The sequence below is a fragment of the Rana temporaria genome, chromosome 8, assembly GCF_905171775.1.
Source record: "Rana temporaria chromosome 8, aRanTem1.1, whole genome shotgun sequence".
Lineage (NCBI taxonomy): Eukaryota > Metazoa > Chordata > Amphibia > Anura > Ranidae > Rana > Rana temporaria.
Genome location: NC_053496.1, coordinates 94283859 through 94355947, shown reverse-complemented (window position 1 = coordinate 94355947; position 72089 = coordinate 94283859). Strand labels below are relative to the sequence as shown.

The following is a 72089-nucleotide window of genomic DNA, read 5'->3' as shown; positions in this document are numbered from 1 at the left end:
CAAATGACCCTGATCAAAAGTTTGCATACCATAGTGATTTTGGCCTGATAAAATGCACACAAGTTGACACAAAAGGGTTTGAATGGCTATTAAAGGTAGCTATCCTCACCTGTGATCTGTTTGCTTGTAATTAGTGTGTGTGTGTGTGTGTGTGTGTGTGTGTGTGTGTGTGTGTGTATAAAAGGTCAATACGTTTCTGGACTCCTGACAGACCCTTGCATCTTTCATCCTGTGCTGCACTGACGTTTCTGGATTCTGAGTCATGGGGAAAGCAAAATAATTGTCAAAGGATCCGCGGGAAAAGGCAGTTGAACTGTATAAAACAGGAAAGGGATATAAAAAGATATCCAAGGAATTGAGAATGCCAACCAGCAGTGTTTAAACTCTAATCAAGAAGTGGAAAATGAGGGGTTCTGTTGAAACCAAACCACGGTCAGGTAGACCAACTAATATTTCAGCCACAACTGCCAGGAAAATTGTTCAAAGAAAATTCAAAGAAAAACCCACAAATAACTTCAGGTGTAATGCAGGACTCAATGAAAACATGTGGTGTAGTTTCAAGATGCACAATAAGGAGGCACTTGAAGAAAGATGTGCTTCATAGTCGAGTCGCCAGAAGAAAGCCATTATATTTATACGCAAATGCCACAAAGTATCCCGCTTACAATACGCCAAACGGCACAGAGACAAGCCTCAAACCTCTTGGCAGAAAGTCATTTGGAGTGATGAGACCAAAATTTAGCTTTTTGGCCAGAGCCATAAACACTACATTTGGAGAGGCGTCAACAAGGTCTATGATGAAAGGTACACCATTCCTACTGTGAAACACGGAGGTGGATCGCTGATGTTTTGGGGATGTGTGAGCTACAAAGGCACGGGAAATTTGGTCAAAATTGATGGCAAGATGAATGCAGTATGTTATCAAAAAATACTGGAGGAACATTTGCATTCATCAGCCAGGAAGCTGCACATGGGACGTACTTGGACATTCCAACATGACAATAAACCAAAACATAAGGCCCTGTCATTGGCTACAGCAGAATAAAGCGAAGGTTCTGGAGTGGCCATCACAGTCTCCTGATCTCAAGCGTGCAGTTCATGCAAGACAGCCTAAGAATTTACAGGAACTGGAAGCTTTTTGCCAACAGGAATGGGCAGCTATACCATCTGAGAAGATAAAGAGCCTCACCCACAAATACCACAAAAGACTTCAAGCTGTCATTGATGTTAAAGAGGGCAATTCTTAATAAGAACTGTGGTATATAAATGTTTGGGGTCATTTGGGTAGTTTCTGTTGTGATTATGATTTAACCACTTCCATACCGGGCACATATACCCCCCTCCTGACCAGGTGAAATTTCAGCTTCCGGCACTGCGTCGCTTTAACTGACAATTGCGCGGTCGTGCGACGTGGCTCCCAAACAAAATTGGCGTCCTTTTTTCCCCACAAATAGAGCTTTCTTTTGGTGGTATTTGATCACCTCTGCGGTTTTTATTTTTTGCGCTATGAAACAAAAAAAGCAACAGTTTTGAAAAAAAAATTAATATTTTTTACTTGTTGCTATAATAAATAGCCAAAATTTTTTTTTCCAAATTTTTTTTTCTCAGTTTAGGTCGATACGTATTCTTCTACATATTTTTGGTAAAAAAAAATAATAAAAAAAAAATAAATCGCAATAAGCGCTTACAAAATATGGGACAGAATTATTATTATTATTATTATTATTTATTATTATTATTTTTTTTTTTTATTTTTTTTTACTAGTAATGGCGGCGATCTGCGTTGTTTTTTTTTTTATTGGGACTGCGACATTATGGCGGACACATCGGACACTTTTGACACATTTTTGGCGCCATTCACATTTATACTGCGATCAGTGCTATAAATATGCACTAATTACTGTATAAATGTGACTGGCAGTGAAGGGGTTAACACTAGGGTGTGAGGAAGGGGTTAAATGTGTAGCCTGGGTGTGTTCTAACTGTGGGGGGAGGGGGGTGACTGGGGGAGGTAACCGATCTGTGTCCCTATGTACAAGAGACACAGATCGGTCTCCTCTGTCCCCTGACAGGACGTGGAGCTCTGTGTTTACACACAGAGCTCCACGTCCCTGCTCTGTCACTGCTGATCGTGGGTGCCTGGCGGACATCGCGACCGCCAGGCACGTGCATCGGCATCTCGGGGACGCGCCGGGCGCGCGCGCCCCCCAGTGGCCGGAGGAATCCAGGACGTCAATTGACGTCCTGTTGAGTTTCCAGAGCCACTGTGAGGCCGTCATTTTACATGCGGCCGGTATTCTAGTGGTTAAAAAGAGTAAACACAGTTGATTGATAATAAATGGCTTCAGCCAAACACTAACTCTGAGTGAAAGAAAAGTTTTTGTGTTATCATTCATATTCTCTGAAAAATGGCCAAGAAATCATAAATTCTGCCAGGATATGTAAACTTATGAGCACAACTGTGTATTAAGCAGTGGCAAACACATTTTTTAAGAGACCAGAAGTATCTTATTGGTTCCGCAAGTGATAACAGGAAAAACAAGATGGAGTTTTGGGGGCCAAACAGTCCTCTTTCATTAGGGCTTTAACAGTTTTAAAGTGTTCACTGAACTCAAAGCAAAGCTGGCGGGTATATCAATCAGAGCCAAGAGAGTAGACAGTGATTAAATGCCTGTGTCGGCGACAGAGCAGCACGCACACACAGACGCAGTGCAGAAGTCATAGTATGTCAGTAATGGGGAAAAGATTAGCTGCAGGGAGGCCGCAGGCAATACTGGTCACTAGTTCTTTGCCTTTTTGATTTCCTTTTTTGGAAAGGACTTTCAGATGTTTCACATTTGCAAAATATGTTAGGCAAGCACATATGGGTAAGAGATGATGCAAAGAACTTTCTGCGTTTACAAGGGCATGGCCACGTACAGCCATTCACTTTCATGGCAGGCTGTACGTTGGCACCCCGGGCGCAGAGAAGCGCTGGAATATCATGACTGCCATCTAAAATGCAATGTGTGCATGAACCCTTAAGTGATTGTAAAGGTTTTTTTTTTTTTTTAAATAACAAACATGTTATACTTACCTACTCTGTGCGAGGGTTTTGCACAGGGCGGCCCCAATCCCCCTTTTCTGTGGGTCCCCGGTGGCACTCCTGGCTCCTTCTCTTCATCAAGTGCCCCCACGGAGACCTGCTTTTCATAATGGGCACTCGTGCGGGAGCGCTCCAGAGTCCTTCTGCTGCATCCATTGACACAGACAGCAGGGCACGGCCCCACCCCCAGCTCCCGTGTCACTGGATTTGATTGACAGCAGCGGAAGTCAATGGCTCACGCTGCTATCAATCTATCCAATGAGAACCCGAGACAGAGGCTGGAGCTGCTATGCTTGTACCAGTCGCTGGAACGATCAGGCTTGGGTAAGAAAAGGGGGGCCCTGGGGGTCAGCTGCAGCGCATAAGGGTTTTCACCTTAATGCATAGAATGCATTAAAGTGATTGTAAGGCTTTTGTTTTTTATTTTTTTTGGAATGACAAATATGCCATAAGTACCGCCACTGTGCAGTTCGTTTTGCACAGAGTGACCCCGATTCTCGACTTCTGAGGTCCCGCTGCATTTTTTGTGGCTCCTCCCCGCATCGTGTAACCCCCTAGGAGTAGCGCTCTCCCAGGGCGTGCACGCTCCCGAGTCAAGCATTCAGTGTCCATAGACGCCAAATGTAGGACTCAGCCCTTCCCCTCCGGCACACGTGTCATTGGATTTGATTGACCGCAGCGGGAGCCAATGGCTGCGGTGCTATTAATCAAGAGCCGAGAACCCCGGGCAGAGGAAGAGTGTGTCTCCCTCATGAAAAATTCCAGGGCTCAGGTAAGTAAAACCGGAAAAGGTTTTTTACCTTAAGGCATAGGATACATTAACCACTTGACCACTGGGCACTTAAACCCCCTTAAAACCTCCTTCTTTTTTTTTTTTTTTTTTTTTACACAAATAGAGCTTTCTTTTGGTGGTATTTGATCACCTCTGGGTCTTATATTTTTTGTGCTATAAATGAAAAAAGATCGAAATTTTTGTAAAAAAAAATGCATTTTTCTTCGTTTTTGTTATAAAATTTAACAAATTAGTAATTTTTCTTCATAAATTTTGGCCAGAATTTTATACTGCTACATATCTTTGGTAAAAATAAGTACAAATTGGTGTATATTATTTGGTCTTTGTGAAAGTTATAGAGTCCACAAGCTATGGTGCCAATATCTGAAAATTGATCACACCTGAAGTACTGACGGCCCATCTAATTTCTTGAGACTGCAAAAATACAAAGTGAACTTGGACAGCCGCACTCCAAAAACATTGCTTTTATTAAAATAGATCACAAAATAAACATGCCACAGAAAAAATTTGAACAAAATCTAACGCGTTTTGCACTGTAGCTTCAGTGCTTAGTCATAGCTAGTACTAGCTATGACCAAGCAGTGAAGCTACAGTGCGAAACGCGTTAGTATTTGTTCCAATTTTTGCTGTGGCATGTTTATTTTGTGATCTATTTTAATAAAAGGAACGTTTTTGGAGTGCGGCTGTCCAAGTTCACTTTGTATTTTTGCATTACCATTGCATTGCCGACACCCATGGTTTGGATCCAGTGAGGAGGCTCTTTGAAAACTACTGAGCGGCTATCTTTCCTTTCATTTCTTGAGACCCTAACATGCCAGAAAAGTGCAAATACCCCCCAAATGACCCCTTTTTGGAAAGAAGACATTCCAAGCTATTTAGAAAGATGCATGGTGTTTTTTGAAGTTGTAATTTTTTCCCACAATTCTTTGCAAAAATTAAGATTTTTTTTTCTTTTTTTTTTCCTCTTACAAAATTGTAAAATTAGTACGTTATTTCTCTCACACAGCATATGCATACCACAAATTACACCCGAAAACACATTCTGCTATTACTCCTGAGTATGGCGATACCACATGTGTGAGACTTTTACATATTGTGGCCACATACAGAGGCCCAACATGCAGGGAGCACCTTCAGGCGTTTTGGAGCACCCAGGCCAATTCTGACATTTCTCTCCTACATGTAAAAATCATAATTTCTTTGCTAGAAAATGACATAGAACCCCAAAACATTATATATATATATATATATATATATATATATATATATATATATATATATATATATATATATAAAATGTGTTGTTTTTTTTTTAGCAGAGACCCTAGAGAATACAATGTCGGTCATTGCAACTTTTATTGCACGGTATTTGCGCAGCAATGTTTCCAACATGTTTTTTGTTTGTCCAAAATTGTTTTGTGCTTAAAAAAAAAAACAGTAAAGTTAGCCCTATGTTGTTCCATAATGTGAAAGATGAAGTTACACGACGGGTAAATAAATACCTGACATGTCACCCTTCAAAATTGCATACGCTCGTGGAATGGCACAAAACGTTGCTACTTAAAGATCCCTATAGGCAACGCTTTATTTTTTTTACTGGTTACATGTTTTTAGTTACAGAGGAGTTCTAGGGCCAAAATTAGTGCTCTCGCTCTAACGTTCGCAGTGACACCTCACATGTGTGGTTTGAACACCGTTTTCATATGTGGACGGGACTTGCGTATGCGTTCGCTTCTGCATGCGAGCTACCAGGGACTGGGGCGCTTTAAAAAATAAAAATAAAAAATGTTATTGTCCATTTTACTTTATTTATTTTAGTTTGACACTTTTTTTTCCCCCAAAAATATATTTTTTGATCGTAAACATCCCTTGTAATAGGAATATGGCATGACGGGTCCTCTTTACAGTGAGATAGGCTGGGAAGCCTAAAATAAAAAAATAAACGATCCTAGCTTCGATCGTAGCAGTGAGTCGGTAGAAGCACCAAGGGGCGACGGGGGTAGGGCACGTCCCCTCTCGCCTCCCATAAGAACAATCAAACGGCGGAACAGCTGCTATGTTTTTATGGTGTAGGGAATCGCTGGCTGAAAAAGCTGATATCTGAATGATGCCTGTAGCTGTACCCATCATTCAGATATCCCCGCACAAAGTCAAGGAAGTCATATGATGGCGAGAAGTGGTTAAAACAATTTATTTATTTTTTAACACAAAGGGTATGGCAGAGTATTGCAGGGATGGCAGAGTATTGCAGGGATGGCAGAGCATAGATGGATCTGTGACTCCAGTTGTCACAGATCCAGACCACAGTGCTGCTGCTGCCCGCTCTCTCCCCTCTCACACTGTACCGATTGGTACAGAGAGGGGAGGGAGGAACCGGCATCATCGCATGACGCCGGTTTGTTTACAAGTGATCGCTCCGTCATTTACCGAGACCATTCTGTGCGCGCACCCAGGGGGTGCGTGGGAGCGCGATTCTGGGAGGACGTTGTATAACGTCCTCCCAGAGTTAAGTAACCACCCTGCCGCCGTTATTTTACGGCTTCCGGTGTTTGAGTGGTTAAGGTGAAAAAAACACTAGTGTTTACAACCCTTTTTAAAGTGAAAAACCTTGAGGGATTTTCACCTTAAAGGTTACTAAATGCACACTGTTTAATTTACATTGTCCCTTCTATTTCTGTATGTGAATGATGGCACTGTAATTATTTTACCGTATTTATCGGCGTATACCGCGCACTTTTTTCCCCTTAAAATCACGGGAAAATCGTGGGTGCGCGATATATGCCGATACTGCTGTTCCCGGGCACTGCCGAAATAGACCGAGCCAAGTGTACTCTGCACTCGGCTAGGCCCGCAGCCACGCGAGAGGAACCGAGACAAGCTGAGAGCCGCAGCCGACATGAGTGTACTGCGCACTCGGCTAGGCTCGGCCCTGCCTGCAGCCACGCTGAAAACACAGGAAATCCGGCTCCTCTCGGCGCCAAATCCCCCCAAAAAAACACCGCTGCAACCCCAGGCAAGGTGCGGATGGACTGGACGGACCCCGCGAGGTAGCCGCAGACGGACACCTCCAAAGCCACAGACGGACACCCACAAGGCTCGACGGACCCCGCGCAAGGAAGCCGCAGACGGATGCCCACAAGGCTGGACGGACCCCGCGCAAGGCCGCAGACGGACGCCGGACAAGGCCGCCGATGGACGCAGGGCAAAAATTTAATTTTTTTTTCTAAAAATACCTTCCTAAGTTTGGGGTGCGCGTTATACACCGGCGCGCGGTATACCCCGATAAATACGGTAATTAAAAAAAAAAAGTGTCTAAGTCCCTTTTTCCTAATCGATATACAGCTGTCGCATGACCCAGCTCCTTCCCAGCCTGTCTGCAGGGAAACATGCAAGAAGAGCTTCTAGTCCTCTGCTACTGGTCACATGTTCAACATTAAAAAAAAAAAAAACAACCTTTGGAATACAGAGTAAAAATAAATAAAGAATATCAATTAAGTGATTTAAATTGGCATACAAATATATATTTGGAATAAAATCTTTATTTTGTGGTAATAACAATGTGTGGGTGGATTTCTGCCAGTCACAGGCTGTGTCACACCCCTCCAGCCTTGTGTCTCAGAATAAGAGGGAGGTGAAGCCTCTATCAATCTGTAATATCCCACCCCTATTGTCTTTAGCTGGCTAGTGGGCATGGAGGAAGAGGGAGGAAGTGGGCTGTCATTTACCACTGTGTATATGCCCACATGTGTGACTCTGTAATCACATGGGCTGCTCAGATTTGATAGGGAGGAAATGCTCAGCATAGAAGCTCACTGAAAACTGAACATGTGCAGAGTTGCCACCACAGCTGCAAAATCCATAGCTGAATTGAGGACATGAACAGAAGGTGGTGATAGAGAGCAGCAGGATCAACCCGATTTTTTTGCAAAATACAGAAAACTAATCTCATAGTGACTGAGTATGAACAGCATGTAATGTTCCGTTTATTAATTGTTTTTTATGATGTGGGTTTAGTGACAATTTAAAGTTATAATTGAGTACAAGAATACATTATTTGATAAATATTTTGCGTACAGGGTCTACTAAAATCATTGACAACCTTAATGTTGGCAAAAGTAAATTCCAGAGAAAACCATTAAAATGAAAAGTTGTAAATAAATGTCCGTGACCGACTATTTTTTTAATTGGTTTAAAATAGTAGTTTAAATTCTGATTAAGCTGTTGAAGTATAAAACACAAACGGAAAGGTTCCACGTTTAATCATGGGGGGAAAAATGATTCAATTACGAGGCAATCTCCCATCCAGTATTTTTAATGAATTCATTGGGTTCTTTTGTTCCAGCATTTGCTGTGCAGTAAAAGGCAACACACCAGAGAAAATATTTTCCACTGGTTTTTTTTTTTTTTTTTATTTCTGTAAAGCAGCATTGGCTGGTCAAAGCATAATCACAATTTTCTTTATATTTTGAAGAAACGATTTTTCTGCAGTCAGCACTAAAAGTATAATTATCTTCTCTCTCCCACTGTCATAACTTTACTGCCTAATTAGACATTAATTACATTTCATTGTGCAGTTTGCATACCTATTTGAATGAGCACAGCAAGAAGAACCATTTGGGAAGCCTTTTTGCTTTTTTAACTCCTTTTGGTTACCAATTAGTACAGTTGCTAAAAATGGCCATAAATCGATGTCTGATAGAGCTATGCATTGTGAATTCAGTTTATGTCTTTGACAGCTGGTCTGAATGGAATATCCCGACTAAATAGTAGATGTGCTTATTGAATGAGTGCTGGCTGGTCACATTTTATTCAAATCATGTCAGAGTGTGGTCCTGGATGGGACTAATGTACTTTTATAGCTTGCCCACTGTCACAATGATAATGCTGAATGGAAACAGTTGGCCACTCCTAAGACCAAATTGTATTTGCTGTCATGGTAACTAAGAAATAATATGGCAAAGTGCATATAATAACTGAAACGTGGTACTTCCAAGACTAAAACCATGGTCTCTGTAGAAACTAAAACAGAGCTTACCCTCCCATATCTTACTGATTTACAGATTTATGTTTTCTTAAATTGGCTCAATAAAAAAACTAGAAATTGGGTCCGAAGAGCTTTGAACCATAATGTACTAGTATGCACTGCATATCATGGCAGACTTGCCTGCTCAGTGATCCCTTCCAGCACTATGGTGTCAGTTCTATTGGCTGTCAGGAATAACAAGGATGTATTTCTGGACAGCTGCACTCTTGAACAATAGTTGCCTTTATTTAAAATGGGAACAGCACTACAAGCCACAGCAACCAAAATTCAGACAGCTGACACGTTTCACACTATATCTAGTGTTTAATCATCTAAACACTAGATATAGTGTGAAACGCGTCGGCTGTCCGAATTTTTGCTGTGGCTTGTAGTGATGTTCCTATTTTAAATAAAGACAACTATTGTTCAAGAGTGCAGCTGTCCAGAAATACATCCTTGTTATTCCTGCCCTGCTGATTGCATTGTCTGCACTTGAGATCTCTGTGGGGTGGATCACCACCAAGGTTTCCACCTGGAGCGGCTATCACTCCTTTCTATTGGCTGTTAGTCTTCCTTCCGGTTGATGATCACGATCATGTGCACGGGAGTCATATCATCATGCAAGAGAAGTGCTGTAAATTTACTGTGAGCTGCTTATGCGTGGGATGAAGCAGTTATGACAAAAGAGACTATTTGGCTCTCTCTCTCATAAAAATCCAACCTGTCAGCATTTTTAGCTTAATTCCACTTTAGGAGCTCTTTCACACTATCTGTGATGACCTGCATTTTTCTGCCCTGGATAAATGCAGGTCACCGCTAGGGCACATAGAATGCAATTGTTTTCTATGTGTCCCGCTCAAACCACAATTATGTTGTGTTGTGATGTGTGGTATAGTTCCAAAAAATGCAGTATGTGTACATTTTTAGGCAGGTATTGGATGGCATTGCATGTCATCGCACTGCTGTCCATAGTGACATGAATGAAGTGTCGCTATGGACACTTCAAATGACGTTAAAGAGTAACTCCACTTTTGTTGATAAAAAACATTCCCCTTTTGGGTGATCTTTGTACATTACAAGGATTTTAACAAACTTTGTTGCAGATTCCTACCTTTTTGTTATTCTGAAGAAATCGCTGTGTCCATGTGTGTCTGTATTGGTTTCATAATTATCAATCGGCTACTGCACCAGCAGGACTCTGAGGAAAATAGCGGGGTCTGCATCCCTTTAGACGTTATTCCCTATTGGGAGTATCTCACCAAAAATGACATTTTTGTTGCAGGGGATGCCTGAAATTTATCTTAGTGGATACTAAAATACACATGCTGCACATGCTTGTTCTCTAACAGTAAATCACTGATTAGTAAAGGATAGATAAATTCCAGTTGAAACCTAATACCTTTTGCGCCTGTGCCTCCTGCCTTTTAAGACGTTTCAGATACCCGGAGGCGGGGCGGGATTTATGTCACGTGACATCCATGATTGTCACGGCGATCACATGATCAGAAAGCAAGAAGCGACCGGGAGCTTTCCGTTACCCAGGAGCGTGCAGGGCGTGCTCTCTCTGAATTCAGAAAAATTCATGTGTCTTACCGATTTGGAGAGCTCTGGCTTTGATTTAGCAGGGGGAGAGTTAGACATAAGCAAAGTGAATATCACTTCCCAACAGAGAGCAAGGGTCTCGCTCTACAGTATGTTGGCAGGGGATAGGCTTTTCTTCTCAGACTTTGGCTGATTTTTACAGACAACAATCTGTAGGACTTTGCACACTTTTAGTTTAGATTCACCTGGACCGTAGCTTATTAACCACTAGCTGCCTGCCTACAGTACATTTACTGCGGAGGCACGGGTAGGCTGGATAATGCACAATGTCAATAAAGGTGTTATGAATGACTTTCAGTCATAACAGACATGTTTCCTATAGAGTGATGCTGTGATTGGCCCACAGCTATCACATTATACCTGAGCCAATCACAGCACCCTGTACCATGGCAGTAGCTAAGGCCAGTCACAGATCACTAGTAATCACAGCTGTTATGAAGGTAACCCATTCATGGTCATGGTCTGAATTCCACTCTCTGCTGTTGTCTCACAGATCAGTCCAGGCACCGCGTCATCCTGAATCTGGAAGCCTGGACTGATAGATGAAACGTACGTCGAGGCGTTCCTGGTCACGTTCAGCCACTTCCAGATTTGGCACAGAGGGGCGGTGTAACGCACACTACACCTACCCACGAGAGTGAGACACAGTGCAGCTGGTGCTCCACATCACATCTAGCTGTAACACGCTTGATTCCTTAGTGCCAAGGTCTCGGCACTTGCACAAGTAAGCGGCCATTTGGCTTTTGTTTTTAATCTGTTTTACAATAAATCGCAGAACTTCACTATGGCCCTTTTTTTCTTCATTTCATTCATGGTAATTTCTTCTGTTGGAGTCCATTCCTGGCCAGTCCCATCCAGGTACCAGTACAGACCTTAGGCCACCAACTGTACTAAAGCTCCACCTGATCCTTTTTTCATATGAAGGGTCATGGTGGTCTGGTAAGTAGGCACTTACCTCTGCCTTTCACTGGGTGTCGCCAGTTTGATATCTGTTCCGTGGTGATGGTGTCTACTCTCAAGCCAACCATTTGATGCATGGACTTACCAATGCTTATCATTTAGTGACCATTGCTGCATTTTTTGGACCTGTTTGCACCTTTTTTTTTTATGCTGTCATTATATAAGCACTTGCACTTTAAATCACTATTATAATGTTGACCTTATAGTTAATATATTGTTTCAAGCTAGAATTTGGAATTTATTTATCACCTACTATTAGCGCCGCCTTATTATTATACACCCCCCACATGGTTAGAGGTAGGTGTTAAAGTGATGCCACAAATGAACATATGAATTAAAATATACAAAGAAGCTGCAAACGTATGTAAATCTTTATGAAGTTAAATTAGAATTCTCTGCCTTGCTTATTTAAATTTTGCTTGAGAGGCCGTAGCAGAAAATTGTATGTAAACGATTAAAAGGATGGAAATTAGTTCAGAAATCATTTTCTGTGTACTGTTGAAAACTAATTTACATTTCATCTGTCTGTTGCCGTTTTTACCTTTGCTCTAAAATGCTTCAATATTAGTTCATTAACCTGTGTAGCTACCATGCTAAGACTAGGAGCATGTGACAAATGTATTCTCTCTTGCTGCTGGGAGATTTAACCATCTGCTGGCAGTCACTTTGCTTCTGAAATGTATGTGCTGCTGATTAAACAGTTGTTAGCAACTGGTTAAATCCCTCATTAGATTTAAAACATCCTGTGTAGCCCTAGCTTTAGAACACAGGTGTCAAACGCAAGGCCCGCGGGCCGAATCTGGCCCTCCAGGCCATTTCATGTGGCCCTCACATCTCTCCAGCTGCAAGAGAGCTCCAGCCCTCCTCTGGTCCTTCTCCAGACCCTTACTTTTTGCTTTCAAGCAATGCATCCAGTTTCTTCCCAGCAGAAGCATAAGGAAAGGGGGGTGCACTGTGATGTAAGGGAGAGTGGGGGACTCAACTTCTGTTGGTGGGGTGGCTCTTGACATCTAATATATGGGAAGGGGATGCTCTGGACATCTAATCTTACAGATACAACTGGCCCTTTTGAGGGCAATCATAATGCTGATGGGGCCCACGATTAAATTAAGTTTGACACCCCTGCTTTAGAGCAACCTGGTTTTGTATACGTAAAGTAGTATTAAACCCAAATGCAAAATGTATTAAATATTATATTGCAGCTTATAAATGCTTTGATGTGATGGTTGCATTCCTTTTCTTTTTTACACTTTGTTACTTATATTTTCACCTGGCGATCCAGCCACTAGTTATGTTGTTTTTCAAAAGAACAAGATTTTTTAGACAAACCATTTAACACTAGCAGAGGTGATTACAATGATCAACTATATCATTTACTATTATTTAAAACCTTTATCCCAAAAAACAAACTGTTACTGGAACTGCTTATAAAGTATTAGCTGAAGTTTGGATTTCATTTCAGTGTGTATTTAAATCTGCTAGTATAGCTAATACTTCCCTCTCCCCAGAATGTCAATGCTGCTGCCTCCTGTGCTCATTCATCCAGAGTGGGGGTACTTTAATAGAGGATGTGTGTTACTAGCCAGATCACCAGGTGAAAACGTAGGGAAAGAAGAAATGCAGCCTCCTCATCTAATCGGCTGCAATATATTAATTTTGGGGTTTTAGGTTTAATACCACTTTAAAGTGAACTAAAGGCTAAATATAAAAAAATGTAAACAGGCGGGTTTTATATTGCAGAAGTCACATGCAGTAGGTCTTCTGCAATAAAATGCACTTGCCTACCTGTTTTCAGTCCTCTACAGAATGTACACTGAGCTGCAAATGTGTGGGGAATCCCACTTTTGGCCATTAGATGGAGCCAAGTATCATATGAATTTTTTATAATGCTTACCTCCATCTAGTGGACACCTGCAATATTTTCTGTTTTAACCACTTCCCTCCGGGAGGGCGTATATGTACGTTCTCTCATTTCAGTGGTTATACCGGGACGATGCCTGCACCTACAGCAGTGGTTTTCAACCTGGGGGTTGAATGACGATTTGCCAGGGGTCACCGAATCCTGGGCTGTTCCTGAAGCCCGTGCTGCTCTCCCAGCCTTTTCGCAGCCGCCCAACAGGGCTTTCCTTGGACCCCGCAGCCACCCACTCGGCCTCTTCGCAGCCTCCCATTCAGTTCACGGCATGGCTGGGGGACAGAGGCTAGAGGTTAGCTGACTATTGGGGAATGTAAAGTGGGGGGGGGGCTGGAGGAGACCCTATTCCCTGATTTCGGCATAGGTGTCACTGCTACGAGACACCACAAAGTCGGAGACACAGTGAAGCTGGAGACACAGTGAGTAACACTACCTGTGATTATAGTTGCCATTAAAAATCTCCACTACAATGCTCACATCAGAAGATCACTTTGATCAAGAGCACCTAAGTTGGCCAATCAGAACACCCCCCAGCAGTGCCACTGATCCCCACCCCTCACCAAGGAGTAATAGAAGGAAGAAAAATAGAGAATACATGGAAGGGAGAGGATAAGAGGGGGAGAAACAAAGAAAGGGAGAGAAAGAATAAGAGAAATAACAAGAAAGATGGCTGGAGGGAGAGATGGGGGGGGGGGGGGGGGGGGACAAGATATTGGCATAGAGAGATAAAAGGGAAAGAAAGGAGAACAAAGAAAAAGAGTGGTACATCCTAAAATGTACCATAAGGGGTTTTAATGCTGTATGAGTGGAGGGAACTCAGGGAGAACTAAATGTCTGTGGGTAAGGGGCGCAAATTAGTGCTAACAACCCACGCTACTAAAATAATTTTACTTTTATGCCCTGTACACATGATCGGAATTTCCGATGGGATAAAATCTGATGGAATTTTCCGTCGGAATTCCGTTAAAGCTGTCTTGCATACACACTGTCAGACTAAATTGCGACCGTTCAAAACGCGTTGACGTAAAACACTATGACGAGTGGAGAAAAAATAAAGTTCAATGCTTCAGACTTGATTCTGAGCATGCATGTTTTTTTCTCCGTCAGAGTTCCACACAGACGATCGAAATTTCCATTGGAAAAGAATAAAACATGTTCTATTTCTAAATTCCGACGGAAAAAAGTGAGATGGGGCCCACACACATTTGGAATATCGGATAAAAAAATTTGGTCTGACTTTTTTTATCGGAAATTCCGACCGTGTGTGTAAGGCATTAGGGGTCCCCACAACTTGGGAAATTTTATCAAGGGGTCATGGCACTAGAAAGTTTGAGAACCACTGACCTACAGGCATCATGCCAGTACCATTCTTTTCAGCCTGCGATTCCCTGCACCATAACAATCATAGCGGCCTTCCCCAAGAAAACACAATTGAAAAATTGCTGCACAAATACCGCGCAACCTAAAAAGTTGCAACAACCACCAGTTTATTCCCGAAGGTATGTTTGAGGGCTCTGAGCATCTTTCTAGTAAAAAGAAAAGTATAATTTTTACATGTAGGCGCAAAGTGGCAAGTGGTTAAAATCAAAGATTTACATTTGAGCCACATATGATATAGCTTAGCCTTTTTCAACCAGGGTGCCTTTAGGTTTCTATAGGGGTGCCTTGGCAAAATGCCTAAATATAGTCCAAAATGTGTATACAAGCCAGTAGTTGGATCAAGTCTGCTTTTTAGTTACACTATTATAACCTTTCAGAAACGACCAATTATGTAATCGATTGATAAGGAGGACGTCGGGTGCCTGCACAGCATCCTTGTTTGCGCCCTCTACTTCCTCTCTCTGTTAGTACTCGGGTCACATTAGCTGAGTAAGGGCGGGTATCTGAGGGAGAAGAGAAACATTGGAATACTAGTCAGTACCAGTGTGCAAAGGGGTATTTGCTTTGGAAGAAAAATCAACTGTAATGTTGGGTGTCCTACCTGTGTGGATGTTGCTGCATTATGTAAAATTATTCGTTTCGTTTTTTAAATTTTAGAATGGGATGCCATAAAAATGTCCATAATTTTAAAGGGTGCCTTGACTAAAATAAGGTTGAAAGACACTGATAAAGCCTATTTACAGTAGTTTTTTAACCTAGTCACGGATTAATCCTACCTGCACTTTCACTGGGTGAATGGCTATGCAAATTCTTTATAATTCACTTTGTCTGCACTCACCTCTCCATGGTACCTGTAGAAGGAACTTTAGTTGTCATACAAACTGGACATCAAACATGTCTTTTGTTCACATGCATACATAGTGGATTGGTAGAACTAGTAGTTTTCCTAAATAAGATAACATTGTTTAATGCTGTCTTTTTAGCTAACATGGATTGACAAGGACAATGCATTTATGACTAGGTCAGCAAGTATTTTCTGCATTTGCTAAAAATGTTATTGGCCTGAAAAAAGAAAATTTAATACAGTGACCAAATCTAAGGACCGGTAGGGTGCAATACATTTTTGTTTTTGGGTTTAGACGCACACAAAGTATTACAATTTTCAAATAGTTATATTTGCTCTCTTTTTAAACTTACTTTGTGTGACTATGACATTACATAGTTGGTAAAGTTTAAAAAAAAACACAATTCCACCCAGTCCAGCTTGTGTATGTGCGTTTAATAGTACATTGTATACCCATGTAGTTGTGGTCGTTAAAGTACCCATCGAATAGCTTTTTGAAATTATCGATGCTCCCTGATAATACCACTGCTTGTGGAAGAGAATTCCACATCCTTACCGCTCTGACAGTAAAGAACCCTCTACGCAGTTTAAGGTTAAACCGCTTCTCTTCTAATTTTAGTGAATGGCCGCGTGTCTTTTTAAATTCCCTTTCACTGAAAAGTTTTTTCCCTATGCTAGGGTCACCAGTACGGTATTTGTACATTGATATCCTACCCCCTCTCAAGCGTCTCCTCTCCAGAAAGAATAAGTTCAATGTTTGTAGTCTATCTACATAGCTAAGATCCTCCAGTCCCTTAATTGGCTTTGTTGCCCTTCTCTGGACTTTCTCCAGTTCCAGCACATCCCTTCTGAGGACTGGTGCCCAGAACACACTCCAGGTGAGGCCGGACCAGAGTCTTATAGTGGGAGAATTATCGTTTTATCGTTTTTTCTCTGGAGTGAATCCTCTTTTTAATGCATGCCAATATTCTGTTGTCTTTGTTTGCAGCAGCTTGGCATTGCATGCCATTGCTGAGCCTATCGTCTACTAAGACCCCCAGGTTCTTTTCCATCCTAGATTCCCCCAGACGTTCTCCCCCTAGTGACTAAATTGCATTCATATTTTTAGCACCCAAATGTATTACTTTACATTTTTCAACATTTTAAACATCATTTACCTTGTAGTTGCCCACCCCATTAATTTGTTTAAGTCTTCTTGCAAGGTTTCCACATCCTGCGTAGAAGTTATTGCCCTGCTTAGCTTTGTATCGTCTGAAAATACTGAGATTGAGCTGTTTATCCCATCCTCCAAATCGTTTATGAATAAATTAAATAGGATTGGTCCCAGGACAGAAACCTGGGGAGCCCCACTTTCCACCCCAGACCATTCCGAGTACTCCCCATTTATCATCACCCTTTGGACTCGCCCTTGTAGCCGGTTTTTAATCCATGTACTCACCCTATGGTCCATGCTGACAGACCTTGTACTGTTTGTACGGTAAACGCTTGTGGGGAACTGTATCGAATGCCTTTGCAAAATCCAGATACACCACATCTATAGGCCTTCTTTATCTAGATAGCAGTTCACTTCTTCATAGAAGGTTAATAGATTTGTCTGGCAAGAACGATTCTTCATGAATCCATGCTTATTACTGCTAATGATACCATTTACTGAAATGTTGTATATAGTCCCTTTTATCATCCCCTCTAAGAGCTTGCAGACTATTGATGTTAGGCTAACTGGCCTGTAGTTTCCAGGGATATACATTGCAGCTTGAGTGTTAGGGTTCCGAGTTCACCCTGAAATATGAGTTGCCTGGACTTACATACTGTCTTCTAACTCCCGAGTGTACAACTATATTAAATAACAGTGCCTTGTAGCAGTTTTCCTTTGTTACAACTGCGGTGTCCATCATTTCACACTGCTGTGCAAGCTTAATATTGATAAGAGGGGGACAGTGTCTGAGACCTGGCAGTTGATGTACAATAGCTGTAAGACTTCAGATGCTCTCAAATTCCTGGAGCTTAAAGCTGAATTAAACTCCCCTATTCTTTACAGCCAACCAGGCTGCCATCTTGGCCTATGTTTGATCTGCAGGTGTCGTGGTGCTGTACATGTGATCAGTTATGACACCAGCCAGTGTTTGACAAATTTGCTTGGAATCTAGGAGCCAGCTAAAAAAGTTAGGAGCCAGAAAACGTTTCCTGTCCCGCCGAGTTCGCGCGCAGAAGCGAGCGCATTTGGGTAGCGCCTGCATATGTAAACTGTATTCAAACCACACATGTGAGGTATGGCCGCAATCGATAGAGCGAGAGCAATAATTCTAGCTCTAGACCTCTTCTGTAACACATAACATGCAACCTGTAGAATTTTTTAAACGTTGCCTATGAAGATTTTAAAGGGTAAAAGTTTGTCGCCATTCCACGAGCGGACGCAATTTTGAAGCGTGACATGTTGGGTATCAATTTACTCGGCGTAACATTATCTTTCACAATATAATTTTTTTTTATATTTTTTCCCAAAAAAGTGCGCTTGTAAGGCTGCTGCGCAAATACGGTGTGATAAAAAGTATTGAAACAAAGCCATTTTATTCTCTAGGGTGTTAGAATAAAAAATATATATAATGTTTGGGGGTTCTAATTAGAGGGAAGGAGATGGCAGTGAAAAACACATTAGAATTGCTGTTTTACTTGTAATGCCAATGGCCACCACAAGATGGCGCACCACAAGATCACAGATGGAAGCTTAGGCCTGCAGAAGGCCGCAAAGCCGCGGCCTCAATTACCGGCCGGCGCGGGCCTGCCACGATCGCGCGGCGGGGGAAGTGGGGGGCACGGAGACACAGGATCCTGTAATTGAGGCCGCGGCTTTGTGGCCTTCTACAGGCCTAAGCTTCCCCGGGCGCCAGGTCACTATTTCTTGTCACAATTGCGACCGGGCGCCCAGATTTTGTCGAGCCCTGACACCAGCCATTTGGTGGCTTCAAAGTTCGCTTGAGAGTATAAGCAACTGTGACGGTTCTCATTCCTGCCATGCTTCGGATGTAATTGTATTTAGGAATGGTTAAATCAGTGGGTTTAGTTCTACTTTAAGATGTATTGGAGTTGGTTTGGAAGTATTGGAAGTTAGTGCAGCTAATAAGAGACAAGTTTACATTTTTTATAAGTAAGATGTTTCTGATTTGTGGCCAATAGAGTAGTAAGCATAAGTAAGATGTATCTGGCTGTGGCCAATTGGGTAAAAGGCATATCGGATGAAGGTAGATGAACAAAGATGATACAGCATCAATTGCATTGCATAAATAATTTTTTGTGATCTTACAATTTCTAATCCTTTTTTTATTTCAGTAATTACTGGGCAACATCGAAATGGCGTAATTTCTGCACGGACGCGCATTGAATTGTTAGCGGAGACATTCCGGAAGAAGCAGCCTTTCACCCACTTTCTGTCATTTGCACTAAATCAGCCAGAGATTCAGGAGAGGTTCCTTCAGTTCAAAGAAGAGGTCCTGACTAAGTGCTCAAAGGTAAAACATTAATGTGTAAGTTCTAATACTTCTAAATACTAGTATCACTGGTATAAAACCTAATGCATAGCACCTGATACATCTACCTGTCATGTGTTGTGTCATCTGCTAAATGACCCTTTCCCCCATATTTGGGAATAAAAAGCCATTGCTATTTTGTAAGACACCTTGCTGTATGGAACAAAAAACCCAACATACTGTACTGTATGTAATCCATATGCATAGATCTATAGGCTGCAGTGTTTGCTGCTATTTATAATGACTCTATGGGGTAGATTTACTAAAACTGGAGCACTCAGAATCTGGTGCAGCTGTGCATGGTAGCCAATCAGCTTCTAACTTTAGCTTGTTCAATTAGGCTTTGACAATAAAACTTGGAAGCCGATTGGTTTCTGTGCAGAGCTGCACCAGATTTTGCACTCTCCAGTTTTAGTAATTTACTCCCTTTATCTTATTTTATTTTTATATTGTACGATGACTAAATATTATAGTTTGCATGCTAATATATTTGTATTTGTTTTTTTTATCTTCCTAATTGTTTCTTATAGTGAAATGATATAGGTAGGTGATTGATTGGCATTGAATTCTTCCAGGAGTCAGACACATTGACATGTTCTCTTTGTTTCACTAATCTCCAGTAAAGTAACCATGGTGTCGGACCTTGTCTACTAACCAAATCTTTTAAAAACGCACACTGCCCAGACCTCAGACCACACTCAATCTGAGCTGCTTTAAAAATCAAGAGGTTTGGGAGCTACAGTGTCTATAAAGAGTTTTCACTCCCTTGTATGTTTTTTTTTTATTTTGTTTAAGCAAAATAAAAAATCTCTCTAGCTATAAGCACCAAACTGAGCATGTGCAGAGTGACTCCAAAGGGTCTGTCTTATCAGGAGATAGATTGGGGACAGTGGAAGAAGGACAGGATCAAATAGCCTTTTACACAATGCAGAGAATTAAACCCTTAGGTTTCACAGTGAGTATAACAAGCATGTTTTACTGCATATACAGACTGGTTTTACTGTTGTGGGCTTAGTAACACTTAGAAATCCCCAAATTTTGGGTTGTCACCAGAACAGGGGAAATCTTCCAATGGGGACACTTGTTTTGGGGACCCTGGTGACAACCGGGGATTCCCTCATATTGGCGGAAGTTTCCTCTCACTTCCTGTTTTGGCTATGGGACAGGAACGGAAGGTAAAGTTCGTCAATGGGACAATCGTGACCCAATCAATGGGACAATCTTGACCCAATCAATGGGACAATCTTGACCCAATCAATGGGACAATCTTGACCCAATCAATGGCACAATCTTGACCCAATCAATGGCACAATCTTGACCCAATCAATGGCACAATCTTGACCCAATCAATGGGACAATCTTGACCCAATCAATGGGACAATCTTGACCCAATCAATGGGACAATCTTGACCCAATCAATGGGACAATCTTGACCCAATCAATGGGACAATCTTGACCGATTGAGCTCTGTAAACATGAGGCTTTTGGCTGCAGGTGGTAAGGAGACATAGGAAAACATAAAAATGGATCATAGAGCTCCACCTGTTGGCTGGCAAGAAAACATAGTTTTTCAATTATATATTTTATATTTATTTGACTAAAAAACATGTTTGGAATGTTTTCTTTAGTCCTGGCCATAATAAAGAAAATAAGAAAGTACAAACAAAACCACTATACATTCCTTTTTTTTACAGAGTTGGTCATCATTGAACTTGGGTGCTGTCACTATTATGGAGTAAAACAACGATTGCATTTTCTGTTCTCAGGGCTGCAATGTAATGTGTTGTACTTGATAGGCAAAATAATGTAATGAGTACAAACAGATTCAAATGATATTTAAGGAATAATATTGCAGGAAGGCATATGTCTCATATCCTGTTTTGTGAGGGGAAATGGCAGATGGATACATGGCAGAGAGCAAGAAAGAGTCATTTTGTCTAAAGCTTGCTGCAAAACAGTTCAGGCACATCAATTTACATCAACAGCATATGTCCTTTGCTTGTTTATCTTCTAGAAATGGCAAAACATCAGGATTATCTTTCCTCGGATTTAGTATATTTTTGGGATTTCAGGAAAAAGCTAGCTGCAAAATGTGTTCTTAAATACTTCTTAGTAAAGGATAGAGATTTTTTTAAGTTTTTTTTGTTCCCAATGACTTTATTTGAGATGCGGGCAAATTTCTAGTTTTGTAATTATTTTTATGTAAATTTACTAAGACCGTCATTCAATATCTACACCAAACAATGCTAATTTAGCCACTTTCACGTGTGAGTAGAAAAAAAAAATCAAATTTGAATGAGGAATTCTGCCCAACACCCAGAACAGGCAGAACATGTAACAGGTGGACTGGAGGTGGATCGTGCTTGTTGTTGTGGTATTTTCTGCTATTAAAGAAAGATTTTATGGTACATCGGAAGCTTTCTCTTGACTTAACCCCTTTGTGCCTGCAAACTGTAGATTAATGTTCCCTTGCTTGATGCTCCGTGCAGATGAAACCCCCAGTCTGTGTTCCAATTTTGTTTCCATTCTGTGCTTGCACTGTTACTGACATCAACACAGGAAGACTAGCGATCAAGAATCAATTGGCTCCATTACTAGTCATGTGATCACCACATCAGCTTTGACATAGTGATCTCATGGCTTTGTTTGTAAACAGCTGACTGTGAAAGCTGCCAGCCTATTTCTCTCTGTATGCACTCACTGTGCACTTAGAAACACTTTTCTTAAGCGTTTGCCTGCTGTACCATGTACTTGTATGAGAAAGTATCCTGTTCTCCTTGTATTGCGTCCTCTGTGTGAAATCTTGGTGTTCCTGCTAGTCCCTCTGCTTTCCTATAAAAAACTGACCACACTAAGCAGGAGAGCACACTGTGGTGCGTTCTCTAGCTATGCTGGGAACGTAGCCTGCTCTTCAATGATTAGACTTGTCCTGACACACCCCTTCTGCACAGCTATTCACTAGGAAGCTCGGTGTCCTGCTGCTTCTCCTCCCCCAGCTCTTATGCAGCTGAGAACAGAGGAAATGTGTTCACTTTAAAAAAAAAAAGGGAAAACATTTATTTATTATTATTTTTCTAATATATACACAAATGTTTTGCCTCATTTCTATTTTGAACGGAGTGGGTTGTTTTACAAGGTGCTTATATACAACCACTTTAACCACTTCAATACCAGTCTAATTGGAACATTTCTCACATACATGTAAAAATAAAAATGCTAGAAAATTACTTAGAACCCCCAAACCCCCACACGAGGAATGGCACCAAACTACAGTACTTAGAATTCTCCATAGGCGATGCTTTAAACAGGTTACCAGTTTAGAGATGCACAGGAAGTCTGGTGCTAGTATTATTACTCTCGCTCACATTTGTGACAATACCTCACAAGTGGTATTTTTTTGCTCTGGTATCTCACACATTTTGTATTAGAAGGTGCATTCAGCTACACCTGCTATTGATGACTGTACCTTCACATCATTATTGAACACTTGAACACTTGCTGTTCAACTGATCACACAGGTAGGGACACAAGCTCCTAGCATTTGTCCCCATATTGTTGGAATTTATTTTATTTTATTATTGGTACAATAATTTACCTAGCCACAGGGGGGCACTATTATATACATTTACACTCTGGGATTTGTATGTGACCCTGTCTTGCTAGCAGCCACATATAGTCATACAAGTGTAGACCTGTTAGATCACTCTTCAGGCTAAAGGTAGCACCACCACCCCCATCTCGGGCACTTCTTGATTGAACACCAGCAATTCCCAGTTGTCAAAAACTGTAATGGCTGCTTTTGCATTTACTCTGTGTCATTCATCTGAAGATCAAAGGGATAAGCTTTGATCTATTTATGATGTCCATTAACCTCTTGACCTCCAGAAGGTGTTACCTCCTTCATGACAAGGCCATTTGTTGCTGTTTATCACTGTGCTACTTTAACTAGCAATTGCTTGGACATGCGCAAATTAAATATATATCATTTATTTTTCACGCAAATAGAGTATCCTTTGGCTGGTATTTGGTCACCACTGGGATTTTTATTTTTTTTCTATATACCGGTAAATAAAAATAAAAAAAAGTATGTATGTATGTATGTATGTATGTATGTATGTATATATATATATCTATATATCTCCAGATACGCCGTCGTAAGTCTGAATGTGAGGCGTCGTATCTCGGCGCCTGATTCAAAGAATCAGATACGCCAGAATTTCTCTAAGATACGACTGACGTAAGTCTCTTACGCTGTCGTATCTTAGGTGCATATTTTTGCTGGCCGCTAGGTGGCGCTTCCGTTGATTTCTGCGTTGAATATGCAAATGAGCTAGATACGCAGATTCACGAACGTACTTGCGCCCGGCGTATTAAAATACGTTGTTTACGTAAGGCGTCCGACCGGCGTAACTTTACCCCTCATAAAGCAGGGGTAAGTCATGTTGGGTATGAACGTCGGAACAGCGTCGTATTTTACGTCATTTGCGTAAGTCGTCCGTGAATGGGGATGGGCGTAGGTTACGTTCATGTCGACTAAACATTGAGCCGACGTAAGTTAGAGAAAATTCGATGTGATACTAAGCATGCGCCATTCGTTAGGTGCGTCATTTACGTGGGGTCACGATTCATTACCATACAACACGCCCCCTATCAGCCTAGTTTGAATTAGGCAGGCTTACGCTGGCCCATTTACGCTATGCCGCCGTAACTTAGGGCACAAGTTCTTTCTGAATACGGTACTCGCCTCTCTAAGTTACGGCGGCGTAGCGTATCTAGGATACGCTACGCCCGCACAAATATACGCCCTCCTACGTGAATCCGGGCCCTAGTTTACAAATGATTGGAGCAGTTGCAATTTTTTTTCCCTTTTTTTGCCTTTTTGCATAAAAAAATTAATTAAATTTGCTAGACAATACCACCCAAAAGCATTATTTGTCCTGAAAAAAATGCTATTTATGTCCCTGTTGAGAAGATTTACCCTCACTTCCCGTTGTATGTACATATATGTTGTATGACAAGAAAAATCTGATCTCCTCTAGGTGACAGCAATTAAAATACTTTTTGTAGTACAGAGGGCAAGAGTTAGGACATCTATCAGATTTTTCTTTATCTATGTTTCCTTTGACAATGACAAAAAAAAAAATGGCAGAGGTGCTAATCTTTCCCTCGCTCAACCCCTAAATATTTTAACTGGAGTTTCACTTTAAGGCAGGGGTGTCAAACTGGTGGCCCTCCAGCTGTTATCATGCCTCTAGCTATGGGAGTCATGCTTGTAACAGTCAGCCCTTGCAATGCCTTGTGGGACTTGTAGTTCCACAACAGCTTTGACACCTGTTCTTTAAGGGTTAAGTGGAAGTGAACCTAGTTCACAAATACTCACCTTCGCGCAAGCTCTTTGATGTCCACAATCTCCCTTGCCGGCACCAACCTCTTTGTCCAGTATTCTTCTGGGTTCAGGATCTTCAGCTGTCTTGATTGGCTGAGCCAGGATAATGTAACTCCCATGCATGTGCACAAAATTTAGTTCTTCTTGTCATCCGGTAGATGCTAGAATGGTATACTAAGCTAAACATGTGCACCTTAACCGCTTCAGCCCCGGACCATTTGGCTGGCCAAAGACCAGACCACTTTTTGCGATTCGGCACTGCATCGATTTAACTGACAATTGCGCAGTTGTGCGACATGGCTTCCTAACAAAATTTACATTCATTTTTTTTTTCTCCACAAAATAGAGATTTTTTTTGGTGGTATTTGATCACTTCTGTGGTTTTTATTTTTTGCGCTATAGACCAAAATATATGCTATAATAAATATCCCCCAAAAATATATATAAAAACACTTTTTTTTCCCCCCTCAGTTTAGGACGATACGTATTCTTCTACATATTTTTGGTAAAAAATATCACAATAAGTGTTTATTGGTTGGTTTGCGCAAAAGTTATAGCGCCTACAAAATAGGGGATAGTTTTATGGCATTTTTATTAATAATTAGTTTTTTACTAGTAATAAGTAATTTTTTATTGTGACTGCGACTTTATGGCGGACACATCGGACACTTTTGACACATTTTTGGGACCATTGTAATTTTTACATCGATCAGTGCTATAAAAATGCACTGATTAGTGTAAAAATGACACAGTAAAGGGGTTAACCACTAGGTGGCGCTGAAGGGGTTAAGTCAGTACTAGGGAGTGATTCTTACTGTTAGGAGCGTGGCTACGAGGGGCACGTCACTGATGACCGTTCTCAATCACGGGGGAACAGCCATCAGTGACATGTCACTAGGCAGAATAGGGGAATGCCTTGTTTACAAAGGGATCCCCCTGTTCTGCCTTTGCCGACCGCAATAACGGGTCGCCCAGGAATATCGCGAGGCACGCGGCGTGTGAGCAAGTGGTTAATGTACACTGTAAAGAGTCTTGAAAACAGGAAGGTAAGAATCCTTTGCTGCAGAAGAGATAATATTCTCTTCTGCAGTAAAAAAACAAACAAAAAAAACCCTCCTCGAACTGCTCACACTCTAACCATTTCATTGCATAGTGAAAATGTTTAAAGGGTTTGTAAAGGAATTTTTTTTTTAATCTTAATAGCTTCCTTTACCTTAATGCAGTGCTGTTTTCATGTCCTCATTGTTCGTTTTTGCTCTCAAGTTGCTGTAATTCTTCTCTGATCTCCACACTTCCTGGTTGTCTGTTTCCTGATAACCACAGTACTGGGAGCTTTCTCTCTGTGGTCACTAATCAAGGAGGTGTGATTACTGTGTGTCTAAAAAAGGAAGCTAGAAACTACAGGTACATTATATGATTGATTTTTATCTATTTTTAATCGTTTTTAAAAGGAATCAGGTAACTATTATGTCTCTATACCCTGTAAACAGTCATTTCAGCAAAAAGATTTTTTTAATTTACAACTCCTTTAAATGTGGAGAATGACGCTGGTCACATAACTGCTTTTGATTGCAAAGTGCAGGTATCATTTTAAGAATTTCAGTTTATATGATTTCTGTTTTAACCACTTAAGGACCGCCTAACGACGATATACGTCGGCAGAATGGCACCGCTGGGCACAATCACGTACCTATATGTGATTGTATAAAGCCCAGCGGTGGGTCGCGCGCCCACGACCCGGTTCGAAGCTCCGTGACCTCGGCCGCGGGACTTGCAGACCCGATCGCCACTACAGTCCCGCGATCGGTCCCTGGAGCTGAAGAACGAGGAGAGCCGCGTGTAAACACGGCTTCCCCGTTCTTCACTGTGGCGCTGTCATCGATTGTGTGTTCCCTAATATAGGGATGCACAATCAATGACGTCAGACCTACAGCCACACCCCCCTACAGTTGTAAACACACTTCAGGGAACACATAACCCCATCAGCGCCCCCTTGTGGTTAACTCCCAAACTGCAACTGTCATTTTCACAATAAACAATGCATTTTAAATGCTTTTTTTGCTGTGAAAATGACAATGGTCCCAAAAATGTGTCAAAATTGTCCGAAGTGTCCGCCATAATGTCGCTGATCGCCGCCATTAGTAGTAAAAAAAATAAATAAAATGCAATAAAACTATCCCCTATTTTGTGAACGCTATAAATTTTGCGCAAACCAATCGATAAACGCTTATTGCGATTTTTTTAATTTTTTTTTTTACCAAAACTAGGTAGAAGAATACGTATCGGCCTAAACTGAGGAAATTTTTTTTTAATATGTTTTTGGGGGATATATTTATTATAGCAAAAAGTAAAAAATATAGTTTTTTTTCAAAATTGTCGCTCTTTTTTTGTTTATAGCGCAAAAAATAAAAACCGCAGAGGTGATCAAAAAAAAGGGACGCCAATTTTGTTTGGGAGCCACGTCGCACGTCGCACGTCCGCGCAATTGTCAGTTAAAGTGACACAGTGCCGAATCGCAAAAAGGGGCCTGGTCTTTTACCTGCATTTTGGTCCGGGTCTTAAGTGGTTAAACAAAATAAGAAGTGACAAAATTACCACTTTGTAATGTATGTGGTGAATGAATGATGCTGCCACTGTATTGTATTCTATACAACCATTGTAATACCCATTAGGCTAGTTTGTAAAAAGTGTCCCTGACTGCTGTCATTCAAACCATAATCTCACAGGTTATTTGGCTACTTCAAACCTCTCCAGAGTATTGATTAATGGGTGTTTGGTGAGAGATGACATCAAAAATGTGATGCATTTTTGCTGTCTAAAGTGTCTGTAAATTATTATTATACAGAATTTTTATAGCACCGACAGTTTATGCAGCGCTTTACAACTTGAGGGTAGACAGTACAAATACAATACACTTTAATACAATAGGAATCAGAGAGCCCTGCTTGTTGAGCGTAAAATCTAAGAGGGAGGGTCAAGAGATGCAAGATGTAATAACCGTGGGGGATGTGCTAATGTAGAAAATAAATGTATAGTTGTTAGGTGAGTGCCAGATAGGCTTTCCTGAAGAGATGTGTTTTCAGGGATCATATGAAAGTGGACAAAGTAGGAGATAGTTGGACAGATTGGGGTAGAGCATTCCAGAGGATGGGAGAGGCTTGGGAGAAGTCCTGGAGGTGAACATGGGATGAGGTGACAAGGGAGCTAGAGAGCAGGAGGTCCTGGGAGGAGTGAAGAGAACAATTTGGTTTATATTTTGAGACCAAGTTAGTGATGTAGCTGGGGTCCAAGTAGTGCATGGCTTTTATAGGTTATGGTTAGTATCTTGAATTTAACTTGTTGGTTGAGTGGCAGCCAATGAAGGGATTGGCAAAGAGCGGTAGCAGAAGTCAAGCGGTTTGTAAGGTAGATTAACCTGGCAGCAGAGTTCATGATGGACCGAAGGGGGGGTAGCCTAAAAGGTAAGCCAAGACTGAAGGATTTTTGCATTCTATGCATGACTGTAAAAAAACCTTCAGTGTGCAGCTCCCCCCTCAGCCCCCCTAATGCTTACCTAAGCCCAATCTTGATATACACAAGACCCGAGGCTCTCCTGGGTTTCTGCCTCCTGATTGGCTGAGATCCAGCAACAGGAACCATTGGCTCCTGCTGCTGTCAATCACAGGCAGTGAGGCAGGAGCTGGGGGCGGGGCTGAGCCATGCGCTCTGTGTCTTATGGATCCAGAGAGCCGACTCAGGAGAAAGCATACAAGGGGGAGGGGCCCAGGGAATCAACAGGGGTCCCAAGAAAAGGAGGATCGAAGCTGCTCTGTGCAAAACCAGGCAAGTATGACATGCTTGTTATTTTTTACATTCTAGTCTCCATATTGAATACGAAGAGATGACTAAAGTACAAAAATTCTCGTATGACCCAATAAAAATTTGGAAGTGACATAATGTATTGTATTTGTATTGCATTTTCGGACAATAACTGTACTGATTAATTGAAAATCGTACAATCTGGTGTCGAACCAGAAATGTTTTCGTGTTTGTCCCTTCGGATAATTTCAGACGAAAGCTGTGTAATAACGATCAGATTATCATATGATTGCTTTAAAAACTGTATTTTTTTGTACAAAATACAAACAGGTTTGTAGGAATGTTTTATTTTTTTCCTCAAAATTTTAGTTACTCTTTAAGTATATAAACAAATGTGTTGCGCTGTCACATGACATACGTGCTAAATGCTTCCTCAATATATTGATAACAGAAAAAAGCAGAAAAAAATATTAAAAAGTCCACCAAAATCAATCCAAAACCTTTAAATAAAATATTGTGGTGAAATAAATGTCCAAAAACCAGCAAAATCCTAAATTGTCCTTCCAATTACCAACAGGTGCAACACCCAATGCTCCCCAAGGGATAGACAGACCAAATATATCTTCTTACCAGATATTTAGATCTTTCAAGGCCTGTATACGTATCAGTGAGTATTCACCCCTCACTTCGGGTATATGCCAGCTTTGCTGTTCAGCCTACTTAAAGCGGGGGTTCACCCTATGGACGGGAAAAATTTTTTTTTTTTTTTTTTTTTTTTTTTACCTTAAAATCAGGCATTGTAGCGCGAGCTACAGTATGCCTGTCCCGAATTTTTTCCCCCCATACTCACCTTGTAGTCGTCCATCGAAGATACCGGGGAATGGGCGTGCCTCTGGAGACGGAGGATGATTGACGGCCGGCTCTGGCGCGTCACGCTTCTCCGGAAATAGCCGAAATAGGCTTGGTCTTCACGACGCGTGCGCATAGCCTGTGCGCAGGCGCCGTGAAGAGCCGAGACCTACTCCGGCTGTCTTCGGGGAGAGTGACGTGCCAGGGCCGGCCGTCAATCATCCTCCCTCTCCATAGGCACGCCCATTCCCCGCGGGAGCCGGAATCTACGATGGACGACTACAAGGTGAGTACGGGGTTAAAAAAATCGGGACAGGCATACTGTAGCTCGCACTACAATGCCTGTCTCGATGGTAAAATCATGGGATTGTGGGTGAACTACCGCTTTAAGGGACGCCAGTGATGCATATATTGGTCTTTAAGGAACCTCAGACCCGATCATGCAAAATGACAAATTGAAGAGGAAACAAACTCACTGCTCAACATTCATTTAAATGTACAAGAGTTTAATTCAAAGGCATATTGGAAAACGCATTCGTCAAACGAGTGCCACGAGTGTCACAACGTCACCGCTATTCCTTGCCTTGCCTGACATACGTTTCGTCTAATAAAACGTCTTCTGTGAGGCAGTAGGGGACAGCGGTGCTCACATCACCTTCTTAAATAAAGTACTGGTACTTGCCACTGGAGGGCAGTGCGACTCTCATGATGGTACTCAAACCATCCTGACACGCACCGCCATATTGTCATAGACCATATAACATAGTGCGACGGCCATATTCTTGAGGATCCGCTATGCTACTGTGCATGGTTAGGCATTATGATTTTCATAATGCTATCACCACTACACATATATTCTAAAGATGATACATAAATATATTTATACCATACAGATTATACATGAAATCAACATCTTAATAACTCGCATTGTATCCCTGAATGAATTAAGAAACCAATCCCATTAGACTCAGTTTTGCACATGGGCACAGACAAACACACAGGGATTTCTGCAGAATAACAAAAGGTAGCAATCTGCAACAACGTTTGTCAAAATCCTTGTATTGTACATAGATCACCCAGAGGGGAATGTTTTTTTCTTAACAAAAGTGGAGTTACTCTTTAAAGAGGAACTGTAGTCTGCTCACATAATTTGTAATACAAACATCTTTGCCATTCTGAAGCTTCCCTCCTACCACTTAGCATATTATTTTATATATACTGTGATTCTGTACTTGCCAAATATGCTGTAGAATTCTCCCTCCACAAAGTCTGGCTGTATTAATTTTACCTGTGGGCAGCTGAAGCTGCTGCCTGTGCACTTCCTGGATTTACACAAACCCACGGAGGCACACCTCCAGCTCTGCAGCTCTGATTGGCCCTCTTATGACTCTTCCCCCCTCCCTTCCTGGCAAACTCTCATGAGAAAGAGAGAGAGAGAGCTGTGCATGATGTCATAAGCCTAGGCTAATGACCAGACAAGAAACGGGAAGTAGGCTGTATAAGGTATTTACTGGCAGAAAAAAAAATGTTTTACTATCCAAAGTTATAACAACAAGGGCAGGGGATTTAATAGATGGAAAAGTGGAAAAATTACTGAAGTTCTGCTATAAAACTGAAGTAAACCCATCCATGTAACAGTTTAAAAAAACAGTTACATTTCTGCCACGTGCCGGAAATGTAGCACTCCCATTGGTTGTGCTCTCAACCAAACGGACAAACCACCCAATGGCTGGTGTCATAACTAATCTAAAACTGCCATGATGCTGCACATGTGATCAAACAGAGGCCAAGATGGCAGCTTCTTTGGCTGAAAACGATAGCAGGTTTGACTTCCACTTCACGGCCTCATGTACACTGTTGCTGGTAAACGGACATTTAGGAGCTGTTGGGAGTTTTTTTCAACTTCCCCGGAACTCTCTTCTATGAAATCTTATTTGTCCATGTACACAGAGTCGATTACAGTAGTTTCTAGGCAGTTGAGTTTAGAGGCATTTTTTGGAACGCACAAAAAATGAGTTCAGAAGCTTAGTTTACAGGCATTTCAAGCGCCAGAAGTGCTAGAATTTTTTTTTAAACGCAAACACGGTATGTAAACGCGGCAACACAGACGTTTTAAACGCTGGTTACTATCTGTAAAGTTAAATCATTCAGGAGAGGTTGTAAAAACATCCCGTGTACATGAAGCCTAAGTAGTTCAAAGGAGATTTTTTGTCAATGGGTGCGTGAACATCTCTTTTAACCACTTGCTTACTGGGCCCAGGCGAAATTTCAGCTTTCAGCACTGCGACGCTTTAAATTAAAATTGCGCGGTTGGTCGACGTGCCTCCCAAACAAAATTGACGTTCTTTTGGTGGTATTCGATCACCTCTGCGGTTTTTAATTTTTGCGCTATAAACTAAAAAAGAGCGACAATTTTTTAACTTTTTGCTATAATAAATATCCCATTTTTTTAAAAAAATATATATTTTTTCTTAGTTTAGGCCGATACGTATTCTACATATTTTTGTTAAAAAAAAAAAATCGCAATAAGCGTATAGTGATTGGTTTGCGCAAAAGTTATTGTGACTACAAAATAGGGGATAGAATTCTGACAATTCTGCGGCGGACACATCGGACACTTTTGACACATTTTTGGGACCATTCACATTTATACAGCGAGCAGTGCTATAAAAAATGCATTGATTACTTTATAAATGTGACTGGCAGGGAAGGGGTTAACACTAGGGGGGCGAGGAAGGGATTAAATGTGTATCCTGGGTGTGTGGAGGGGGGTGACTGGAGGAGGTGACCGGTGCTGTGTCCCTATGTACAAGGAACACAGCATCGGTCTCCTCGTCCCTGACAGGACGTGAAGCTCTGTGTTTACACACAGAGCTCCACGTCCCTGGCTTTGTCATTGCCGATCGCGGGTACCTAGCCGACATCGCGGCCACCAGGCACGCGCATCGGCATCTCGGGGACGCGCCAGGGGCGCGTGCGCCCCCCAGTGGCCGGAGGACCCGAGGACGTCATATGATGTCCTCCTGGATTTATAGAGCCACCGTGAGGCCGTCTTTTGACTATGGCCCGGGGCTCAAGTAGTTAATAAAGCTGTACAAAGAGCAAAGTGCAGTAACTTATCAGAAATCTTGTTTTAGCTTGTCTTGTTACAGTAAACTGTGTGTATGTATTTTTTCTTTCTGCACTTTGCATGTCAACATTGCAGCATTACATTACCTGATTGAAAAATCCAATGAGTCAAAACCCTTACTTGTTTCTGACACACTGTTGTCAATCATCAGGATACATGAGCAATTCTACATCTGAATATAAAGCATGCCGAGCGCTGGTGAGCAGCATAAACCGAGATCTCATTACTGTCAGCGAGTTGTATGGGCCCCTGCATATGATCATACATGACCGGTGTTTGGGATGCTCATTGTTGTTCAGTACCTATATTTAGATTTGGATGAACAGTTGTGCATTTTTTGGGGAATTTATACCTATGATTGGTTTCGGTAATAAGGCAATGAGATGTTTATGTGGAGAGAGCACCTAGAAATCCTAGAGCTTTGATACAAGAAAGCAATGATTACCTCTCCTTGTGCAGATACAACATTCTTACTGTTCCTGTATGCTGCACTCGGGCAAATTCCAATTCTACAGATGTAGTGTGTGTACTGAGCTCTCGCTAAATCGAATCACTATTGTGTGTCCAATTCCATTTCGAGTTGCCTGAAAAGATTAGGCTTCATCTGCATCTTGACACGGTAAAAGCCAATGTGTTATTTAGGCCCCAGAACTCTGACCAGCCGTAACATCTATTTAATTCCTCCATTACAATATCTAGCAATAAAAACAGTGTGCTGGGAGGCTCTCACTTTGTTTGTTCTGTACGGTAGTCCCTTGGCAGCTGTTGTAGGTTTAATATTCTGCAGAGTAATCATTCTCGGTGTTAGGAATGGCTTCTTGGGACTGAGCTGGAAGGTAAGTGTGAAGCTACCATTGTAAAGCAGAGGTAATCAGTGATCAGCATCTCCCTGAGAGGTTAGCAAGCATTCTTGCTGCAGTAATACATTGTTTTCTTTTAATCAAATACATGTGTGGAATGCACACCAAAATCAACTAATAGAATAACACACATATTCCTTATCTTTGTATAGCAGTGATGTGAGGACCACAATGACACACAAAGGACAACTAGAAAATGCTTCTCTTGAGACTTTTTTGACAGTTTTCTGTTCTTATCTCCAACTCATCACCACCATCCTAATTTTTTGACAGATGCACATTGAAAAGAAAACGTGGACTGACCTCTACAAGCTTTTCTGCGTAATATTGTAGACTGGCTACACTTGAATGGCTTGGTAATCTAAAACGATTGCATTGGGTGCTGACGTTTTGAACTGCTTTATGTGTGTGGGGGAGTGAAACTGGTGAATGCAAAAAATCTGGCTGCCCAAATCATTCGGACAGTAGAAATGTCATGCTGGAGAGTTCAGACCTTATGGGGTTGACTAAAGGCAAATAGGCTGTTCACTTTGCAAGGGAATTTTCCCCAGAGCTTGGGAAATTTGGTGAAATGTAGTTTCTGAAACTTTGCAAAGAATAACCGATCATATTCACGCAGAAATTGTAAAAAAGCAAGTCTATTTTCGTTTAGTAAATCAACCCTTGTATGTGGTTGAGCAGTTGACAGTACATACTCTAGGCATTCAAAGTTCAGGCATGAATCTTTATTTTAGGCAGTTAAAGTGGACTTTAACTCAAAGACTTAAGATTTGCTATGTTATATGGAATATCTAGAAATGTCAGTTGTGCCTGACTGTACCCTGAAAAATCTGCATGGTGCCCTAAATTCCTCCTGAAATCCAGCAGAAAACTGCCTGTTCCAAGGCACTCCTGTAATACCATTTTGAGCTTGCCAGGAGCCCTCTGGGGTGTCAAACCTGTGTTAATATCCGTTTATAGGATGTTTCTAAATTTATATAATGTTTTTTTTCAGTGTTGCCATTCCCACTGTTTATCTGCTTTGATATTTGGAGTGATTTGCTCAGTTGTAGAAGTAATTTTAGTGAGTACATGCCAGTCCCAACTTGTGGCTTAGGACTTGATGGGCCACTTTTAATAGAGGAAATCAAAATTCAACAAAGACAGTTGCCCACGCAGGGGATTTTCACCATCAAAACCGGTATGAAAATATTGAGCAGCCTGGTTCTCTCCTCAGCAGTGCTGCTGTGTTAGGCCTTAAACCTTGGCTCTGGGCTGATCTCCCAGACAGTACCTTTTTTGTTTCTACATCCCTCTCTCGGCTGTCCTGGCTCTTTGTCATTTCAGTTGCAGCACACTTCTGCAGGGGCCCACTCCCCGGCCTCTAGATAGGGGTTTTTCTAATTCCTGGACTCTCAGTTCTCAGGTTCCCTCAATCCCCTGGACTCTCTCAGCACTATGGACAAGGAATGTTTCCTTCAGCATGGAGTGCTCTCTCTTGAGTGAAGCACATCTGCCTCCTAATGGGAACTCTGATCTATGGTCCGTTCCTTCATTATAAGGGCCATGCACACCTGTACTCACAGCATCCCAGTCTCCTGCAAGATCTGGACACTGGGTCTCGAAATTCTTTGAAATCTCCAAACTCGGGAACCCACAGGGTGGAAAAGGCAGGGTGCATAGAGATTAAAATTAACAATACATTCCAGCACCTAAGTATACAATCTTGTAGACCTTAAGCTAAGAACATAAGCTAAGAACATAAGCTAACATAGCAATCAAACTTAAGCATATTATTCATAACTACCCACTCCAAATCACACTTTTGGCAGCCACACCGTATGACTTTAGACATTGCCAGAATGGATCAAGTCTTTAGACTCTTAATCCCCTGGAAGCCCCAAAGGAACACACTGCATCCCAGGTGACGTGGTCACAAAGCTCTCTCTCGTGGCTATGGGAGTGGTACCCACTTCTGTGCAGAGAGGAATATCATTCAACCTTGTCGTTCCTGCTTAACAGTGTAAGTAAGGCCCGTTCGCAAAAAAAAATCTCAGTAACGGAAGATTGACACAGGTACACCAAGAGAGGTGGCAGAAAGGAGGAGAAGAGTAGAACGTGGGAGAAAAGAGGAGAGGTTCTAACAGATTCTATCCAGGAGGGATACAGGTGTTCAAGCCTCCAGGCTGGACTCCATGTATGAGAGAGATATTGCAGCAGGTAGCCCAGGGTTCCCAAATGGTCCTAAATCTCTCCGTTTTATCATTCATTTTAGCTACGATTTGCTCTTGCACCATGATCCAGGAGACTTTCCTCCTGAACCCTTGGAAGGAGATGGTGGGTTTCTTCCAGGCCCTGGCTATGGTCAGTTTGGCTCCCAATAAAACAAAGGACGATAGTGCCTGGGAGTATTTGGATACGTCAGGAATACTATGATTTAGCAGTGCTTCGCTGGGATGACAATGTTTTCCTCCAAAGGGATTTTTTTTATTTATACTTACTGTTTGCTTAAAAACGCATCTCATTTAAAGTCCCAAAAACTCCCCTCTCTTTTAACCAACAGGGATGGAGGCGTATGTTTTTCATATAGTATAATGAAAAAATTGCGCTTATCCAGCTAAATAATTAATGCACATAAATTAATATACCACAGAAAAATATATAAACCAAAAGAAATATATATATAATAGGGAAGGCAGCAGTTCTGGTGCCGAAGCACAAAATATATGAACAAGAAAAAAGGGGGGTTAGAACTGCGCCATGGCACCCAGACTTCGTGTATTATAAAGTCAATTGGATAAAGTAGACATCAGGGTTTTAGAAAGAAGAAAGTCAATAGGATTCTCCAGGGATTCCACGATCCTAGTGTACGGAATAATGAATCCCACCCAGATGGTCCACATTTATTCCATATGTAACTCGACTGCCAGAGTCATGAGCCGCTTACCAGATCATTGACTTAAATCAGCGGTCGACTGTGACCCAGCCGCAGCCTTTGAGGAGAGGAGGGGGGGGGAACCCACTTCCTAGATGTATCACTCTCTCCCCTGAGACGCAGAGTCTATCAGGGACGGTCCACCGTGATTCACAGCACACTAAGTGTGAAATCCCACCACCGATAATAGAAGCAGCTTACCAGAACTCCAATCATAAACCACAGTCGGCTGTGACCCAGCCGCGGCCTTTGGGGAGATCCCACTCCCGGGATGAAAGCACCACTTGCACCCTCGATAATATACAATGGTGTCACCGCACAAAAAAGAAAACAGCAAACATAGCGTAACTCCGTGGGATAGGTTATTTAATAAAACAATAAAAGGTTTACTCACATATGTAGTAATCACAAGGAGCATTTGAAATTGCCGGCCGGCATGTAACAGAGCAAAGCCCGTATACCAAACGTAATGACGTCACCGCACGTCCTCCCAGACGCGTTTCGTCATTCGACGTTATCAATGGTTAACGTCGAATGACGAAACGCGTCTGGGAGGACGTGCGGTGACGTCATTACGTTTGGTATACAGGCTTTGCTCTGTTACATGCCGGCCGGCAATTTCAAATGCTCCTTGTGATTACTACATATGTGAGTAAACCTTTTATTGTTTTATTGTTTTATTAAATAACCTATCCCACGGAGTTACGCTATGTTTGCTGTTTTCTTTTTTGTGCGGTGACACCATTGTATATTATCGAGGGTGCAAGTGGTGCTTTCATCCCGGGAGTGGGATCTCCCCAAAGGCCGCGGCTGGGTCACAGCCGACTGTGGTTTATGATTGGAGTTCTGGTAAGCTGCTTCTATTATCGGTGGTGGGATTTCACACTTAGTGTGCTGTGAATCACGGTGGACCGTCCCTGATAGACTCTGCGTCTCAGGGGAGAGAGTGATACATCTAGGAAGTGGGTTCCCCCCCCCCCCTCCTCTCCTCAAAGGCCGCGGCTGGGTCACAGTCGACCGCTGATTTAAGTCAATGATCTGGTAAGCGGCTCATGACTCTGGCAGTCGAGTTACATATGGAATAAATGTGGACCATCTGGGTGGGATTCATTATTCCGTACACTAGGATCGTGGAATCCCTGGAGAATCCTATTGACTTTCTTCTTTCTAAAACCCTGATGTCTACTGTATGTTTTTCATATGCCTCATTTAAAGTCCCAATCCTAGTTTTCTTTATACTGCACCAGCGTAGGGTCTGACAATGGGTCCAAGGATTTCATCCTGATACCTAATGGCAGTCAGGGTGCCATTGTATAGCCTGTAGAGGTCTGTGCGTCCCTCCATGGATATGCCTCCCCAGACCATTACTGACCCACCACCAACTGATCAATGGAAAATGCCAATCGAGCTCCACAGTGTCCGGCAGTGAGCACAGAGCACACTAAAGGACGTCGGGCCCTCAGGCCACCCCCATGGAGTCTGTTTCTGATTGGTCAGAGACATTCACACCAGTGGCCTGCTGGAGGTAATTTTGTAGGGCTCTGGCAGTGCTCATCCTGTTCCTCCTTGCACAAAGGAGCAGATACCGGTCCTGCTGATGGGTTAAGGACCTTCTACAGCTCTGTCCAGCTCTCTTAGAGTAACTGCCTGTCTCCTGGAATGTCCTCCATGCTCTTGAGACTGTGCTGGGAGACATGGCAAACCTTCTGGCAATGACACGTATTGATGTGCCATCCTGGAGGAGTTGGACTGCCTGTGCAACCTTTATAGGGTCCAAGTATCGCCTTGTGCTGCCAGTAGTGACACTGACCCTAGCCAAATGCAAAACTAGTGAAAAGCAGTCAGAAAAGATGAGTATGGAAAAAAAAATTCAGACACCTCCACATTCCTGTTTTTTTTTTCCTGTCCCGTCTCATTGTTGCCCATCGAGTGCACCTTTTGTTTATCAGTTTCAGCTGCTTTGCTGTTAATTGAAATTAACAACCCCCTTTGTATACACCCCTCCCCCTCTGCTACTTAACTGACCAGATCAATATCCCAGGAGTTCTGATTCAAAAGTGTTCCTTACATTTTTTGAGCAGTGTATAAACTAAGCACTATTTAGGTTGCAGTGGTTCACTGCTGGTACTGTATTTTTTTCACAACAAATGTTTCACAGGATTTGATCGCAAATTTAGGACTTTCTATTTCTATGATATAGATTTTTCTGGGACTTTTAAAGCGCACAAAATTACAAAAATAGAAAATGTATTGGATAAAAGTTCATAATTTGAATACATAAAATATTCACAGATAGATCAGTAAGATATACCAACAATAAGTGCATATCTGAATTATCTCTACATTATTCGCCTTTTACGGCTTCATCAGGAGATCTTTTACAATGGGCACTGTATATGAACTTATCACTACAATAGAAAAATACATGTTCTAAAACAATAACAAATGAAAAACAAAACATACAAAGCAAAATATTCAATTACATTGCGGACTTGAACGAAAACGATGCAACCAATGCACTGATCAAAGTACCAGCCTGTGTGTTTAAGGATAAAGCCCCTATTGATTATGGAAGGATGTATAGGATCATTTGGGAGTATCATAGAGAGGGGAAGCGAACTGGGAGGATCTGTAAGTCCATCTGTTTTGAAGGTAGATAACATAACTAAAAAATTGTCCCTCAGTGGATATCAAAAAAGGAAAGTTGATCTACAGGAAAATGCCTACCTTTATATTACCCATGCCCCATATGAAATTGGAACCCAAAGGCTTCAAAAACTCAAAGTCAAAGCTTACTAAATTGGAAGGGCAGGTGATGTAAAATGGCTAAATAAATGGAGCGTTTCCCAGATTCCTTCCTTCAGCGGACCAAGCATCACAATGAGTGATGATAACCTCCTCCTTATACCCCTCTCCAGTTCATTTGGCGCCAAAACGAGCCGAGGACACACAGGATGCTGAACGTCGGATCCCGTCGCACCGGAAATTACGTTTCACGTCATCCGTGCGTACCGAAAATTACACAACTGCAACCCTAAGGCGCCAGAAGATGAATGGAAGATTGTTCCATTCACTTCCTGTCATCAGGATGGAAGTCTACGGTGGCCCAGCAAAAAATGCCCAAACAACTTGGAAACCAAGTTAAAATGAAAAAGATTGTTTGAACAACTAGGTGGCGCTCTCCATAAGAAAAAACGCCTTGGGTGTCCATATGTTACATCTAATCCCCCCTCATTCCACAAATACTACTATATCGAACAAATATTGTAAGATATAATTCCCCTCAGGTTGACCAATAGTCATAACCTGGGGAAGATCTAATCAATTGTAACATTCGTTAACAATTATTAATTGATAAACACAGTTGTACTAACAGTTTAAATCAGGCATCAGTGATATCGAGAATCGTTTGGTCCATTTACACTTAACCTAAATACACATGATTAACCACTTCCCGACCGCCTTTACGACTATATACGGCGGCACTTTAAAGATGGATATCTCGGTAACGGCAGCAGCTGCTGCCACAACCAAGATATCCATCTTTAGTGTGAGCGGTCCTGTAAAAGATAACGGTGGTCTCTGCGGCAGATTCGCCGCAAAATCACCGTGATCAGCGGCGGGAGGGAGCCCCCCTCTCGCCGCTCTCCCGAGCCCTCCGCCGCTTACCGGAGCCGTCGGTAGTGGCGGAGGCGATCGGGTGCTTCAACCTGCTGTGTGGGCATACAAGTGAGGGCAAGATGGCCCCCACCCGTCCCCATAGCATTGCTGGGCGGAAGTAACGTCAAAACATCAGTCCCGCCCAGCGTCTTAAAGAGACATTTTTTTTGTTGTCATTTTTTTCAAATGACAAAATTTACATTTTTTTTTTTTTTGCATTCAAGTCTAAATATGAGATCTGGGGCCTTTTTGGCCCCAGATCTCATAGTTAAGAGGACCTGTCATGCTTTTTCTATTACAAGGGATGTTTACATTCCTTGTAATAGGAATAAAAGTGATAATTTTTTTTTTCAGTGTAAAAAATAATAAAATGAATAAATAAGAAAAAAATAATAATTTTAAAGCGCCCTGTCCCGACGAGCTCGCGCGCAGAAGGGAACGCATACGTGAGTAGCGTCCGCATATGAAAACAGTGTTAAAACCACACAAGTGAGGTATCGCCGCGATCGTTAGAACGAGAGCAATAATTATAGCCCTAGGCCTCCCCTGTAGCTCAAAAAATGCAACCTATAGAATTTTTTAAACGTCGCCTATCGAGATTTTTAAGGGTAAAAGTTTTGACGCCATGCCACGAGCGGGCGCAATTTTTAAGCGTGACATGTTGGGTATGATTTTACTCGGCGTAACATTATCTTTCACAATATATAAAAAAATTGGGCCAAATTTATTGCCGTCTTATTTTTTTTAATTAAAAAAAGTGAATTTTTTCCAAAAAAAGTGCGCTTGTAAGACCGCTGCGCAAATATGGTGTGACAAAAAGTATTGCAATGATCGCCATTTTATTCTCTAGGGTGTTAGAAAAATATATATATAATGTTTGGGGGTTTTAAGTAATTTTCTAGCAAAAAAAATGTTTTAGTCTTGTAAACACCAAATCTGAAAAACACCCATAGTAGAGAAGTGGTTAATTGAAAAACAAAAGCCAAAATTTATAAAATAAAATTCTCTATTTACAATGGCTGTATCCCTATAGAATCTTTTTATTCAAAAGGGTAACATGATCTCTTATTCTGTGAAAGAAGGGCCTTTTGGTTTTACCCAGATAAAATGCATTACATTCACGTTTCATGTAGTAAACTACAGCAACAGTTTTACAAGTGGGAAGAAAATTGTGTTTATATATTTGGCCATTAGGCAGAATAACCTCTGCAGAATTTGTGAGAAGACCACAGAAGTCACATCGTCCACAAGAATAAGTACCTTTACGTATTGTTTTTGCTCTAGGATTTAAATGACCAATTTATCAATTGGTCCTTTAAGGACCTCGATATACGATAGGTAATTTGAGGGTTTTCACCCACATATCTGGAGAAAACCTTATCTGTAGCAAGTAAATGCCAGTATTTCTGAACTATTCTACGAATTTTTTGATGTTCCCCTGCAAATCTTGTAATAAGATGTACATTTTGTTCACTTTTAACAGTTTTTCCTGTATGGATTAAATTCTTTCTGTCTTTCTGTTTAGCTCTCTTGTAGGCTTTTTTTTAAGGCAAGTCTTACTATAGCCTCTATTTAGAAGACGGGTCTGAAGTGCTTTTGCCTCCTGTTCATAATCCTCATCCCTGCTGCAGTTTCTCCTCAGTCATAGATATTGACTGTAGGGTATGCTTTGAATCAGGGACTCCGCATGCAAGCTGGTGGCATGCAGGATTGTGTTTCCTGCTAATGGTTTTCGATCGAGAGATGAACCAATAGTGCCACCTGGATTGGTATATATTGTGATATCCAAAAAGTCAATAGACCTTTGGTCACAAGACAAAGTGAATTTTTAAATTGTAGGAATTGTTTTCCAATTTCTTCTAGTTCATCTTTGGTTCCTATCCAGAAGATAAATCTATCGTCTATGAACCGTCTCAAAATCAACACCTTTTCAAAGCAATCCGCAAAATCATCTGAGGAGAATATCTCCCGCTCCCACCCCCCCCCCAGGTACAAGTTGGCATACGATGGGGCACATTTAGTCCCCATCGCAACCCCCTGCACCTGGAGGTAGTGGGAGTGGTCGAAAACAAAAATGTTGTTATTAGCAAGGATGAAGAGCAAAAGTTCTGTAACAAAGTTATTGTAAGCCTTTGATTGAGGCCCTCGTTCAGATAGGAAACCGTTGACAACTCAACCGCCCAACCAGGCCCCTTCTGGAATGGACAATCCATCCAGAGAACGTAAGAGGTCTGCAGTGTTTTGAATGTAGGAACTTAACGATTTGTAAATGGGAGGATTTTTGTTTTGACTGCTTGTAGTCACTACACTATTGAGTTTTTGGCAGCGCCACCCACCCCTTTATACTTATACACTTATTTTACTGCACTTCGTGGAGTTCTCGAGGGAGCCAGCAGCTACATTTATACATAAGCGCAGAATTAAATATATATTATTTATTTGTTGATTAATGTTATTGCACAATATTCACTTGTATATAAGGTTTGTCTTTTTGCACCGCTTTTTACGTTTTGAGGTTCATGTTGATTAGTTTGGTTTAACATGATTTTTAGTTATCATGGTTTGTTACCTGTCCGAAACATGGATGTGTTCAGTATTCACACAGAAGGTCTTCCAGTGGAATGTAATGAACTGGTGGGCGGGGGGGAGGGGTGGTTTCAGTGTGTGCATTGGGTGGTGCTTAAAAAAAAAAACAGGCTGTGTGTAGATTTCTAATTATTTAATCCTGGGGCCTACACAGACATGTTATGTGATCATCGGTTGATTTTTTTTTTTTTGTTATAAATTAAGATTTTTGTGGTCTGGAATCTCAATACTGCTTTGGGATCCTTGACAGTCATGTGTGCCTATGTATTATTACAAATGCATGTTGTCACAATTGTCAGTTTGTTGCCCTCAAATAGTTAAGTCATGATTGCCTGTTTGTTTCCTTCATATAGTTACAATTGCCTTGTTACCTGGGTATTGTCCTGTTTGTACATTGTTACCTACGTCTTACATACAACAGTTGACCGATTGCTGCTTGTGTATTCCATACATTTGCTCATATGGGGGCTCATGCAATGACAGGATAGCCATTTTGTTCTTATGTATTTTAAGTTACAGCTATTTAGAGGATCATATTACTATAATTTAGTCCCTTGTAGGCCTGTCACTATCAATGCATGCTGCTTTTATCCTTATGTTTTGCCATGGTGCACTTCTATTAAAGCCTTCAATTTTATTTAATTTAGCACGCCATTATTATTCCTGTGTTTCACTGCGGTGCACTACATGCGTCGCTGTTAAAACCTTGTAATATACTTTATTCTGCATGCAGATAATTTCACCTTTTTTCACAGTGGTATGTCGCTATTAAACCTTCAGTTGTATTATGTTTTTTACCCACATGACAATGTATGGAAACTTCAGATAAAGAAAATCTTTACTGTCTTCAGTTTTGATCTGCCCATTATTAGTATCCATTTAATTTCATAAATACTATTAAAAATAATTGCAATGTATAAAGGGAAGGTCGGGTGAAGGGAGTGATAAAAAAAAAATGATTCCCTCTTGGTTTCGAACATGCAGTGATTTGAGCATTGGAACAAGTGTGAATGGTTCTACAGTATGTACTCTTTAGAGTGCTGTAGAAAAGTATTGGCAATATATAAAAGAGAAATGTATTAATGGAATGTGGAAATACATGTACAATATCAGTAGGCGTAGGCGTACAAGGTTATTTTATTTCATATTAGAGAAACATGCTCAGAAATAATAGGATGCTTTAGCATCAAGGATAATACAATGTGGAATAGAGTACTGTGTTATACTGTGCACTGTGTACCCCTGGGATATGTGTTTCCATTTTTTTGTTTGCATTGGTAGCTTATCAATGGCCTAATTGAAGTGTTTGAATACACTGTATCACATGTTTAGAAATGTATATTGAATTTTTAAAGTCTTATAATAGCCTGGAACAACATGTCAATTCTTGCAGTGAGCCAAACTTAAAGCCCTGCCCAGGAGCAGACATAATATGACTTTTATGACTTCCATTGGCTTGGAAAATCCTTTTGTGCAACTCATTTAGTTTGAATTTGATGCTAGAAATGTGTCTTCCCTGACTTCAAGGGTACATCCAGCTTAAATGCAATTAGCCGGATTCATAGCCTTTCGACGGCGTATCAGTACGACTGCGTGTATCGTTGTAGTAACCTCAGTAGGTTGCCATTAACATCTGTCATTTTCTTATGATCTAGTATTTTTGGTTACAAGACCTGCACAATTATTGCTTGGTCAGAGACTGAACCCTAATAATTATTTTCCAATATGAGTTTCCAACAGTGTCTACAGCAGGCGTGTCCAAACTTTTTTCAAAGTGGGCCAGATTTGATGAAGTAAACATGCGTGAGGGCCGACCATTTTACCTGAAATTCTTTGAACCATTAAAATTCAGTCTAAGGGTTTTAGTTTGAGCACTAATACACGGCCCAACAAGAAGTCTCTTGCCTTTGTGATTGTGTGTGGTGAAGAGATGAGCTCAGGCATGTTATTTGGCTATACCGTATTTATTGGTGTATAAGACGCACCTTCACTTTAAAAGGGAAGTTTCAGGCAAAAAAATAACATTTTTAATTAAGAACTGTGAAGCAAAATAAGAGTCAGTGCCCATCTGCAGCCTCACAATTGCCATGAATGCAGTCTCTGAATGCAGCCTCACCATTGCCATCAGTGCAGTCAGGTCGTTGCCCATCTGCAGATTTGGAGGGGATCGGGAGGGAGGGGCTCGGGAGGGAGGGGCGGGACGAACGCCAACAGATTACATACAGGAGAATCTCCTGTTTACCCGGCAGACTCTTTAATACAAAGTCCCGCCTCCTATGATAGACAGAACTGTCGTCCAATGGCAGCCCAGGAGACGGGACTTCCTATTACAGACACCGCCAAGTAAACAGGAGATTGTCTTGTATGTTATTTTGACAGCACTCGCCCCACCCCCTCCCTGTCCCCCTCAGAGGCAGCACCAATAAATACAATATATATTTTTTGTGGCCCTGGGGGCCATAAAAGATATATATATATATATATATATATATATATATATATATATCCAAATTACCAGGGGTGCCACATTAAACCAGAGCGTGGGCCGCAATTGGCCCGCGGGCCGGAGTTTGGACATGGCTGGTCTACAGTGTTCACAGAAATGAAAAACTTTGGGATTTTGCTGGCCCACTGACAGATTACACACTTAGCCTCCTTGCCCAGCAGAAAGTGTCACCACATTTATCTATTTACATTGTAGTGTATGGGTTATCTCCGATGCTGCAAAGTGTCTCACTGCACCCATTAAGCAGCTATGATACATTGCAGACTTATCCTATGTGCCAACCAATAGAGGAGAATAAATCATCCAGCCAGTTTTCAACCAGGCTAGTCATAGGTGAACTGCAGATTCAGCAGATATGGAGAAGATAGAATTTTCATCAGCAAGTGTTCTCCGAGAAATACAGTAGGCTAGAATACCTGTCCGTTTTGCTTTTCTTTTAAATTGGCTTCAGTATCTGTCTTGGATTAGATAGACTTAGGAAATCAACAGACAGGCAGTCACTTTCTTTTGAAGAGAACTGGACCTTCTGTTTGCTTTTTTTTTGGAAACTCATTTCTCTATCATTTATTGTCGTGGAATTGGTCGATTTCTCCAATTTCCATATTAATAGAAGATAAAAGATATCCATGACCACAGTACAGCTTTCATCTGCTTTGAATATTGTTGATGGGAAAGCCAATCAAAGTGGAAACAAAAGGAGAAAGCTGCAATACAACAATTTAATACACTTTGAAGGCCGATCGCCTTAAAAATAGATCCTCGCCGTGCTCTGTGGCGGCTTCCCAGATACATTATCTATTGTAATTGGGGTCACACATCAGAGGCTCTTCATTGGAAAATCTGCTGTACACAGCCCCATCAAGTCCAAAGACATAAAATGATTTGGATGTGCAGTGTTTATGCTCGGAGCATTTCCTGTAAAGTTGTTGTATTGGAAATGTGGGGTCTATGGCTTTCAAAGTATTAACGGCTGTCCTCCCTGTAACAGGAATCTAATAATAATTGCTGTGAAATATGTGCTACCTGCCTTATGATCCTACTGCCTATAGCAGCTTCTTGTATTATTTATTGAAATAACTAAATTGGACATTTTCTATACTGTAATCTTATTGATGTTTTATTTGTGTTCATTACTACGCCATGAGCATCTTCCTCTCTATATGCATCGAAAAACTCTTTAATTCAAATGTACTGAAACAAAATTGTGCCTATAAAATCTAGTATTACTTTAATTATAGGGAAAATAACTATGACCAGACATGATTGCCTAGTAACTCTAGGCAATCCTAGAAACCATTGGCACTGAGTAGTCACATGGTACCTTTTAGTATTGTGCAGTTTATACAGTAGCTCTCAAATTTGTTCCACTAAAACCTTTAAAGTGATATTAGCCCCTTCACGTCAACCGTACGTAAATATGCAGCCCCTCTGCACTAGGCTTTTTTGGGTTCCACTAACACTTTTTAAGCAGTTATAGCAACAGTTATTTTCCCTTTTGGGATTACGTTTTTGCATAACTAAATAAAAGCTTACATTGTTAACCCCTGTCAGTGGTAAATAGTTGGTCTCAACCCTCTAACTGCCACTTCTAATAAAACCAAAGGATTTCCATGCTCAACTTACCAACCAGCCAGCAACCAACCAATTTAACCTGTCTAAAGCCTCGTACACACAACCGGTTTTCCCTGCAGGAAAACTGTCAGGGGAGCATTTGGCCGGGAATCCCGGTTGTGTGTATGCTCTCTCTAGCAGTTTTCCCAAAAGGAAAACTGCCCAGGAAAAAATAGAGAACCTGCTCTCTATTTTCCCATCGGGATTTCCGGCAGAGTGTTTCCTGCCGAGAAAACCGGTCGTCTGTATGCTTACCTGTCCGAGGTAAACCCACACATGCTCGATAAGACTTCGACGCATGCGCAGTAGCATTAAAAGCTTAGTGTGGGGTGTAGCAAGATGGCAGTGATGGCATCGAATGTGATGAGCGCTGGCTCGTCGTAGTCGATGACATCACCGCGTTTCCTGCCATTCAAAAGAACGGCGGTTCTTTTGAGTGGCCGTCTGTATGCACGGCTTTGCAAGGCAAGCTTGCCAAGAATCCCGTCAGGAAAACCGACCTTTTTTTCTTGTCGGGATTCCCAGCCATGTGTACAGGGCTTAACAGTATTAAAAACAGGGGTTTAGCACCCATTTGCAAATAAATATGTAAACTGCAGGCCCTATCAAGGCTCCCTGTATTCTGCAGACCCTAATGCCACGTAAACCCTCCTTAAACTGCCACTTCTGCTGGATAACTTGGTCTGTTAAAGTAAGTTACAAAATAACTGACTTAAGGAAAAATGCCTAAAAAATAGAACCAATATGGCCATCACATCTAAGATAGTATTTTTTTATTTTTTTATTACATGTATTTTTATAGCACCATCAATTTACACAGTGCTTCACATATATATTATACATTCACATCAGTCCACTAGGTCCAATTAAACTACCAGCATGTCTTTGGAGTGTGGAAGGAAACTGGCGTACCCAGAGAAAACCCACGCAGGCACAGAGAGAATATGTAAACTCCAGGCAGGTAGTGTTGTGGTTGGGATATGAATCGGCTACCCTAGTGCTTTTTAGGAGGAAGTGCTTATCACTTAGCTACTGGTTTACTACAGCTTTATTTCATATTTTAAATCAGTAGTATCCAGCTTTGAAACTATATTCTCCATTATTGGATTGTCTGTCTGTTATTTTTTCTTTTATTGCTTGCACTTTTTTTCTTACATTTTTACAATGATTTGGGAGCTAAAAGGTTGTGCAACTGATAATAGGTAAGCAAGTCTTTCTCTGCATTAATAGAACCACTGGGAGCTGCAACAGACGTTTTTTTTTTAGTCTGGATTTATTATACTCTGTACATTAATAAATAAGATCTTACGCTTTTATGTTTGCTACTTATGTTGTATCACTGAATGTTAATAGACTTCCATCAATCAAACCTCTGCTGCAAGTGATACATCTGTCTGTATTCCTGGACCATCTGATTGTCTAAGGCAGTTTCTGTAGATGGTATGAGATATGGCTAATACCAATTCTCTGCTACTTTCATTAGTAGATAAATCGGTATGCTTTCCTTAAAGCAGAACTATAGGCATATTGCTAAAAACGCAGATAAGTTCTGAACTCACTTTTTTCTACTGCAGTTTCAGCAATACAGCTTGGATTATGAGAAAAGAGCAACATACAGATGAGGGCATCTAATTGCTTTTCCCTTCTCATTTCCAGCCCCCATGTGCGATGTAATATTCAGCTTACAGTACTTGTCTTCATCAGAAAACTGCTGGAGGCTAATAAAAAGACAGACTACTGTACTAAATAAAATACATTTAAGGATATTTTTATTGATTGTATAACTGGGTTACAGTAGAAGTATTATTTGCATCTAAGCTGACCACATAAATAACCCAAATGCAGCTTAAAGTAAGTGTCCCTTCACAGTAGAAGTACCGGAAACGTAATCCTAAATTGTATAGCAGACACCATGGGGTGCCACATCCTACCTTAACAATGCCAACTCACTTCTCTAATATACCACTGGTGCTCCTAATCCTCCTATGCAAAGTTAAAGTGATATTAAAGGCATCATTTTTTTTTTTTTAAATAACAAACAAGTCATACTTGCCTGCTCTGTGCAGTGGTATTGCACAGAGCACCCCCGATCCCGTTCTTCACAGCTCCCCAGCCGGCACTCCTGGCCCCTCCCTCCTGTAATGGGCCCCCAAAGCAAGCAGCTTACAATGGGGGCACCGAAGCAGACACGCTTCCGAGCTTCTGCTCTGCGTGTCCTTTCAGACACAGAGCCATGGATCGACCCAACCCCCTCTTTCTCCTCATTGGCTGTCTGGCTGTGATTGACAGAAGCAGGAGTCAATGTCTCACCCAATGAGGAGGGAGAGTCCCTGAGAGCTAATGCTCTCGTGCATGTCGCTGCACACAGGTTTTTTAATTTTCATGCATAGAATGGATGAAGGTAAAACCTTCAGACTTTAGAAACACTTTAATATTTACACAGACCAAGAGACCCCCTCCCCCCAAAGCCTGTTGGAGTCTGGCTAAAGGCAGAGGGTAGGGGTATATCGGTATTGGTAAGATTTTCTGAGAACTCCAATACCCACTGGGGTGGCGGGTCTTTATAGTAGAAGGCAAGTGGCACTTTATGGCATTTTCAATAGTGAAACATCATGGGCACAATGAATGCTCAAACGGGAACCCTTATATTGATCATAAAAATGCACACAACCTATACAAACCAAGTGCTGCGGATGGTGCCACCCATACAAGTCTTGATTAGTGGAACATACCTGTCACATCAAATGCTCATACAGGACCATAGTTATTGATCACAGAAATGCACACAGCCTGTACAAACATCATGCTGCAGTAACAAAGCAGATGGCGTTACTCATATTTCTTCAATAGTGAAACATCACCTACACATTGAATGCTCAGACAGGAGCTCTTTATTGATCATGAAAATGAGCACAGCCTTTACAGTGACAAAGCAGAGGGCACCATTCAATAGTGGAAATATCAGGCTCTCCAGAGCCTGTTTGGAGTGCACCTTGCTTACCTTTACATAGTTTATGGCATAGAACTTGATTGTTACTTTGATACTGTAAAGTCTTTTTAAGCTTACTTCAAAGGGGTTGTAAAGGTACAAATTTTTTTTTTCCCTAAATAGCTTTCTTTACCTTAGTGCAGTCCTCCTTCACTTACCTCATCCTTCGATTTTGCTTTTAAATGTCCTTATTTCTTCTGAGAAATCCTTACTTCCTGTTCTGTCTGTAACTCCACACAGTAATGCAAGGCTTTCTCCCTGGTGTGGAGTCTCGTGCTCGCCCCCTCCCTTGGACTACGGGAGAGTCAGGACTCCCACTAACACACAGCTTCTTTCTCTATTTGCAATGTAGAGAGCGTCCTGACTCTCCTGTGAGGATTTCTCAGAAGAAATGAGGACATTTAAAAGCAAAATGGAAGGACGAGGTAAGTGAAGGAGGACTGCACTAAGGTAAAGGAAGCTATATAGGAAAAAAAATGTGTACCTTTACAACCCCTTTAAGAAATATCAATTTTTGTTTGTGAATTTGAAGATTTCGCACAACCCATCAAACAACGTGTTTGCACAAGATTGCAGGGGTCAGGAAGATGTAATGCAGAGAGTAGGGTCAGGAATGCTTAATGCACTAATTGCAAAAATGCAGAGCAAAAGCCCCCCCCCCCAAGCAAAACTCTTCCCCATTTTCACCTTTAGCAAATTTGCCCCCCCCCCCCCCCACCAGCACTAATCTGCATGTTCAATCCCCCCAGCACAACAGTTCCCTTTGTATTCTCCCCAAACAAAAAAAAAAAACCTACACCTAACAATTTCCTACCTCCTGAAATGCCTTCTTCCAGCACAAATATTTGTCCCCTTCCAACTTCTGTTCCAGCCCCAAGCTCCTGCCCCTGTCACTCCTCCAGGTAGAAATCTTACCTCACAAAATCACCTACCCCCCCCCCATCCTCTGTTCTCCATATTTATAAGTACCATGTGTTTTACAGGACTCTAGTGGGGAGTCAGGGTGACACGGGACACTGAGAAGATAAGTACGGGCAACCTATGATGATTCCTGTATGGCCTGTATATTAAGGTGGAATTATGGGCACAGTAAAAAAATACATATTTGATGCAGTCTGTAATTAGAATTCAAGCAAAAATAACAAGACAAAAATGATGTAGCTCTTTAAAAGATAGAATAACAAATCCACCTTATATTCACCTTCAATGCTAGATGTCCTCAATCTGACAGCAGCATCATTCAGCCCACTTCCTCTGAGCCCTGGACCTGCCCCAGCCTATTGCTAAAAAGTGAAAAAAGGAGAAACACAGCGATGAAATCTGTCGCTCTGCTTTCTCTTCCCAATATCATGCTTCATGTCAGCACATAAGCTGATTGGTTCCTTGTGCTGTTTCTTCCTCTCACAGTCCAGATACGATATACTGTAGAGCAGTGTTTCTCAACCTGGGGGTCAGGACCCCCTTGGGGGTCAAATGATGATTTGCCAGGGGGTCACCAAATCCTGGGCTGTTTCTGGAGCCCACAGCCACCCATTCAGTTCACGGCATTGCTGGGGGGCCGAGACTAGAAGTCAGCTGACGTGAGGAATGTGAAGTGAGAGAGGCTGGAGGAGACCCTATCTCCAGATTTCAGCATTGGTGTCACTGGTATGAGACACCACAAAGTCTGAGACACTGTGAATGCGGAGTAACACTACCTGTGAATATAGTTGCCATTAAAAGACCCCACTACAGTTCTCAGATCAGCAGATGACCTTGATTAAGAGCACCTAAATTGACTGATCAGAACTCCCTCCAGCACTGCCACTGATCCCATTAACCGCACCCCCCACCAAGAAATAAGAGAAGGAATAAATATAGAGACTACATGGAGTGGAGAGAAAAAGAGGGTAAGGCACAAAGAAAAAGGGCTAGAGAGAGGGATGGGGGAAAAAAATGGGAAAGAAAAGAACAAAGAGAAAGAGGGGTACATCCTCAAATGTACCATAAGGGGTTTTACCACTAAGTGTCTGTGGGTTAGGGGCACAAATTACCAGGTCCTTGCATTCGTTTGTGCCTATTATATCTGCTCTTGTAACACAGTTGTATTCAGGGGTGCACCAAATGGAAATGTTGGTGCCGAAACCGAAAATGCAGGATGCACTTGACCGAAAACCGAAACGCACCCCGTCCCGACGAGCTTGCGCGCAGAAGCGAACACATACGTGAGCAGCGCCCGCATATGTAAACGGTGTTCAAACCACACATGTGAGGTATCGCCGCGATTGGTAGAGCGAGAGCAATAATTCTAGCCCTAGACCTCCTCTGTAACTCAAAACATGCAACCTGTAGATTTTTTTAAACGTTGCCTATGAAGAATTTAAAGGGTAAAAGTTTACGAGCGGACGCAATTTTGAAGCGTGACATGTTGGGTATGAATTTACTCGGCGTAACATTATCTTTCATAATATTAAAAAAAATGGGGATAACTTTACTGTTGTCTTATTTTTTAATTAAACAAAGTGTAATTTTTTCCCAAAAAAGTGCGCTTGTAAGACCGTTGCGCAAATACGGCGTGACACAAAGTATTGCAACGATCGCCATTTTATTCTCTAGGGTGTTAGCATAAAAAATATATATAATGTTTGGGGGTTCTAATTAGAGGGAAGAAGATGGCAGTGAAAATAGTGAAAGATAGTGAATAATTACATTAGAATTGCTGTTTAACTTGTAATGCTTAACTTGTAATACCACCGGCCACCCACAAGATGGCGCCAGCTCACACATCTGGTGGTAATAACTTGTAATACCAACGGCTCACCATCAGATGGCGCCAGCTCACAAAAAAAAATATTTCTAGTCGCCATGGCGACCGGGATTTGTCGAGCCCTGTGTGTTAATTTATACATTTTAAATTAATATGAATGTATTGTTGTATCCTTTTAAATTCTACAGGTTTTTTTTTAGGGCTGAGGAAATTAAAGATGAATTCCTCGATTTAATCTTTAATTTTTTTGATCGATCAAAATTCTTGACATTACTGGACAGCCTGGACAGTGAGACTTACCCTGCTGGATGCGAGCAAACTGCACCCATTGGATTGAGGTACCTTTGCATCTGTGGAGCAGGAGGATGCATCAGGCTCCATCAGGGGAAGGGGGCAAAAATAGCCATCGTTTTCCTGTTCTAAGCAGTTTTGTGCAGACAATTCTTTGTGCATCGGCAACATCTGTTCCGTGCGAAAGACTGTTCAGTTCTTCAGAGTATATTGTCAATACAACGCGATCATGTCTGCTTCCAGAAAATGTAAACACTCTGATATGTCTGCCTGACTGGCTAGAGTGATGCCTACTTGCCTACTATAAAGTGGCTGACAGTCAATATACTAGATAAGTTATATAATTCAAGTTTAACTACATTTCTACGTTTTTCTTAAAGTTTAATAAGAAAAAATTACTTACATCAGTGCTACAATTTGAATTTAAAACGTATTTGTGTAAACTGTGAAGTTAAGTCATGGATTGTGGAAACTAACTAGTGTCGGGTGATTGTATATAGTGTATACCACATTTACCACTGACTAATGCAGAGTTGCAATGCAAGGAGATCAGCTAAAAGTAGTTGGATCTGTATGTGCGTTATAATTAATCGAAATTAGTCGATTAATCGATAAAAAAAAACAAAACGATTAATCGAACACGAAAATTTTAATCAGTAACCGCCCTAGTTTTTTTAAATCGGATCCTTTTTTTTATTTTTATATGCAAACAACATTAAGACAATACAGACACATTATACAAACAAAATCACATTAACCACTTGAATGGCACCGTTGGGCACAATCACGTACCTGTACGTGATTGTATAAAGCCCAGCGGTGGGTCACGGGCCGGCGGCGCGCTCCCGCGACCCGGTCCGAAGCTCCGTGACCTCGGCCGCGGGACTCGCGGCCTCGATCGCCGCTACAGTCCCGCGATCGGTCCCCGGAGCTGAAGAATGGGGAGAGACGCGTGTAAACACGGCTTCCCCGTTCTTCACTGTGGCGCTGTCATCGATTGTGTGTTCCCTAATATAGGGACGCACAATCAATGACGTCAGACCTACAGCCACACCCCCCTACAGTTGTAAACACACTTCAGGGAACACATAACCCCTTCAGTGCCCCTTGTGGTTAACTCCAAACTCTTATTGGCAAAACACTATTTTCGCCCGATATGTTTCGGCATCTGAAATTTCGGTGCATTTCTAGTTGTATTATCTTTCGATTCTGCCAGTAAACAAACCCATGTAATACTGACAGACAGGGGTGCTTACAATTGTCAGCTTTTATTCATATAGTTATAACCCATAGTTAAAAAAAAAAAAAAAAACTGCTGCTGTAATTGTTTACAAGTGTTAGCCGAGGTTAAAGTGATCGTAAAGGCAGAAGGTTTTGTATCTTAATGCATTCTATGTATTAGGATAAAAAGCCTTCTGTGTGCAGCAGCCCCCCTCAGCCCCCCTAATACTTGCATGAGCCCATCAAAACCCAACTATGTTGTACGATTGTCTCGGCTGCCTGGGACTCCCCTCCTCCTTGGCTGAGACAGCAGCGCAACTCCATTGGCTCCTGCTACTATCAGTCAAAGTCAGTCAGCAAATGCGGAGAGGAAGGGGCAGGGCCGGGCCGCAGCTCCATATCTGAATGTACACAGGGAGCTTCAGACTCAGTTCAGGTGCCCCCATAGCAAGCTGCTTGCTGTGGTGGGCACTTGTCAGGAGGGAGAGGCCAGGAGAGCCAAAGAGAGACCCGAGAAGAGGAGGATCCAGGCTACTCTGTGCAAAACCACTGCACAGAGCAGCAAAGTATAACATGTTTGTTATTTTTAACTACAAAAAAAATTTGACTTTACAATCACTTTAAGTTTTATTTTGATAGTCATGTATGTAAGGTCCATCTAAATCCAAACTAACCTCTTCACAGATTTACAATGCAGTTGTCCAAAGGTGGCTTCGCTGCTCTGCCAAAGATATAGTGGAGGAGTGAGCGTGGCCATCCTAAGACAGGAGGTACGTTACTGGACAGATCACTAGGTGAAAATAAAGGACAGCCAACAAATCTAAGATCTGACTAGCTGCAATATATTACATTTGTATTCTTGGGTTTGGGTAGACATTGGGCCAGATCCACAAATGAATTACGCCGGCGTATCTATTGATACGCCGCGTAATTTCAAAGTTCCCCCGTCGTATCTTTGTTTTGTATACACAAAACAAGATACGACTGAATGAGGGATCGATCCGACAGGCGTACATCTTAGTACGCCGTCGGATCGTAGGTGCATATTTACGCTGGCCGCTGGGTGGCGTTTCCGTCGAATTCCGCATCGAGTATGCAAATTAGCTAGATACGGCGATCCACAAACGTACGTCCGGCGCATTTTTTTACGCCGTTTCCGTAAGGCTTTTTTCTGCGTATAGTTACCCCTGCTATATGAGGCGTATCCTATGTTAAGTATGGCCGTCGTTCCCACGTCTAATTTTGAAAATGTTACGTCGTTTGCGTAAGTCGTTCGCGAATAGGGCTTTGCGTAGAATGACGTCACCGTCGTAAGCATTGGCTTGTTCCGGTTTAATTTCGAGCATGTGCACTGGGATACCCCCACGGATGGCGCATGCGCCGTAAAAAAAAAAACGTCATTTACGTCGGGTCACGATGTATTAACATAAAACACGCCACCATCACATACATTTGAATTACGCGCCCTTAAGCCGCCTAAGTTCTTTGAGGATACAAAAAAAAAATGTAAGTTACGGCGGCGTAGTGTATCAGAGATACACTACGCCGGACGGAGAGAAGCGCCGCGCTTCGTGGATCTGGCCCATTGGGGTTTGTTTTAAGTGAGCCTAGTGTTACTAAGTTTTCATGTATATTTTCAAAGTTTAAAAAGATTATTATTAAAAGTATAGTCAATATCGTCTGCTATGTACTCAATATATTGTGCTTTGTTGACCTGGATATTATTTTTTTCTTGGCCTGTTTGATGGTTGTTTACTTGGGAACCTCAGATTAGAGTGATAGGACACTGTGATAATCAATGGAAATGCATCACCTCATTCGGAGCAATAGTTCTCCCTGAATGTTTAGCTCTGCAGTTTCTCTGTGCACAGGCGTGTAGAATTGATTTTTCATATATTTCCAGGTATTTTGATGAAAGATGCAGCATTCTGAAAGATCAACACAATTTTAAAACCATAATACTGTAACATAATAATTGAGGCAATTTAAGCAGCTGTAGGCTAGTGAAATGTCAGAAAATTGATGTGGGGCCCCATACGCAAAGAGGGACTGAAAATAATTTTGGGTGAGATTTTCGTAGTCTGAGATGTAAGGCACCACCTTCATTGTGCACCATGAAAAGCTCCAGATCCAGATTGCACCAGATATTATGAGAGTTAACATTTTGTAGTGTTGAATGTACAGGAAAGACCAGGGCTGTGGAGTCGGAGTCGAGGAGTCGGAGTCGGGGGAAATTTTGGGTACCTGGAGTCGGAGTCGGCAAACAATGCACCGACTCCGACTCCGACTCCTACTAAATTTAGATTGGAATAAAAAAAAAAAAAAGCAAGTTTAAATGTCCCAATTCACAAAAAGTTATAATTAATGACTTCTCTACTGTAAGAATAAAGACCAATGCATGCAGTGCCTCACGTAACCGCAAAACGAACACGTTAAGTGACCGTGAAGAAGCATGCTTTTCATGTGCTTCACTATATGGCACGCAACGCACAATTAGGAGCTGCAATACTTATACTTTCCATAGTGTTGTGTTCTGCTTTTACAGGGAACGCAGCGTCCATGTGTAACCTAGCCTCTCACTGATAAGGGATTAAATAAATATGTTTTTTGCAGGACTAGAGAGTGAGACACTTGTATAAGTAAAGGGAATGGAGGGTCAATAGTTCAAGACTGAAGCTGTAAACCATTGGAAAAACTGCTGTCATTTAGCTAAGGCTATAAAAACTTGTAAACTCTGATTGTTAGCTTAAACTTTAAACATGACTATGGTATTCTTCTAGGAAAATCATGTTTTAGAATAAAAAACTTTGTTTTCATTGTGTTTGTCTTTTGCTTAAACTGTGCAATACAGTAGACTGTTGGCTTCCCAGCCAGTAGTCCTGTGGTAGGTTGCGTTTCTTTCCCTCAAGGAATGTATAAAATACATTTGCATATTAATACAGAGGAGTCGGAGTCGGGGAGTCGGAAGTACATAAAACTGAGGAGTCGGAACATTTATCTACCGACTCCACAGCCCTGGGAAAGACGCACACAGCCTTTTGTAACTTTTCCCAGTGTGGTGCTATACTGAGTGCGCACAACCAAAAGTACAGCACGCACACATAACAAATGTGACTTGACTTCTTATCAGTATATAGGCCCAAATGGGGCAATGAGCAGAGTTTTAAGGTGAAAAAAAAAAATCAATTATACAAAAAAAAAAAAAAACTTATATATACATAAACAGTATAAAACTACTTATGCAATTAGGGCTATAGATAGCCCAATGGTCATATTACAAAAGAATGGTTGCCTCTACATGTTTCATCACAAACGTGGCTTCTTCTGGAGCTTTTGTAGGACCTTTATTTTAAAACATTACCACCTGTTGAATGGTCACGATTCCAGATACTCCCTAAGACCCACCAAGAGGTCCAATGGGGGATTTCTATGCCACAAGTGTGAAAGGAAAACAGTTGCCCTATAGTTGCCCTACAGTTTGCCATCATTGCTTGACTGAGAATGACACCATATACCCAGGGAGGATCAAAGTAATTTGATCTTTCCCAAGGGATTAAACCTTTTTGGGGAATTAGTATTGCGCCTCGCCAACAGCAGGCTAAGTGGCCACTGTGGATTTATGTTGATGATGCAGAGAGATTATAATACATAGTGGGTAGACAAGAATTCCAGGTCTCATGTTCTAGATGGACATCATCCCATAAAGAGAATTATTTTCCCTTTTGTCTTATCAGCAATTGAAGATTTCAGCAAGATGGACCTTTAAATGGCATATCACTGAACATAAGACAGGCCAAGGGGTTGATTTACTGGAGAGTGCAAAATCCGGTGCAGCTGTGCATGGTAGCCATTCAGCTTCTAACTTCAGCTTGTTAAATTAAAGTCTTACTAAACCCGGGACCCTGCAATCACTATATCTGGTCTCTCACAGTACACAAAACATGGAAATACATTTATTTTAGTAATTATAAGCTGCTAAATACCTTTTATCAGCAATATAAAGCATTTTTTTTACTTCTATCAGTGTCCAGCCGAGCACTGGTTAAAGCTTGTAGGAGGAGTTTTCATGCTCCTCTGGCTGTCCTATGAGGCTGCATGACCCCTGACTTTCTGTCTGCACAGTGCTGATTGGCACTGTGCCGATCACATGTACCCTTCCAAAAAAAAAACTCAAGCAATGTACACCAAAGTCAGGATAAAACAATTTTACACAATGCAGAGGATTAACCCCTTAGGTTCAACAGTGAGTATAACAATCGTGCTTTATTGCATATACAGATGGATTTTACTGTTGTAGGTTTAGTACCACTTTAGGCTATGACAGAAAAACTTGGAGCCTGATTCATTTTTATGCAGCGCTGCACCAGATTTTGCACCCCCCGGGTTTAGTAAATCAACCCCCAAGTGTATTAGAGAGCAGATTCCATTTTTCCATTAAAGCGGTTGTAAACCCGCATATACATTTATTTTTTTATTTTTTTTACACCTGCAAAGCAAAAGCCATAATGAGCTAGTATGCACCGCATATTCGCTTATTATGAAATACTTACCTCGGAACGAGGTGTAGGGAACTTACCTGGTCCACGCCGAGCGAGATGTCATCTTGACTCGGCGTGTCTTCCGGGTATCGCCGCTCCAGCGCTGTGATTGGCTGGAGCGGCGACGGCGATGTCGTCACTCCCGCGCAAGGCACTTTCTCAAGGCACTGTATGTGTATGTGTATATGTGTGTGTATATATATATATATATATATATATATAATATATATATAAAAAAAAAAGAGTAAACACGGTTGCAAACCTCAATATAGTAAACGTAAGGAGACTGTTATTCAGCACATGATTTTGTATGTTGGGATTCTTTTGGAATGTGCACTTGTGTTGCCATTTCTGTCATTTTTCTCAAAGTTTATAAAAACTGTGTCTCGACTGTATTCCAACCCTGTTGAAGAAAATTATTTACAAAAACTGTGTTTTAAATTTTGTTTTTGTTTTTTCACAGGATCGTGGGGTGGAAAGCACCATTTTCCAGAACCCATCTAAACTCCACCTGACAATAGGAACACTGGTTTTGCTGAATGAAAATGAAGTTGATCAGGCATGCCAGCTGTTACAGAAGTGCAAAGGGGAATTTCTGGAGTGAGTGAATTATCTTTTATTATACCCATGACATAAAATTGCAAAGGACTTTGAGGTGCTTTTTGTGGTTCTATCAACTTGTTCTCTATAATGCCATTTCTTCAGTGTTTGTAAGGAATACTAACATTGCTTATAGCCAGCATATAGTAGGGATACAAAAAGTCACCTTGAAGTTCTGTCTCTAACGAGTACAAGCTCTCTCTGCTTATGGATTTTAGACTTTCTATGGTAATAGAATATTACTGTAAGTTTTCATATAATTGGACATTACACTTTTTAAAGTCTCTTTGAGTCATATATATGACCAAATTAACTCCAGTACACAACTTCTTTGAAAAAATGCTGTCATGGCAATTTTATGAACTGTGTCCACCTTTGTTTATTGAAGCCACGTTGGCTGTATATTTTCAAACAAAATTGAAAGAGAAAGACTAGCCGGTTCACACTGGGGCGACTTGCGATCCGACTTCATGTCGCCTCAAGTTGTCCCAAGTCGTGCTGTAGAGAAAAACAATGGAAGTGAATGGGAGCGGTGTTAATACACACGACTCAAGGCGATCCGACTTCAGAAAAGGTTCCTGTACTACTTCAATCCGACTTGTAGGCGATTTGTACCCATTGATTTCAATGGATGTCGCTTTAAAAGTCGGATCACTGTCTTAACTGAAGCGACTTTCCAGGAAGATAACATACATTTCTCAGGCAAACCCCTCCCTCCCCCTCCCTCTCCCAGAGCTGATTGTTGTTTTATTGGCCACTGGAAAGTCTCCTGTCCTGGAGACGACTTCAAGTTGTGTTGTAAATCGCCCCAGATCGCCCTGTGGTTCATGTTCAAGTCGTGTCGGAGTAGCCTCTGAAAGTCGCACTGGAAGTCGTGTCGCCCTAGTGTGAACCGAATCTAAGGGACTTTTAAGATACTGAAAAAGTCATAAAGTACATACAGTATTATAAAAGTTGATCATTTTTATTTTATCTTAAAATTGTACATTATTGAACCCAATACAACAAGACGCACAGGTAACAAAGCATCTTAAAAGCCACACTGCCATGTTCATTTTCATCACGTTGCCTGTTTATTATTCTGAATAATGAGAACACCATTTTCTAAAAGTACATTTATAGCAACAATATTGGAGGAAGAAACAAAGGTATTTGGAGTTCATCCCTATTCTGCTTTTAAAACAAGTAGAAGATACGTTGCACGTTGTTACATCCAAACGGCAGTGTATAATATAGATAAACAAATGTATATAATCAATTAATTACCTTATTCTTACAGTGGGCCTCAGGTCAGGGCTATCCTTTGTTGCTCCTGCTATTTACCTTTAGCTTGTGAGTTATTTGCCTCTACTGTTAGAAATAACCCTTTCATAGAGTATAGGAATCTAAGTAGAGTAAAACAACAAAGCAACAGTCTGTTGTCCCTGACAAAACCTAGCAATGCTCTAGAAGTTATTCTGGACTCTATTGAGAGATTTAGCATATTTTTGCCACCAAAGTAACAGGAGGAAATCCATTTTATTTTCTCTGGACGTCATAGGCTCACAATTCATTTCTGCTAGATTCTACTTTCACGTCAGAAACTTTGGAGATATATTTTATAGCGGGGCATGCTATTTTGACATGCTGTACAAAGCATCGGCCACAGAGGTTTCAGTTGAGTTTACGGCAGTGCTGGTGTATTCCGTGACCTGAGCGTTTAAAATTTTTCTCACCCTGGATCATTTCAGGGTGGTAGATAGTATTCTTTCTTTCCTTATTCAACTACCTTTTATTCCTTGTATTAATAGATCTATCCAGCGTACCCTACTTCTAAAACAGTGTTACATGGTTACAGATATAGTTATATAGTAGGCAAGGTTGAAAAAAGACACAAGTCTATCAAGTCCAACCTATGTGTGTGATTTTATGTCTATTACATTGTATATCCCTGTATGTTGTGGTCATTCAGGTGCTTATCTAATAGTTTTTTTTTAATTATCGATGCTCTCTGCTGAAACCACTGCCTGTGGAAGAGAATTCAACATCCTTACCGCTCTTATAGTAAAGAACCATCTAAGCAGTTTATGGTTAAATTGCTTTTCTTCTAATTTTAGTGAATGGCCACGTGTCTTATTAAATTTGCTTTCACAGAAAAGTTTTATCCCTATTGTGGGTTCACCAGGATGGTGTTTGTACATTGAAATCATATCCCCTCTCAAGTGTGAGAGAGAATCAGTTCAATGCTTGTAATGTTTCCTCATAACTAATGTCCTCCAGTGCCTTAATTTGTTTTGTTGCCCTTCTATGGACTCCCTCCAGTTCCAGCACATCCTTCCTGAGGACTGGTGCCCAGAACTGAACGGCATACTCCAGATGCGGCCAGACCAGCATCTTGTAAATTGGGAGAATTATCGTTTTATCTCTGGAGTTCATCTCCTTTTTAATGCATGCCAATATTCTGTTTGCTTTGCTTGCAGCAGTTTGGCATTGTATGCCATTGCTGAGCCTGTCATCTAGGACCCCACATTTCATTTTCCATCCTAGATTCCCCCAGAGGTTCTCCCCCCAGTGAGTAGATTATATTCATATTTTTGACACCAAATGCATTATTTTACATTTTTCTTCATTAAACCTCATTTGCCATGTAGTTGCCCACCCCATTAATTTGTTCAGATCTGCTTGCAAGGTTTCCACATCCTGCAGAGAGTTTATTGCCCTGCTTAGCTTAGTATAGTCCGCAAATACAGAGATTAAGCTGTTTATCCCATCCTCCAGGTCGTTTATGAATAATATAAATAGGATTGGTCCCAGGACAGAACCCTGGGGGACCCCACTTTCCACCCCAGACCATTCCAAGTACTCCCCATTTATCACCACCCTCTGAACTTTCCCATGTACTTGGTTTTCAATCCACATACTCACCCTATGGTCCATGCCAACAGACCTTACTTTGTACAGTAAACGTTTATGGGGAACTGTATCAAATGCTTTCGCAAAATCCAGATACACCACAATGTCTATGGGCCTTCCTTTATCTAGATGGCAGCTTATCTCCTCATAGAAGGTTAATAGATTGTTTTTTGCAAGAACGATTCCTCATGAATCCATGCTGATTACTGATATCGATACAGTTGTCATTACTAAAATCTTGTGTATAGAGTACCTTATCACCCCCTCCAAGAGCTTGCATACATTTTGATGTTAGGCTAACTGGTCTGTAATTCCCAGTATCTTGGCCCTTTTTTAAATATTGGTGTTGCAGTGACTGTTCGTAAAAATTAGGAACAATGGTCTGGCAGTTACTTGACTGAGATCCTTAAAGGGTCACAACATTTTTTTTTTTTTTTAGCTAAATAGCTTCCTTTACCTTACTGCAGTCCTGGTTTCATGTCCTCATTGTTCGTTTTTGCTCTGATGTTGCTGTAATTCTGCTCTGTTCTGGACACTTCCTGGTTGTCTGTTTCCTGATCACCACAGTACTGGGAGATTCTAGTTTCGTTTTCCAAACCAATACTGCTCTATAGGTCTGTCCAGCACAGAGGCATCAAATAACATGCAAAAACGAAACTGAAACTAGGAGGTACATTCTATGATTGATTTGTATCTATTTTTAATCGTTTTTAAAAGGAATCAGTTAACTATTATGTCTCTATACCCTGTAAACAGTAATTTCAGCTAAAAAATGTTTTCCTTTAGTGACCCTTTAAGGACCCTCGGGTGCAAGCCATCTGGTCCCAGTGACTTATTAATGTTAAGTTTTTCAAGTCTATTTCTAATTCTGTCCTCTGTTAACCATAAGGGTGCTTCCTGTGATGTGTCATGAGGATAAACATTGCAGCTTTGGTTACTGAAGCCCCCGATTCCCTTGTGAAGACTGAGGAGAAGAATAAATTCGATACCATCTCTCTATCCTTCGTAATCAGATTCCCTTTATCATTCTTTATGGGACCAATATGATCTGACCTCCCTTTCCTACTATTAACCACTTAATCACCGCCCTATAGACGAAAGACATCTACAAGGCGGTTTCTTAACTCTGGGAGGACGTCCATGGACGTCCTCCCAGAATCACGCTCCCGCGCGCCCCATGGGGCGCGCACACGGGAATGTCCGTGACCGCCGGGTCTGGAGGACCCGTCGCATCACTGATCACGGTAAATCGCCGCTGATGGCGGCGGTTTACCACATGATCGCTCCGTCCAATGACTGAGCGATCACTTGTAAACAAACCGGCGTCATGTGATGACGCCGGTTCCTCCCTCCCCTCTCTGTACCGAACGGTACAGTGTGAGAGGAGAGGGGAGAGAGCGGATGCAGCACGAGTGCTGTGGGCTGGATCTGTGACAAATGCAGTCACAGATCCAGCCTTCCATCCCTACATGCTCAGCTATGCCTGCCCATACTGTGCAATACACAATACCCTGTGCAATACTCTGCAATACCCCACACTACTCTGCAATACCCCACAATACTCTGCAATATCCCACAATACCCTGCAACGTCGCCTATGGGGATTTTTAAGTAGCGAAGTTTGGCGCCATTCCACGAGCGTGTGCAATTTTGAAGGGTGACATGTTGGGTATCTATTTACTCGGCGTAACTTCATCTTTCACATTATGCAAAATAATTTGCTAAATTTTATAACAGAAACAAAGAAAAATGCATTTTTTTTTACAGAATTTTCAGTCTTTTTTCTCTTATAGTGCAAAAAAAAAAAAAAACAACGGTGATTAAATACCACCAAAAGAAAGCTCTATTTGTGTGAAAAAAAGGACGAAAATTTCATTTGGGTACAATGTTGTATGACTGAGTAATTGTCATTCAAATTGTGAGAGCACCGAAAGCTGAAAATTGGTCTGGTTATTAAGTGGGTTTACGTGCCTGGTGGTCAAGTGGTTAATGTACTTTAAGAGTTTCTTTTGATTTTTTTTTTTTTTACTCCTCCACTATGTGCCTTTCGTGTTCTATCTTAGCTGCCCGAATTGCACCCTTACATTTCTTGTTACATTCTGTGTGAAGTTGGAATGCTGATGATGATCCTTCAGCCTTGTATTTTTTGAAGCCCTTCTCCTTTGCTTTTATATGCATTTTACGTTGGAGTTAGGCCACCCAGGACTTTTATTAGCTCTTTTAAATTTATTTCCCTTTAAAATGCACTTGGCTAATGCCCTTATTCAATATGCTCTTAAAGCATACCTATTTTTCCTCCGTGTTCTTTGTTTCTAATGCCGGGTACATAAGATCATTTTTCGGGTTGTAAAAACAAAGTTTTTCAGGCTCTAGAAAAAATGAAGTTTTTTTCAACTTGATCATTAAAACGGTCTTGCCTACACACGATCGTGAAAAAAAAAATGCTCTAGCAATGCGCGAGACGTACAACACGTACGACGGCACTATAAAGGGGACGTTCAATTCGGATGACGCCACCCTTTGGGCTGCTTTAGCTGATTTCATGTTAGTAAAAGACGATTTGCGCTTTTCTGTCTGTTACAACGTGATGAATGCTTACTCCATTACGAACGGTAGTTTTACCAGAACGATCGCTCCCGTCTCATAACTTGCTTCTGAGCATGCTCGGATTTTTTACGTCGTTAAAGCCCACACACGACCATTTTTTTACAACCTGAAAAACGACAACGTTAAAAGTGTCGTAAAAAAATAGAGCATGTTCAAAAAATTTTTGCCCGTTTTTCAGAACCCGAAAAATGCTCTGAAGCCCACACACGATAGTTTTTTGATGACTTAAAAAAAAAACGTCATTTTTTACAACCCGAAAAATTATCGTGTGTACGCGGCATAAGATTTTATCCCAATTAGTATCTTCTAGCAAGGATCATAGTTTAGGAAAGTTGGCTCTGTATTGTTGGCAATCAGTAGGTCTAGTAACATTTTGTTTCTAGTTGGTGTGTTTACCATCTGACCCATGAAATTTTCCTGCAAGATATTTAGGAACAGCCAATCATGAGAGCTGTTGAACCAAGTGTATGAAATTCCTACAAAATCTAAATCCTCCTCTTACAACAGTAGCTCTAGTTCTCCCATCTTGGTCAACAGACTCCTGGCGTTGGTGAACAAGCCATGTAGTTTAGACCGGTCGCATACTATCTCCTTATCGGTTGTTCTGAGGTTGCAAATAGGACTTGTTACTATACTTACCTTGGCTTTAGGTGCTTTAATCAACCTACCACTAATGCCCCCAATAATACCTTCTGAAATATGTTTTGCGCTGACTATCTCTACCTCTGGACCCAACCCCCCGTCGCCTAGTTTAAAAGCCCCTCTAACTTTTCGGCCATCTTCACTACCAGCAGATCAGCACCCTTCTCATTTAGGTGCAGTCCATCCCTTCTATGGAGCTGGTAACCAAAGTCGGCCCAGTTCTCCAGGAACCCAAACTCCTCCTTTCTACACCAGCTCCTCAGCCACTTGTTTACTTCCCTAATCTTCCTCTGCCTTTCTGTTGTGACTCAAGGTACCGGTAGTATTTCTGAGAATACTACCCTGGAGGTCCTTTTCCTCAATTTAGCTCCAAAGTACCTAAAATCATTTTTTAGGACACTTCAACTTTCTCTGACTTTTTTCAGTAATCTGTCCACCAGATTCGTGATGTTCCGTTTTCCATTTACAAAGTTATTTTAGTATAGCTGCCAACATGCAGGTTGGTGGCTTCCCTCTGAGTATTTTACCCCAACTTTATTGGAAATAGATATATAAATGTGTTCTGGCATTACTCTCACCCTCATTAATAAACACTTTCACGACCAATACAGTGCACATATGATACAATAATGTGAAAATTAATATCAAATAACACTACTGCAAACGTGAACAAAATATCAATAAATAAGTGACGTCAATAACGTGAATGAATAAAAAAAAGGCCTCTTAGATGTATTTTTCTCCAGTGACCACGATTCTGCTAGGACAATGTGGGGTGTTTTAATTTTCCAGCAGATGCATTAGGACATTGGGTGTCTATAGCGCAGAGTATAATTTATATTTGAAAATTAGAAATATAATTTTTTGAGGCGCTTCCCTATATTGTATATGTTTCTATAAAACTGTGCATTTGTTTGACCAAATGTATGCTTACACCTGTTCAAATCAGAAACAGATTGCTTACCCTAGATAAGATCAGGCCAGTGGAAAACACTTGGTTCACTTATATTGCTTTATATAGAAAAAATAATGTTTTTGAATTTATGATTATTTTCAATTTTAACTTGGTGATGTACATAATAGGAGATTACCGTATATACTTGTTTATAAGCCGAGGCACCCAATTTTACCACAAACAAATGGGAAAAATTATTGACTCAAGTATAAGCCTAGGGTGTCCATCTGCATGCCTCACTGTGCCTCACTTTGCCTCACTGTGTCCATGTGCATGCCTCACTGTGCCCATGCCTCACTATACCCATGCCTCACTGTGTCCATGACTAGACTGCCGTTTAACATGGGAGTCTATGGAAGGGGTGCCTGGCTTTGAAAAATCGGTGCTCCCCGACCGTAGGTCCCCTAGACAACAAACTTTGCACACTTGTAGAGAAAGAGTGGGGCCAAGTTTGGGGTCCAGGGGACCTACTGCCGGCCAGTACCGGGTCCCCAAAGTCCAGGAGATCAGGCGCAAAAAGGTGACTCGAGTATAAGCCGAGGGGGGCATTTTCAGCACAAAAAAATGTGCTGAAAAACTCTGCTTATACTCGAGTATATACGGTAAGTGCTAAAGACATTCATTTAGAAAGATTTTGTTTATTTTTGAACAATGTGGGACACATGGAAACCTCCCTCGCCATTGATGTGTTTGGCATCTTTCTGTGCACAGATATTAGAAGGTCTTGCCTCCCTTGTAGATAAAGTGCACAGTTTCTGGAGACTTGTCATCCCATAACTTGACAAGGGAGATTGGGAGGAAGCCACAGATCATTTATTTCCTTCTGTAGTAAGTGATAGAGACAGGCTAATAGAATGAGGTCTGGCTGAATGGACAGCAGAACATAAGGACTAAAGGTTTGTTGGGCTGCCATTAATAAAGAAATGGATATCCTCAGCCAAGATTGCATCTGTCCTCATATTGAAAGTCATTTGTGTAACAATAAACAAAGAAGTCAATGGGGCAGATCCACGTAGCGGATCGTAACTTTATTCCGGCGTAGCGTATCGTATTAACGCTACGCCGCCGCAACTTTGAGAGGCAAGTGCTGTATTCACAAAGCACTTGCCTCTAAAGTTACGGCGGCGTAGCGTAAATCTGCCGGCGTATGGGTGCGGAATTCAAATGTTAAAGATGTGGGCGTGTTTTATGTTAATTTTCCTTGACCCAACGTAAATGACGTTTTTTCTGAACGGCGCATGCGCCGTCCGTGGGGGTATCCCAGTGCGCATGCTCGAAATTAACCCGCAACAAGCCAATGCTTACGACGTGAACGTCATTCTACGCAAAGCCCTATTCGCGAACGACTTACGCAAACTACGTAAAATTTTCAAAATTCGACGCGGGAACAACGTCCATACCTAACATTGAGTACGCCTCATATAGCAGGGGTAACTTTACGCCGAAAAAAGCCTTACGGAAACGACGTAAAAAATGCGCCGGCCAGACGTACGTTTGTGGATTTGCGTATCTATCTAATTTGCATACTCAACGCGGAATTCGACGGAAGCTCCACCTAGTGGCCAGCGTAAACATGCATCTTAGATCCGACGGCGTACTTGGACGTACGCCAGTCGGATCTAGCCCAGCTTCAGGCGTATCTTGTTTTGTGGATACAAAACAAAGATACGCCTGGAGCAAAATAGAAGTTACGTGGCGTATCAATAGATACGCCGTCGTAACTTCTTCGTGGATCTGCCCCAATGTCTTTCTTGAAGTTAGGCTTTGATTTTGTGTTTCAATGCTGTGTTTACCCTTGAGACTGAACTACTACATATAGTCAATCACCTCTAATGTGGGCTATGGGTGAATTATTCGTGTATAGGACTGACCATCTCTGCCACAGTAGTTATGTGTTTGAATAACTAGTTACAATTACTAACGAGGAGGAGACATTTCTATGGTCTTGTGTATTTATGCCAGCTAGTGCTTCTGCATTTAAGAGGTTATGCTGAGAAAATAAAAGAGTCGTATTAATGTTAAGAGGAAATTAATCAATGAATATACTTGATTTTGTTTACTACATTGATGTTTTCTTGACTTTGGAAATCCCATGTCTAACAGAGGGCTACCAGATTTGAAACGTGGGGTCATTTAGTTGTAGTGAGGCCCCTATTAATGTCAAACAGTATGTGGATAGATTAGCAAACTGTCATATTCCTAATTACACATTTGAAAGAACAACATTTGATTTCCTCCCTGCTTCCCATATCCTTGCATGCCCTTGCTCCTATCCCTCCCCTCTCCTATACTTCTACTATTTTCACTAGTCCTCCTTTTGTCTGCTTGTACCTAGTCTTGTTAATGCCAATATATACTTTAGTACAGTTCATTAAGGTTAGCTTTGTGACGCATTTGCTTTTCTCCTCATTCACCTTATAGTCCTTACCGGGGATGCAGCTTGAACTTATTCATTTATGTGTGTTGTGTATGTACAGCAGGAAATTGCCCTTTATTGTCCCTAACCTTGTACCATGTTATTTATGTATAGGAGAACCCAATACAAATCTTTTGAAAAGGAAAAAAAAATCATTTTAACTACACAAACGTGGATGCATTTAAAACATCAAACTAGTCTGCAGAGGCATCTGAGTTGTCTCCAGTCAGTTTAATTTAGTAGTTTGTGAATATATACGTAACTTGAAATGCTAAATAATTGACTTCCTATTTGATACAGACTTCAATAACATAAAATTAATGTTTTAATCCAAATGAAGGCATCATCTCTTAATTAGTTTTATTGAATCTTCTTATCCTGATCTAAATGAAGGCATCATCTTTTACTTACTTTTATTAAATCAGCTCATTTCAAATGAATTTGAATTTGTCCTAGGTACTATGGGGTAAATTCACTAAGATTTAAATAACGGCAATAAAATGCAGTAAAATAATGCATGCGGTAAATCGGTTGTGAAAGTTCAATTCACTAAGAATTTTACGTTAAATACCGAATGCGGTATTTGTTCGGTTTAGCGGTAATTACCGCATTATTTAATGCAGTAATTTATGGCATTGAGCTGGTTGCTTTAAGAGCAGGCCGGGAAGCCGGTCACCACATCCTTAACAAGGAATGATTTATCGGCTGTCGGCTGATTGAAAAAAAATTGCAGACAATTAAAAATGATGGAACAAAAACAACGTGGGGTCCCTCCAAAAATCCATAGACCGGTCAGGAAAGGGCGGGGAACGAGCAAGCACCCCCCCTGAACCATAACAGGGCACATGCCCTCAACATAGGGGGGTAAGTGCTTTGGGGCAGAAAGCATGTGGCCTAGTATGGTTGGCGGGGGCACTCACTCACCCCCCCTCTTTCTTGACCTGGGATAAATGTCTGGTATGGATTTTGGGGGGCACAATAAAAAAACGGTGTGGGGTTCCCCTTAAAATCCATACCACACATGAAGGGCCTTGTATGTATTGGAGGGGTCCCCACTGTGTTTTTTTCATAATTTTTAATTGTCAGCATTTTCTTTTTACATTCAGCGGTCAGCGATGAACCCTGACCCCCATGCTGTTTTTTGACAAATACTGCATGCGATACCGCCAGCAAAACCCTGGTGGTAAATATTGCATGTTTTTTTACTCTCTGGTCCGTTTGTGAATTGGACTTAAAGGGGTTGTAAATGTTCATTTTTTATTTTCTAAATAGGTTCCTTTAAGCTAGTGCATTGTTGGTTCACTTACCTTTTCCTTCGATTTCCCTTCTAAATGTTTTTTCTTCTTTGCCTGAATTTCTCACTTCCTGTTCCTCCTCTGTAAGCTTGCCCCCATCATGCGAGCCGTTCTGACTGGGGGTTAGTCAGTGTGCTCGCCCCTCCCTTGGGACTACATCCCTGCGGGGAGACGCTATGAACGTTCACAGAAATTCAGACAAATAAAAAAAAACATTTAGAAGGGAAATCGAAGGAAAAGGTAAGTGAGCCAACAATGCACTAGCTTAAAGGAACCTATTAAGAAAATAAAAAACTAACCTTTACAACCCTTTAAGAGCTTTTTAAACAATTTTTACCGGCACTTTTTTTTTATTATTTTTTTTTTACGGCAAGAATCGTATAATCATTTGTTTTTTTTTAGTTTTTTATGAATTGGACTTAATTTACCGCATGCAATCATTTATGCAAATGAGTCACATGACCACGTTATCGCATAAGCTAAACGTTATAGGGGTCAATTCACCATGTTTTTATTTAAAGAATGTTTATAATCAATAAACTACGAATAGGTGTTGCTAATTCAGGTTCTATAAGTTTTATATTCTCTTATATTTTAGTAAAATTGCAGCTGGCAAACCAATGCAAGTGAAAATGTCTGGAATTGAATATATGAATGATGACCCAGCAATGGTGGATGTCCTTTATGCAAAAGTCGAAATGAAGGATCGATCAGAAAGGTTAGTATTGCAAAGTTTAGTTTGAATTTCGTATTACCGTACTTTTACTGTTGCATGCCTGAAAATAAAAGTTATGATATCAATATAGAAAAGTTTCTTTAGCCTGTAAGCCAGGTATAGCCTTGAATACCTTACATTTTCTTCCCCATTGTGAAGTTGTGTCTGATATAATGCGGACCTGTTGATTGTCTGCATCAGTGTTTTTTTTTATTTTGATGCAACACCCAAAAGCCCTGTATTCATAGCACATGTTATTTTTCCCACTTGTACATTTTGCCTTAGCTCCCTCCCCCTTCCTGCCAGCGCATCGCCTCAGTGTGAAAGCACTCGGGCTTTCACACTGAGACTGCAGGGCAGGAGTTTTTCAGGCGCTATTTAGGCGCTATTTTTAGCGCTAAACCGCCTGAAAAACTCCTCAGTGTATAAGAGGTCTTCACATTAATGTTGAATTAGACCAGGGGTCCTCAAACTACGGCCCGCGGGCCACATGCGGCCCGCGGAGGACTTTTAACCGGCCCACCCGACCCTGACAGGCAACGCCGGTTACACGGCAGGTTGTGACACAGCGATCCCGCTGTATCACGGAGATGACAGTGTTAACAGTTCGGGCGCGCTGTGATAAATGTCCCGCCCTCCTCCTCCTAGACTAGCTCGTGTGATAGAGCCAGTGTTCTGTCTATCACACGAGCTGGTCTAGGAGGAGGAGTGCGGGACATTTATCACAGCGCGTCAGAACTGTTACCAACACTGAGCTTCGTGACACAGCGGGACCGTGACAGCAATTTGGCACAGTAAGGAGAAAGGCTGTGAAGGGCTTACGATGGTGAGGAGGGGGGGGGGCTGATGATGAGGGGGGCTGATGATGATGAAATGATGCTGTAATGATAATGATGATGATGGTGGGGGGGGGCTGATGATGAAATGATGATGTAGTGATGGTGGTGGGGGGGGCTGATGATGATGATGATGAAATGATGATGTAATGATGATGTAATGATGATGTAATGATGATGGTGGGGGGGCTGATGATGATGAAATGATGATGTAATGATGATGATGATGGTGGGGGGGGGGCTTGCAATGAGGGGCTGATGATGTAATTATGAAGGTGTGGGGGCTTGCAATGAGGGGCTTGCAATGGTGAGGGGGGTTGCAATGAGGGGCTGATGATGGTGAGGGGGGCTTGCAAAGGTGAGGGGGGGGGGGTTGCAATGAGGGGCTGATGATGATAATAATGATGATGTAATGATGATGGTGAGGTGGGGGGGGGGGGCTTGCAATGATCATGATCGGTTTGCAATTACGGATTGTGAGGGGGGGTTTGCAATGAGGGGCTTATAATGATGAAGGGGGAGGGTTGCAATGATCGTGAGGGGCTTGCAATGGTGGGGGGGGGGGGCTTGAAATGATGGCTTGAATTTGAAATGGTGGTGAGGGGGGTCTTGCAATGATGGTCTGAAATGACAGTGAGGGCGGGCTCAAAATAACATATGTGCAGTGTGCATAGGAAATTGTTCATAGATTTTTTTATAGATCGGCCCTCTAACGGTGACAGTGAACCGGCCCCCTGTTTAAAAAGTTTGAGGACCCCTGAATTAGACAGTTCATTTTAATGTTTATTAGTGGGAATGCTTTAATAAGCATTCCCAGTATTGATATTCGTTTTTTATTATTCTTCTTCTTAATTAGTGGGAATGCTTTAATAAGCATTCCCAGTATTGATATTCGTTTTTTATTAGTGGGAATGCTTTAA

The 72089-nt window shown here is 41.5% G+C and overlaps 1 protein-coding gene across 1 annotated transcript; it reads left to right on the top strand.

Moving 5' to 3' along the window:
* Positions 1–18892: 18892 nt before the first annotated feature.
* Positions 18893–70376, top strand: LOC120910425 (activating signal cointegrator 1 complex subunit 1-like; the record flags this gene model as incomplete). Its single annotated transcript, XM_040322185.1, has 3 exons — positions 18893–19108; positions 58675–58811; positions 70217–70376. Coding segments are annotated over 3 exons (498 nt in total), but the record flags the coding sequence as incomplete, so codon positions are not given.
* Positions 70377–72089: the final 1713 nt, after the last annotated feature.